This window comes from Garra rufa, chromosome 24 (genome assembly GCF_049309525.1).
Source record: "Garra rufa chromosome 24, GarRuf1.0, whole genome shotgun sequence".
Classification (NCBI taxonomy): Eukaryota; Metazoa; Chordata; class Actinopteri; order Cypriniformes; family Cyprinidae; genus Garra; species Garra rufa.
Genome location: NC_133384.1, coordinates 23,258,015 through 23,330,103, shown reverse-complemented (window position 1 = coordinate 23,330,103; position 72,089 = coordinate 23,258,015).

Here is a 72,089-nt window from a genome sequence, read left to right as displayed (position 1 = left end):
ACCCTACCTTCGCTTGGTTCTACAACCTTGCGTAGAGGCCGTTCTCCCGTGTCCTAACATGAGGACTCACAGGCGAGCGGGAAGACCGGCTGGTGTCGGCTTGCTGCGCCATTCCCACGTGGATCCGTGCGCTATTTCCCAGAATGTTCCCTCCGGCGAACCCTGGGTCCTCCTGCCCCGCAGTCAGGGCTAGGCGCGGAGTAGTCCTGCACTGTGATCCTGCCTGGGTCTCCTTCGCCCCGCAGGTTGTGGCTTAGTTTTTTATTATTCCAGCGGAGGAGACCGCTGTTTCCCTCGTATATCCCTAAAAACCTTTATGGATATATTGAATTATTCTCATTTCCACATGTAAAGATTTCATGTGCTCCGCCCCCCCAACCCATGCTTCAGTACAACTGGCATCCCTGGAAGGGCCCCCTTATTGGGCCTCAGGGCCTTGGGAAGGTTACGTTACACTTCGCCTGCCGGCACGTATACTTGTCAGCACGTGAAGTCGTTGCGTAACGCGGCGTCAGGGTCATGGCCTTTTCCATAGGGCTAGTTCCCATGTAACGTCGAAGTGATTCGACTGAAGGGGAACGTCTAGGTTACGAAGGTAACCCACGTTCCCTGAAGGAGGTAACGGAGACGTTACATTCCCCTGCCACGCCCCTGGCGTCGCGCTGACGCCGGCTCGATCGGCTCTTCAGCAAAAGCCTAACTGAGTGATGCGCGCGGCCATCTTATATACCCGTATGTACGGGGCGTGGCCGGCGCGCACATCCACTCGCCAATTTGCAATTGGCCTTTTTATATAAGGCTCAGAGATGATCGGTCTCTCAAGCGAGATCCCATGTAACGTCTCCGTTCCCTCCTTCAGGGAACGTGGGTTACCTTCGTAACCTAGACGTTTTGTGCAGCGGTTGAAAGTTTTGAGCTGCCGTTCAGTCTGTATTTAACAGTGCGATGAAACTTGATGCGTCGAGTCCAAAGCAATCAATCACAGAACACGAGAGAGACCATGCTTTGATCATTTTCATTTAAAACATTAATAATGAAATTAAACAATTTTAGGATAATATTTAAATGAATTTTAAGCTATTTTGCGGCACTCTGGAGGCCCACCGGATTAGAATATCTGTTCTACATGAAACGTGAAACGCAATAAAATACACCCAGTACCCAAATAATGCCTTGTCTGTTTTTTCTCGCAAACAATTTGCGCCCCCCTGTTGAGAACCACTGGTTTAAAGGAATGGTATGAAACGAAAAACAGCTTTTTAAGAAAATTTCAGTAAACCATTTATTCTTTCCCATTGTAGAGTCATTAAGGATCCAGTTTATTGGCAGTTTGGTAAGGAATTGTTCATCTGCTACTTTGCACTGTCAGTTCTGGTAGAGATTCATTGATCTTTTGTTATAAGTTTATTTAATGTAATACAAATGTACTCAATATGATTTTACTTGTTTCACTAAGTACACTGTTTAGTTAGAATTGTGATTAAAACTGTGTTGTTTAAAACTTTATTCTGAATACATCAAAATGTGTTTAATGAAGTGTTGTGCACTTTGTTTCCAACTCCACTGTTATTGGACTGTGAAGTAAAAATATTGTCCAAGATTTGTTTTGTATTGAGTGTTTTATCAAGGTTGTTTTATCAAATTTTATTTTTGGTGTTTTTGTTCATGTAGGACAGTGCAGAAAGCACACAAGTGGGAGAGAGAGGAGGGGACAGCATCAGAAAAGACACAAAGCTGGGACTCTTTCAAAGATCACCTGAAGCACAACCATGCTATATGCACAAGGCTGTTGTTTTTATCACAATTTGAAGAAACACTTTGGCTTAAAATAACAAATAAAATAAAAAAAAAACATTTCATTTAAGATATTTCCTGCGTAAAGAATTTTAAGGCGACTGCTTTTTACTCCTTCACCACTGACATGGTTTCTGTTGCAGGTTCTATTCTCAAAGTCTTTTACATTTTCCACTGCACAAATGTACACATCTCTTATAATGAGACACATCTGTAAACCTGTTTTCACAGAACTATAGTTTAAATAGTGGTTTGCTCTTGCAAGTGCAGCGCAAAACATGCATGTTATTGTACAAAAACTTTGGGGTCTAGGGATTTGGAGAAGTTTAAACATACCCTGACATTTGTGTGTGTTTTTTATTTTATTCCGTATCTGGAAAAAATACACTACGAGTCAAAAGTTAAAAAAAGGTTTTTTTAATTAAATAGTTTCCTTCTGCTTTATAATATTTGTATTATTTAAAATAATATTTAATATTATTTAAAATATTGTAAAATGTAATTTATTCCTGTGATCAAAGTTAAATTCTCAGCATCATTACTCCAGTTATCAGTGTCACATGATCTTTTAAAAATCATTCTAATATGCTGTTCAAGAAACATTTATTATTACCAATATTTAAGCAGTAGATTATTATTTTTTCGGGATTCTTTAATGGATAATAAGATCCAAAGACTAGCATTTACTTGAAATAATAAGCATTTGTAAAATTATATACCATACTATTCAAAATTTACAATGATCAAAAGTGATGTTAAAGACATTTATAATACTACCAAAGATTTCCATATCAGATAAATTGTTTTATTTTCAGTTCATCAAAGCAAACTGAAAGAATTCTGAGCTGTTTCCAACATAATATTTTTTGAGCGGCAAATCAGAATATTAGAATGATTTCTGAAGGTTAATGTGACATGATCATGAGCAATGATGATAAAAATTCTGCTTTGACATCACAGGATTAAATTACATTTTCAAATATCTTCAAATGAAAAACATTTTAAATAGTACAAATATATTTTATTAAATTTTTCTGTACTTTGGATTGGATTGATTTAACATTTTACTGTGAGAAAACTTCTGACTGGTAATGTATAATGTCTAAATTAATGTATTTGTATTGTTTTTTGGAAAATGTTTTTGAAAGGTTTTTATTTTGATTTATACAGTGTGTTTCCAAAGTAAAACTTGTTTTACAATATTGATCATGTGTTTAGTTTATTGAAGTTCATAGTAAACCCATTGCTGCTAGTCATTTGATTTTGAACTAATGTACGTACAGTGTTGATCTAAATGTAAACTGGTTGTAATTAGTGGTGCTTGCCATAGGCAAAGCATCACTATTACTGTTGTGCGTGCTTATTATTATTAAGTTGGCTTGGGAAAGCCAACTTACTGAAATCCTATTTAAACTTATTCTTCTTCTTCTTCTTCTTCTTCTTCTTCTTCTTCTTCTTCTTCTTCTTCTTCTTTTTCTGAGCGGAAAATATTTAGACACCTACTCCTCCTAGACCGTTCAAGCTACATACTCCAAACTCGGGTCAGATCTTCATACTGTTCTAACTTAGATTGCTATATCTTTTCAGACTGTTTTGAGTTATGGTTTTCTTAAAAATTAATATTAAAAATCATAAAAAGGTCCCATAGACTTTCATTGACCAAAAGTCCATGTCTGTTTGAACTATGTTTAATGTAAACTGCTAGAAGCCATTGATACTCAATTAAGCTTTAAACTATCTATCTATCTATCTATCTATCTATCTATCTATCTATCTATCTATCTATCTATCTATCTATCTATCTATCTATCTATCTATCTATCTATCTATCTTCAAACCTTATCTATCTATCTATCTATCTATCTATCTATCTATCTATCTATCTATCTATCTATCTATCTATCTATCTATCTATCTATCTTCAAACCTTATCTATCTATCTATCTATCTATCTATCTATCTATCTATCTATCTATCTATCATCTATCTATCTATCTATCTATCTATCTATCTATCTATCTATCTATCTATCTATCTATCTATCTATCTATCTATCTATCTATCTATCTATCTATCTTCAAACCTTATCTATCTATCTATCTATCTATCTATCTTCAAACCTTATCTATCTATCTATCTATCTATCTATCTATCTATCTATCTATCTATCTATCTATCTATCTATCTATCTATCTATCTATCTATCATCTATCTATCTTCAAACCTTATCTATCTATCTATCTATCTATCTATCTTCAAACCTTATCTATCTATCTATCTATCTATCTATCTATCTATCTATCTATCTATCTATCTATCTATCTATCTATCTATCTATCTATCTATCTTCAAACCTTATCTATCTATCTATCTATCTATCTATCTATCTATCTTCAAACCTTATCTATCTATCTATCTATCTATCTATCTATCTATCTATCTATCTATCTATCTATCTATCTATCTATCTATCTATCTATCTATCTATCTATCTATCTTCAAACCTTATCTATCTATCTATCTATCTATCTATCTATCTATCTATCTATCTATCTATCTATCTATCTATCTATCTATCTATCTATCTATCTATCTGCTAAAATCATGCTAGCGACTTCCTAGTCGTGCTAAAATCATGCTAGCAACTTGCTAGTCGTGCTAAAATAATGCTAGTGACTTGCTATTAATGCTAAAATCATGCTAGCGACTTGCTAGTCATGCTAAAATCATGCTAGCGACTTGCTAGTCATGCTAAATAATGCTAAAATCATGCTAGCGACTTGCTAGTAATGTTAAAATCATGCTAGCGACTTGCTAGTCATGTTAAATAATGCTAAAATCATGCTAGCGACTTGCTAGTCGTGCTAAAATCATGCTAGCGACTTGCTAGTAATGCTAAAATCATGCTAAAATCATGCTAGCGACTTGCTAGTCGTGCTAAAATCATGCTAGCGACTTGCTAGTAATGCTAAAATCATGCTAGCGACTTGCTAGTCGTGCTAAAATCATGCTAGCGACTTGCTAGTCATGCTAAAAATCATGCTAACGACTTGCTAGTCTTGCTAAAATCATGCTAGCGACTTGCTAGTCTTGCTAAAATCATGCTAGCGACTTGCTAGTCATGCTAAAATCATGCTAACGACTTGCTAGTCTTGCTAAAATCATGCTAGCGACTTGCTAGTCTTGCTAAAATTATGCTAGCGACTTGCTAGTCATGCTAAATAATGCTAAAATCATGCTAACGACTTGCTAGTCTTGCTGAAATCATGCTAGCGACTTGCTAGTCATGCTAAAAATCATGCTAACGACTTGCTAGTCTTGCTAAAATCCTGCTAGCGACTTGCTAGTCTTGCTAAAATCATGCTAGCGACTTGCTAGTCATGCTAAAATCATGCTAACGACTTGCTAGTCTTGCTGAAATCATGCTAACGACTTGCTAGTCTTGCTAAAATTATGCTAGCGACTTGCTAGTTTTGGTAAAATCATGCTAGCGATTTGCTAGTCATGCTAAAATAATGCTAGCGACTTGCTAGTCATGTTAAAATAATGCTAAAATCATGCTAGCAACTTGCTAGTCATGCTAAAATGATGCTAGCGACTTGCTAGTCATTGCTAAATAATGCTAAAATCATGCTAGCGACTTGCTAGTCATGCTAAATTCATGCTAGTGTAGTGCCTGGAGCCAATCAGACATGAAATAACTAGTTATATTCCTTAAATGACTTCTCCCCCATGATTAACACCTATGTGCTATGAGCCAGTCCTTTGTTCACTATCCAGCTCATCCCCCCACCATCAAGATAGACTTTCCTTATTCAGACATGCAGTCCCACATACAGTTATATAGAAATGTACACGTATCAATGTGTTACCTTTTCTTATATTGTTGTTTCTGTTATGTATGTCGGCCTCAAACATTAATCCGCAATAGGTGAATTATTGTGCATGCTAAGACTCACGTTTAGAATCACTCAGTCAACCGAGAAGATTCATAGATCATGTTTGGTGTCTATGAGCAGCATTTATTATTCCCTAAATGTTAATGTTTGTGGCATCCTAATAACTCCTTGCTTTATATGTATTATTGAACTTTTGAAAGTTTTGTGGCCAAACAACCAATCAGCTTCCACATGCGAAACAACATTTTGAGAGACAAAGACTTTCAATCTTCCCTCCAAAACTCAGATCAACCGGATTGGACAAGGTCCAACTGTGGGCGTGAACGACCTACAGGTTTATAAACCTTCCCTCATCTCTCTCTCTCTCTTGCCTTCGGGACACAAAGACACGTCACCCGCACCTCCCCCCAGATCCATGGGGGGGGGGGGGTCTCACCTAGCGGAGGAAATGATGAGGCCTGCAATACTCTCAAGGAACTGGAAAGGACTTTCTGAACTGAACATAAACGGAACCAATGCACAACAACAACAAGCTTGCAAGTATCCGTCCTTTCTACAAACGTAGATAGCTGCGTTTAAGGCGTTTTATAAAAGAAACGATTTCAGGATGTTCAGAACCGTTTCATTCCTGTCCCTTTGCAAACTCACTTTCTGTCTCTCTCTCTCTCTTACTCTCTCTCTCTCTCTCTCTCTCTCTCTCTTACTCTCTCTCTCTCACGCGTTTTCTGTCTATTTGTGTTTTATGTACGTTTGTCTATGTGCGATCGTTTGTAAGTAGAATAGTTTAATAAACAACCATATATTCACATATAATGATTCTCTGTGCTGAATGCTTACATTACAAAGTCACTTAAACTGTTTCGATCTCATATTGCTACCTTAAGCCCTATTCTGTTCAATTGTTTTAACTCCGTTCTGGTTAGTAAAAACGCGTTGCCGTGACGACGGGCCAACGTCAGAGTAATGGGTATCGCTGAATAATTTGCTGGACAAAGAAACCAGTCGATATCGTTATTACTGTTACTGATCAGAAACTGGAAATTGCGTATATTTAATGACGATTATTATACACGATTTCCTGTGAGTTAAACTACTTTCCCTGACTGAAATGTATGTTTTAAATAACTCATTTCATCCTATTCATTGGTCGTAAGACCTGGTGGAGTTTGCAGTGTATATGTGATGAGAGGAACAGTCTCATACATATACACACATATATTGATCATCTTAAATTCTTTGAGCTAACCAAAATTCTCTACACTAGCGACTTGCTAGTCATGCTAAATAATGCTAAAATCATGCTAGCAAATTGCTAGTCGTGCTAAAATCATGCTAGCGACTTGCTAGTAATGCTAAAATCATGCTAGCGACTTGCTAGTCATGCTAAAAATCATGCTAACGACTTGCTAGTCTTGCTAAAATCCTGCTAGCGACTTGCTAGTCTTGCTAAAATCATGCTAGCGACTTGCTAGTCATGCTAAAATCATGCTAACGACTTGCTAGTCTTGCTGAAATCATGCTAACGACTTGCTAGTCTTGCTAAAATTATGCTAGCGACTTGCTAGTTTTGGTAAAATCATGCTAGCGATTTGCTAGTCATGCTAAAATAATGCTAGCGACTTGCTAGTCATGTTAAAATAATGCTAAAATCATGCTAGCAACTTGCTAGTCATGCTAAAATAATGATAGCTACTTGCTAGTCGTGCTAAAATCATGCTAGCGACTTACTAGTCGTGCTAAAATCATGCTAGCGACTTGTTAGTAATGTTAAAATCATGCTAGCGACTTGCTAGTAATGCTAAAATCATGCTAGCGACTTGCTAGTCATACTACAATAATGCTAGCGACTTGCTAGTTTTGCTAAAATCATGCTAGCAACTTGCTAGTCATGCTAGAATAATGCTAGCGACTTGCTAGTCATGCTAAAAAAATGCTAAAATCATGCTAGCGACTTGCTAGTCATGGTAAAATAATGCTAAAATCATGCTAGCGACTTGCTAGTCATGCTAAAATCATGCTAGCGACTTGCTAGTCGTGCTAAAATCATGTTAGCGACTTGGTAGTCGTGCTAAAAATCATGCTAGCGACTTGCTAGTCATGCTATAATAATGCTAAAATCATGCTAGCGACTTGCTAGTAATGCTAAAATCATGCTAGCGACTTGCTAGTAATGCTAAAAATCATACTAGCGACTTGCTAGTCATGTTATAATCATGCTAGCGACTTGCTAGTCATTCTAAAATCATGCTAGCAAATTGCTAATAATGCTAAAATCATGCTAGCGACTTGCTAGTCTTGTTAAAATCATGCTAGCGACTTGCTAGTCATGCTATAATCATGCTTGTGACTTGCTAGTCCTGCTAGAATCATGCTAACGACTTGCTAGTCATGTTATAATCATGCTAGGGACTTGCTAGTCATGCTAAAATCATGTTAGCGACTTGCTAATCATGGTAAATCATGCTAGCGACTTGCTAGTCATGCTAAAATCATGCTAGCGACTTGCTAGTCTTACTAAAATCATGCTAGCAACTAGCTAATCATGCTACCACCCTGGGTACCCTAGTAACCTCATATCTATCTATTCACATTCAAACTATATCTTCTAACTATTTATATCTATAAATCTTTCTATTTTCAAACTATTTATATCTATCTAGCCTATCTATCTTCAAACTTTATCAATCAAACTAAAACTATTTCAAACTGAAAACCTTTAAACTTTCTTTAAACTAAAAGCTTTTAAAACTACTTAAAACTTACTGGCTAGGCTTTCTCAAGCCAACTTAAAGTTTGCTAACAAACTTTTTATCTAGTTCTTCTTCTTTTTATTCTTCCGTACAAATTTCGGCGCGTAACTCGTCCCGCAGTTTTTGTCGTAGACCCTCGAAACGGGTGTCAAATCGTGCGTCCTATATAGATTCGGTGTGCTATGACTTTTATAAGGGATCGGGGGTACGATGATGTCACACAGGGGCGAAAATTCACCCCAAAATTTACAACGACAATGCATTACGGCCAACTTTGACGGGACGTAGCGCAGACCAAGAATTTCGTAGAAACACGTGATTCACCACATTTGGAGAGACTGTCAAGCTGTGCGAGAACATATCTCGCAATGGGGTGTAAGTTGTACCCCTGGGGTGCAAATGCCCCTCTTTCGTTCAAATTTTGGCGCGTCCCTCGTCCCACAATTTTTGTCGTAGACCCTCGAAATGGGCGTCAAATTGTGCGGCCAATATGGGAATGTAAATCCCCGACTTTTATAAGCAATCAGGGGTACGATGATGTCACCTGGGGTAATAATTCGGCCCCAAAATCCCATAGACAACGCATTGGGACGAGTTTTGAAGGGACGTAGTGCCAAGCAAGAATTTCGTAGAAACACGTGATTCGCCACATCTGAAGAGGCTATCAAGCTGTGCGAGAAGACTCCTCGCAATGGGGTAACAGTTGTACCCCTGGGGTGCAAGAGCTCTCCAAATTTGCCCCATTGACTTTCTATGGTAAGGGACGTCCCATGAAAACCCATTGTAATTTACATAGGGATTTTGCATTGGGCATAACTCAGCATCACATTGGCCTAGAGACATTGAGGCGGGCTCATTTTACTCAGATGGCCAATCAGACTCTACAGATCATCATGAAGGTGTCAAGCCACGCCCTAGCAACCATTTAGGGCACCCTAGCAACTGATCCCATAGACTTTCATTATAAGGGCCAAGATGCATATCTCTGGATCAGAGTGTCATAGAGACATGGGGGCGGACTCCTTTGAGTCGGGGCAGCAAACGCCCAATCACCAATCAACATTGACACTCCCTAGCAACCAAACAGAGTACCCTAGCAACCCAAAGCCACACAGGCATATCTTCAGACCTGAATGTCACAGAGACATGGGGGTTGGTTTAAATCACTCATACTGGCAACTACACTTTACATTGTCGTTATTGGCCACTCCCTAGCAACCAAACAGAGTACCCTAGCAACCTAAAGCCACACAGGCATATCTTCTGACCTGAATGTCACAGAGACATGGGGGTTGGTTTATATCACTCATACTGGCAACTACACTTTACAGTGTCCTCATTGGCCACTCCCTAGCAACCAAACAGAGTACCCTAGCAACCAATTAGCAAGACGTATATTTTTGTATCAGAATGTCGCATAGACATGGGAGTTGCTACTTTTGACTCATGCTAGCAAACTCTCAACATGCTACACATGCTAGCACTCAATAGCTTCATGCTAATAGCAATTAGCTAAGGGCTAATCAGGCAAAGACCTCTATAACACTCCATTGTAATGATCTTTGACAAGTAGCAACTGCATACCAACGCCATAGCAACTAGCCCGGTTACCTTAGCAACGGCCCTAGCAACCACCCAAGTACCCTAGCAACCGCATAGCAACGGCCCTAGTAACCACCTGAGTACCATAGCAACCGCATAGCAACACCTTAGCAACCACCCTGGGTACCCTGGCAACCGCATAGCAACACCCTAGCAACCACCCTGGGTACCCTAGCAACCGCATAGCAACACCCTAGCAACCACCCTGGGTACCCTAGCAACGGCCCTAGCAACCACCCCGGGTACCCTAGCAACCGCATAGCAACACCTTAGCAACGGGCCTAGCAACCACCCGGGTACCCTAGCAACCGCATATCAACACCTTAGCAACCATATAGCAACACCCTAGCAACCACCCTGGGTACCCTAGCAACGGCCCTAGCAACCACCCAGGTACCCTAGCAACCGCATAGCAACACCTTAGCAACGGGCCTAGCAACCACCCCGGGTACCCTAGCAACCGCATAGCAACACCCTAGCAACCACCCTGGGTACCCTAGCAACGGCCCTAGCAACCATCCTGGGTGCCATAGCAACTGCATATCACCACCCTAGCAACCGAGGGCCGAGTTTTGCCACAGCAAGCACCACTCACATTTTCTTCAGGAAATGTACATATCTAGTTATTAGTGGTGCTTGCCATAGGCAAAGCATCACTATTACTATCTCACATACTTATTAGTGGTGCTTGCCATAGGCAAAGCATCACTATTACTATCTCACATACTTATTAGTGGTGCTTGCCATAGGCAAAGCATCACTATTACTGTTGTGCGTGCTTATTATTATTAGTGGTGCTTGCCATAGGCAAAGCATCACTATTATTATCTCACATACTTAATATTATTCTTCTTTTTATTCTTCCGTACACATTTCGGCGCGTAACTAGTCCCGCAGTTTTTTTCCTAAACCCTCGAAACGGGCGTCAAATCATGCGTCCTATATAGACTCGGTGTGCTATGACTTTTATAAGGGATCGGGGGTACGATGATGTCACACGGGGCAAAAAACCACCCCAAAATTTACAACGACAATGCATTACGGCCAACTTTAACGGGACGTAGCGCAGACCCAGAATTTCGTAGAAACACGTGATTCACCACAACTGGATAGGCTGTCAATCTGTGCGAGAACACATCTCGCAATGGGGTGTAAGTTGTACCCCTGGGGCGCAAATGCCCCTCTTTCGTTCAAATTTTGGCCCGGCCCTCTACCCCCAATTTTTGACGTAGACCCTCGAAATGGGCGTCAAATTGTGCGGCCAATACGGGAATGTAGATCCCCGACTTTTATAAGCGATCAGGGGTACGATGATGTCACAGCCAATTTTTATTCGGCCCCAAAATCCCATAGACAACGCATTGGGACGAATTTTGACGGGACGTAGCGCCAAGCAAGAATTTTGTAGAAACACGAGATTCGCCACATCTGGAGAGGCTATCTAGCTGTGCGAGAAGACTCCTCGCAATGGGGTAAAAGTTGTACCCCTGGGGTGCAAGAGCTCTCCAAATTTGCCCCATTGACTTTCTATGGTAAGGGACGTCCCATGAAAACCCATTGTAATTTACATAGGGATTTTGCATTGGGCATAACTCAGCATCACATTGGCCTAGAGACATGGAGGCGGGTTCATTTTACTCAGATGGCCAATCAGACTCTCCGGATTATCATGAAGGTGTCAAGCCACGCCCTAGCAACCATTTAGGGCACCCTAGCAACTGATCCCATAGACTTCCATTATAAGGGCCCAGATGCATATCTCTGGATCAGAGTGTCATAGAGACATGGGGGCGGACTCCTTTGAGTCGGGGCAGCAAACGCCCAATCACCAATCAACATTGACACTCCCTAGCAACCAAACAGAGTACCCTAGCAACCCAAAGCCACACAGGCATATCTTCACACCTGAATGTCACAGAGACATGGGGGTTGGTTTAAATCACTCATACTGGCAACTACACTTTACATTGTCGTTATTGGCCACTCCCTAGCAACCAAACAGAGTACCCTAGCAACCTAAAGCCACACAGGCATATATTCTGACCTGAATGTCACAGAGATATGGGGGTTTGTTTATATAACTCATACTGGCAACTACACTTTACATTGTCGTTATTGGCCACTCCCTAGCAACCAAACAGGGTACCCTAGCAACCTAAAGCCACACAGGCATATCTTCAGACCTGAATGTCACAGAGACATGGGGGTTGGTTTATATCACTCATACTGGCAAATACACTTTACAGTGTCGTCATTGGCCACTCCCTAGCAACCAAACACAGTACCCTAGCAACCAATTAGCAAGACCTATATTTTTGTATCAAAATGTCGCATAGACATGGGAGTTGCTACTTTTGACTCATGCTAGCAAACTCTCAACATGCTACACATGCTAGCACTCAATAGCTTCATGCTAGTAGCAATTAGCTAAGGGCTAATCAGGCAAAGACCTCTATAACACTCCATAGTAATGATCTTTGACAAGTAGCAACTGCATACCAACGCCATAGTAACTAGCCCGGTTACCTTAGCAACGGCCCTAGCAACCACCCAAGTACCCTAGCAACCGCATAGCAACTGCCCTAGTAATCACCCGAGTACCATAGCAACCGCATAGCAACTCCTTAGCAACCACCCTGGGTACCCTAGCAACGGGCCTAGCAACCACCCTGGGTACCTTAGCAACCACATAGCAACACCCTAGCAACCACCCTGGCTACCATAGCAACACCCTAGCAACCACCCCGGATACCCTAGCAACCGCATAGCAACACCCTAGCAACCACCCTGGGTACCCTAGCAACGGCCCTAGCAACCACCCCGGGTACCATAGCAACTGCATAGCAACACCCTAGCAACCACCCCGGGTACCCTAGCAACTGCCCTAGCAACCACCCCGTGTACCCTAGCAACCGCATAGCAACACCCTGGCAACCAGCCCAGGTACCATAGCAACGGCCCTAGCAACCATCATGGGTGCCATAGCAACTGCATATCAACACCCTAGCAACTGAGGGCTGAGTTTTGCCACTGCAAGCACCACTCACATTTTCTTCAGGAAATGTACATATCTAGTTATTAGTGGTGCTTGCCATAGGCAAAGCATCACTATTACTATTCGACATACTTATTATTAGTGGTGCTTGCCATAGGCAAAGCATCACTATTACTGTTGTGTGTGCTTATTAGTGGTGCTTGCCATAGGCAAAGCATCACTATTACTGTTGTGCGTGCTTATTATTATTATTATTATTATTATTATTCTTACTTCTTCCGTACGTTTTTCGGCGCGTAACTAGTCCCGCAGTTTTTGTCATAGACCCTCGAAACGGGCGTCAAATCGTGCGTCCTATATAGATTCGGTGTGCTATGACTTTTATAAGCGATCGGGGGTACGATGACATCACACGGGGGGCAAAAGCGACCCTAAATTTACAACAACAATGCATTACGGCCAACTTTAACGGGACGTAGCGCAGACCCCGAATTTCGTAGAAACACGTGATTCACCACAACTGGAGAGGCTGTCAAGCTGTGCGAGAACACATCTCGCAATGGGGTGTAAGTTGTACCCCTGGGGCGCAAATGCCCCTCTTTTATTCAAATTTTGGCGCGCCCCTCGTCCCGCAATTTTTGTCGTAGACCCTCGAAATGGGTGTCAAATTGTGCGGCCAATAGGGGAATGTAGATCCCCGACTTTTATAAGCGAACAGGGGTACGATGATGTCACAGCCAATTTTTATTCGGCCCCAAAATCCCATAGACAACGCATTGGGACGAATTTTGACCGGACGTAGCGCCAAGCAAGAATTTCGTAGAAACATGTGATTCGCCACATCTGGAGAGGCTATCAAGCTGTGTGAGACGAGTCCTCGCAATGGGGTAAAAGTTGTACCCCTGGGGTGCAAGAGCTCTCCAAATTTGCCCCATTGACTTATAATGGTAAGGGACGTCCCATGAAAACCCATGGTAATTTACATAGGGATTTTGCAATGGGCATAACTCAGCATCACATTGGCCTAGAGACATGGAGGCGGGCTCATTTTACTCAGATGGCCAATCAGACTCTCCGGATCATCATGAAGGTGTCAAGCCACGCCCTAGCAACCATTTAGGGCACCCTAGCAACTGATCCCATAGACTTCCATTATAAGGGCCCAGATGCATATCTCTGGATCAGAGTGTCATAGAGACATGGGGGCGGACTCCTTTGAGTCGGGGCAGCAAACGCCCAATCACCAATCAACATTGACACTCCCTAGCAACCAAACAGAGTACCCTAGCAACCCAAAGCCACACAGGCATATCTTCAGACCTGAATGTCACAGAGACATGGGGGTTGGTTTATATCACTCATACTGGCAACTACACTTTACAGTGTCGTCATTGGCCACTCCCTAGCAACCAAACAGAGTACCCTAGCAACCAAAGCCACACAGGCATATCTTCAGACCTGAATGTCACAGAGACATGGGGGTTGGTTTATATCACTCATACTGGCAACTGCACTATACAGTGTCGTCATTGGCCACTCCCTAGCAACCAAACAGAGTACCCTAGCAACCCAAAGCCACACAGGCATATCTTCACACCTGAATGTCACAGAGACATGGGGGTTGGTTTAAATCACTCATACTGGCAACTACACTTTACATTGTCGTTATTGGCCACTCCTTAGCAACCAAACAGAGTACCCTAGCAACCAATTAGCAAGACCTATATTTTTGTATCAGAATGTCGCATAGACATGGGAGTTGCTACTTTTGACTCATGCTAGCAAACTCTCAACATGGTACACATGCTAGCACTCAATGGCTTCATGCTAATAGCAATTAGCTAAGGGCTAATCAGGCAAACACCTCTATAACACTCCATAGTAATGATCTTTGACAAGTAGCAACTGCATACCAATGCCCTAGCAACTAACCCGGGTACCTTAGCAACGGCCCTAGCAACCACCCAAGTACCATAGCAACCGCATAGCAACACCTTAGAAACCACCCTGGTTACCCTAGCAACCACATAACAACACCCTATCAACCACCCTGGTTACCCTAGCAACTGCATAGCAACACCCTAGCAACCACCCTGGGTACCCTAGCAACCGCATAGCAACACCTTAGCAACCACCCCGGGTACCCTAGCTACCACCCTGAGTACCCTAGCAACGGCCATAGCAACCACCCCAGGTACCTTAGAAACCGCATAGCAACACCCTAGCAACCACCCTGTGTACCCTAGCAACCACCCCGGGTACCATAGCAACGACCCTTGCAACCATCATGGGTGCCATAGCAACTGCATACCTACACCCTAGCAACCGAGGGCCGAGTTTTGCCACCGCAAGCACCACTCACATTTTCTTCAGGAAATGTACATATCTAGTTAGTGGTGCTTGCCATAGGCAAAGCATCACTATTATTATCTCACATACTTATTATTATTATTATAATTATACTAGATTCCGTACACATTTCGGCGCGTAACTAGTCCCGCAGTTTTTGTCGTAGACCCTCGAAACGGGCGTCAAATCGTGCGTCCTATATAGACTCGGTGTGCTATGACTTTTATAAGGGATCGGGGGTACGATGATGTCACACGGGGCAAAAAACCACCCCAAAATTTACAACGACAATGCATTACGGCCAACTTTAACGGGACGTAGCGCAGACCCAGAATTTTGTAGAAACACGTGATTCACCACAACTGGAGAGGCTGTCAAGCTGTGCGAGAACACATCTCGCAATGGGGTGTAAGTTGTACCCCTGGGGCGCAAATGCCCCTCTTTCGTTCAAATTTTGGCGCGTCCCTCGTCCCGCAATTTTTGTCGTAGACCTTCGAAATGGGCGTCAAATTGTGTGGACAATACGGGAATGTAAATCCCCGACTTTTATAAGCGATCAGGGGTACGATGATGTCACCTGGGGTAATAATTCGGCCCCAAAATCCCATAGACAACGCATTGGGACGAATTTTGACGGGACGTAGCGCCAAGCAAGAATTTCGTAGAAACACGCGATTCGCCACATCTGGAGAGGCTATCAAGCTGTGCGAGAAGACTCCTCGCAATGGGGTAAAAGTTGTACCCCTGGGGTGCAAAAGCTCTCCAAATTTGCCCCATTGACTTTCTATGGTAAGGGACGTCCCATGAAAACCCATTGTAATTTACATTGGGATTTTGCATTGGGCATAACTCAGCATCACATTGGCCTAGAGACATGGAGGCGGGCTCATTTTACTCAGATGGCCAATCAGACTCTACAGATCATCATGAAGGTGTAAAGCCACGCCCTAGCAACCATTTAGGGCACCCTAGCAACTGATCCCATAGACTTCCATTATAAGGGCCCAGATGCATATCTCTGGATCAGAGTGTCATAGAGACGTGGGGGCGGACTCCTTTGAGTCGGGGCAGCAAATGCTCAATCACCAATCAACATTGACACTCCCTAGCAACCAAACAGAGTACCCTAGCAACCCAAAGCCACACATCCATATCTTCAGACCTGAATGTCACAGAGACATGGGGGTTGGTTTATATCACTCATACTGGCAACTACACTTTACAGTGTCGTCATTGGCCACTCCCTAGCAACCAAACAGAGTACCCTAGCAACCCGAAGCCACACAGGCATATCTTTAGACCTGAATGTCACAGAGACATGGGGGTTGGTTTATGTCACTCATTCTGGCAACTACACTTTACATTGTCGTTATTGGCCACTCCCTAGCAACCAAACAGAGTACCCTAGCAACCTAAAGCCACACAGGCATATCTTCAGACCTGAATGTCACAGAGACATGGGGGTTGGTTTATATCACTCATACTGGCAACTACACTTTACATTGTCGTTATTGGCCACTCCCTAGCAACCAAACAGAGTACCCTAGCAACCTAAAACCACACAGGCATATCTTCAGACCTGAATGTCACAGAGACATGGGGGATGGTTTATATCACTCATACTGGCAACTACACTTTACATTATCGTTATTGGCCACTCCCTAGCAACCAAAGAGAGTACCCTAGCAACCTAAAGCCACACAGGCATATCTTCAGACCTGAATGTCACAGAGACATGGGGGTTGGTTTATATCACTCATACTGGCAAATACACTTTACAGTGTCGTCATTGGCCACTCCCTAGCAACCAAACAGAGTACCCTAGCAACCCAAAGCCACACAGGCATATCTTCACACCTGAATGTCACAGAGACATGGGGGTTGGTTTAAATCACTCATACTGGCAACTACACTTTACATTGTCGTTATTGGCCACTCCCTAGCAACCAAACAGAGTACCCTAGCAACCTAAAGCCACACAGGCATATCTTCTGACCTGAATGTCACAAAGACATGGGGGTTGGTTTATATCACTCATACAGGCAACTACACTTTACAGTGTCGTCATTGGCCACTCCCTAGCAACCAAACAGAGTACCCTAGCAACCAATTATCAAGACCTATATTTTTGTATCAGAATGTCGCATAGACATGGGAGTTGCTACTTTTGACTCATGCTAGCAAACTCTCAACAAGCTACACATGCTAGCACTCAATAGCTTCATGCTAATAGCAATTAGCTAAGGGCTAATCAGGAAAAGACCTCTATAACACTCCATAGTAATGATCTTTGACAAGTAGCAACTGCATACCAATGCCATAGCAACTAGCCCGGTTACCTTAGCAACGGCCCTAACAACCACCCAAGTACCCTAGCAACTGAATAGCAACGGCCCTAGTAACCACCCGAGTACCATAGCAACCGCATAGCAACACCTTAGCAACCACCCTGGGTACCCTAGCAACGGCCCTAGCAACCACCCCGGGTACCCTAGAAACCGCATAGCAACACCCTAGCAACCACCCCGGGTACCATAGCAACGGCCCTAGCAACCACCCCGGGTACAGTAGCAACCGCATAGCAACACCCTAGCAACCACCCCGGGTACCCTAGCAACGGCCCTAGCAACCGCCCCGGATACCCTAGCAACCGCATAACAACACCCTAGCAACCACCCCGGGTACCCTAGCAACTACATTGCAACACCTTAGCAACCACCCTGGGTACCCTAGCAACGGCCCTAGCAACCACCCTGGGTACCCTAGCAACTGCATAGCAACACCCTAGCAACCGCATAGCAACGCCTTAGCAACGGCCCCAGCAACCACCCCGGATACCCTAGCAACCGCATAACAACACCCTAGCAACCACCCCGGGTACCCTAGCAACGGCCCTAGCAACCACCCTGGGTACCCTAGCAACCGCATAGCAACGCCTTAGCAACGGCCCCGGTAACCACCCTGTGTACCCTAGCAACCGCATAGCAACACCTTAGCAACCAGCTCAGGTGCCATAGCAACGGCTCTAGCAACCATCATGGGTGCCATAGCAACTGCATATCAATACCCTAGCAACCGAGGGCCGAGTTTTGCCACTGCAAGCACCACTCACATTTTCTTCAGGAAATGTACATATCTAGTTATTATTATTATAATTATACTAGATTCCGTACACATTTCGGCGCGTAACTAGTCCCGCAGTTTTTGTCGTAGACCCTCGAAATGGGCGTCAAATCGTGCGTCCTATATAGACTCGGTGTGCTATGACTTTTATAAGGGATCGGGGGTACGATGATGTCACACGGGGCAAAAAACCACCCCAAAATTTACAACGACAATGCATTACGGCCAACTTTAATGGGACGTAGCGCAGACCCAGAATTTCGTAGAAACACGTGATTCACCACATTTGGAGAGACTGTCAAGCTGTGGGAGAACATATCTCGCAATGGGGTGTAAGTTGTACCCCTGGGGCGCAAATGCCCCTCTTTCGTTCAAATTTTGGCGCGTCCCTCGTCCCACAATTTTTGTCGTAGACCCTCGAAATGGGCGTCAAATTGTGCGGCCAATACGGGACTGTAAATCCCCGACTTTTATAAGCGATCAGGGGTACGATGATGTCACCTGGGGTAATAATTCGGCCCCAAAATCCCATAGACAACGCATTGGGACGAATTTTGACGGGACGTAGCGCCAAGCAAGAATTTCGTAGAAACACGTGATTCGCCACATCTGGAGAGGCTATCAAGCTGTGCGAGAAGACTCCTCGCAATGGGGTAAAAGTTGTACCCCAGGGGTGCAAGAGCTCTCCAAATTTGCCCCATTGACTTATAATGGTAAGGGACGTCCCATGAAAACCCATGGTAATTTACATAGGGATTTTGTATTGGGTATAACTCAGCATCACATTGGCCTAGAGACATGGAGGCGGGCTCATTTTACTCAGATGGCCAATCAGACTCTCTGGATCATCATGAAGGTGTCAAGCCACGCCCTAGCAACCATTTAGGGCACCCTAGCAACTGATCCCATAGACTTGCATTATAAGGGCCCAGATGCATATCTCTGGATCAGAGTGTCATAGAGACATGGGGGCGGACTCCTTTGAGTCGGGGCAGCAAACGCCCAATCACCAATCAACATTGACACTCCCTAGCAACCAAACAGAGTACCCTAGCAACCCAAAGCCACACAGGCATATCTTCGGACCTGAATGTCACAGAGACATGGGGGTTGGTTTAAATCACTCATACTGGCAACTACACTTTACAGTGTCGTCATTGGCCACTCCCTAGCAACCAAACAGAGTACCCTAGCAACCCAAAGCCACACAGGCATATCTTCGGACCTGAATGTCACAGAGACATGGGGGTTGGTTTATATCACTCATACTGGCAACTACACTTTACAGTGTCGTCATTGGCCACTCCCTAGCAACCAAACAGAGTACCCTAGCAACCCAAAGCCACACAGGCATATGTTCACACCTGAATGTCACAGAGACATGGGGGTTGGTTTAAATCACTCATACTGGCAACTACACTTTACATTGTCATTATTGGCCACTCCCTAGCAACCAAACAGAGTACCCTAGCAACCAATTAGCAAGACCTATATTTTTGTATCAGAATGTCGCATAGACATGGGAGTTGCTACTTTTGACTCATGCTAGTAAATTCTCAACATGCTACACATGCTAGCACTCAATAGCTTCATGCTAATAGCAATTAGCTAAGGGCTAATCAGGCAAAGACCTCTATAACACTCCATAGTAATGATCTTTGACAAGTAGCAACTGCAAACCAACGCTATAGCAACTAGCCCTGTTACCTTAGCAACGGCCCTAGCAACCACCTAAGTACCTTAGCAACCGCATAGCAACGGCCCTAGTAACCACCCGAGTACCATAGCAACCGCATAGCAACTCCCTAGCAACCACCCCGGGTACCATAGCAACACCCTAGCAACCACCCCAGATACCCTAGCAACCGCATAGCAACACCCTAGCAACCACCCCGGGTACCCTAGCAACCGCATAGCAAAACCCTAGCAACCACGCTTGGTACCATAGCAACGGCCCTAGCAACCACCCCGGGTACCCTAGCAACTGCATAGCAACACACTAGCAACCGCCCTGAGTACCCTAGCAACCGCATAGCAACACCCTAGCAACCACCCTGGGTACCCTAGCAACCACATAGCAACACCCTAGCAACCACCCCAGGTACCCTAGCAACGGCCCTAGCAATCACCCCGGATACCCTAGCAACCGCATAGCAACACCCTAGCAACCACCCTGGATACCCTAGCAACCGCATAACAATACCTTAGCAACCACCCTGGGTACCCTAGCAACGGCCGTAGCAACCACCCCGGGTACCCTAGCAACCGCATAGCAACACCCTAGCAACCACCCTGGGCACCCTAGCAACCGCATAGCAACACCCTAGCAACCACCCCGGGTACCCTAGCAACGGCCATAGCAACCACCCCGGATACCCTAGCAACCGCATAGCAACACCCTAGCAACCACCCCGGGTACCCTAGCAACCGCATAGCAACACCTTAGCAACCACCCTGGTTACCCTAGCAATGGCCCTAGCAACCACCCCGGGTACCCTAGCAACCACCCCGAGTATCCTAGCAACGGCCATAGCAACCACCCCGGGTAACTTAGAAACCGCATAGCAACACCCTAGCAACCACCCCGTGTACCCGAGCAACTGCATAGCAACACCCTAGCAACCACCCCGGGTACCATAGCAACGGCCCTAGCAACCATCATGGGTGCCATAGCAACCGCACATCAACACCCTAGCAACCAAGGGCCGAGTTTTGCCACTGCAAGCACCACTCACATTTTCTTCAGGAAATGTACATATCTAGTATTACTATTACTGTTCGCCCTGACAAAACTTTGGCGCGTAACTTGTCCCGCACCGTTTGGCGTAGACCCATGAATGAGGTGTCAAATCGACCGGCTCATTGAGGAGAGGTGTGCTATGACTTTTCTAAGCGATCGGACCTACGATGTTCACACAGCGCACGAAAAAGCGGGCCAAAAAATCCCATTGATTTACAATGGCAGAATGTCTGTGAATTTGAATCTCAACTGTCACTTTCTCACACAGACACACAGGCCCATAGGAACTTCGGTGCGTATTTTTTCTAGCACCGTTTGCCGTAGACACATGAATGAGGTGTCAAATGTTGCGGCTTATTGAGGAGAGGTGTGCTATGACTTTTCGGAGTGATTGGACCTACGATATACAAACAGCACACAAAAAAGTGGCCAAAAATATCCCATAGACTTTCATTGGCAGAATGTTCATGCAGGCCCATAGGAACTTCGGTGCGTAATTTGTCCGGCACCGTTTGTCGTAGACCCATGAATGAGGTGCCAAATGTTGCGGCTTATTGAGGAGAGGTGTGCAGTGAATTTTTGAAGCGATCGGGCGTATGATTATCGTAAAGCGGGTGAGAAATTTGGGCAAAATCTTCGATAGACCAACATTGCCATACAATTTATGAGATCATATCTTTGGATCAGAAAGTCATAGAGGTTTGTGGGTTTGGACTCGGCCTATAAGTAGGGACCTATGATCTTCGTGGCCACACCCTAGCAACCAATTACATCACCCTAGCAACCGAGGGCCGAGTTTTGCCACTGCAAGCACCACTCACATTTTCTTCAGGAAATGTACATATCTAGTATTACTATTACTGTTCGCCCTGACAAAACTTCGGCGCGTAACTCGTCCCGCATCGTTTGGCGTAGACCCATGAATGAGGTCTCAAATCGACCGGCTCATTGAGGAGAGGTGTGCTATGACGTTTCTAAGCGATCGGACCTACGATGTTCAAACAGCGCACGAAAAAGCAGGCAAAAAAATCCCATTGATTTACAATGGCAGAATGTCTGTGAATTTGAATCTCAACTGTCATTTTCTCACACACACACAAAGGCCCATAGGAACTTCGGTACGTAATTTGCCCGGCACCGTTTGCCGTAGACCCATGAATGAGGTGTCAAAAGTTGCGGCTTATTGAGGAGAGGTGTGCTATGACTTTTCGGAGCGATTGGAGCTACGATGTTCAGAAAGCGCATGAAAAAGTGGGCAAAAATATCCCATAGACTTTCATTGGCAGAATGTTTATGCAGGCCCAAAGGTACTTTGGCGTGTAACTCGTCCCACACCGTTTGTCATAGACCCATGAATGAGGTCTCAAATCGACCGGCTTATTGAGGAGAGGTGTGCAATGACTTTTTGAAGCGATCGAGCGTACGACTATCGTAAAACGGGCGAGAAATTTGGGCAAATCTCCAATAGACTTAACCCTCTGGGGACTGAGGGTGTTTTTGGGCCCTGAAGAAGTTTTGACATGCCCTGACATTTGTGCTTTCTTCAGTATCTTAAAAACATATGAATGGCCCAAATCTGATTATATTGTAATCAGCACAATTTGGGCTACAATAATATGGAAGCAACATGAATGTACATGTTTGTGTTTTTGAGAAAACAACGTTTATGCGTGCTTAGTGAAAAACAAAATTTTTGAAGTCACTGAAATAAAGTCATGAAACACATACAGAATATTTGTTCACAAGACTTTGAGAACAGGATGTGTTAGGCTAGAGTTTTTTCTATCAAATGATGTGAAAATCATCTCGTTCACTTGTTTACACAAAACAGTATATTGATTTAAATTTTTGAAGACACTTTTTGTTTAGAATGGCTGTATTCGAGAAGGCGTGAATGATCATGAATAATGCTGTGATTCACACCTGAGAAGACAAAGACCGGCATAATGAGCCGCATAATTAGTTATTCAGTCAGATGACTGAGAGGAACAAAGGAATGAATGAAGGAGGAATATAAGGACAAAATATGTTTGTAGCTTATTTTGAATAGATTTATTTATCATGAAAAATAACTTGAGATTCACTTGTGAACTTCTTTAACATCTGAAGATGGTACAGTGCTCTCAGGAAAACAGTTTGAGGAGACTCAAGTAAATGTCAGCAGGATTCATGTGTTGAGCAGGTTTACAATCACTAAAAACAACAAAACAAAACATCTGTGAGCATGTTAATATCAACAGCATCATACTATTTATTTATATATATATTATGATTTTGTAGTCATAGACCCACGCATTTTGTACAAACGTAAAAAGGACATTTTATATCTGAGAAACTAATAAAAATTGTTTATCGTGTTAAACATCCTTTCGAGAACACAGTATTAATACATATTGTCAAAACATACACTAAGTGTAAACCCTCATATTACATCCTACTGTTGTAAGATACATTAATAACTAAATAAATAATTATGATCTTATAGTCAAACATAAGCATGCTTTGTGTGTATTATAGAATACAAAGAAACTAGGCTATATTATAACTGTTAATCTTAAATGTGAACACTATAACCTTTATATTGCATCATTCTTTATTGAACAGACTATTAAAAACATACTGGAATCGTGAGTCATTTAGATGCAGTGAAATGAAACGTACTTTATAATGTTTCACTTGCTGTAGTCAGGAATTATAGTTGGCAAAAAGTCTTAACTGGTAAAATGTTTGCACATTTTGTCACAGTAATAACTAACAAGTAGGCTAATAAGAGAAAAAAAAAAACTTACTCATGTCTTCTGAAGTACGTTTTATTCCTGACAGAGTCTTCTTCCAGAAATGACTAACTTGAACGAAGTTTCTCCTTTGTTTACCGTGATGTGGGCGTCTACTTTTGGCGCGGCGCCCTCACGTGGACGATTTGAATATGAATAGCGAACAGCTCCTGGGCGTGATCTAATTATAAAATAATGAAGCAGACCGGAGAGACTGGACATCGTGTTGGTTTCATATTGATTATTTTATCACAGGATATTTGTTTTCGGTAAAACTTACTTCGTTTAAAAGTATACATATCAAGCTTTGTCTAGACATATTGCTCACGTCTCTGTGTTGTATATTGGCTGAGTTATAGTCTATTTTACTGACGCGTTTCTGAATGAAGATCACGGAGATCAACGCGGCAGACAGCACATCCTTTTTGTTTTCTTTATTTTGCAAAATCACAATGTTTTTTTGATTTTGTGAGTATATACAAATAAAAGTAGACCCTTTACAGATTCGATTGATGTACTGCTTTTATCTGTACAATCAGAAATGACAAAGTAATTAAAGTTCCTTTTGGGAAACTGCCTCAAAACGCCCCAGGGCGTTTTTCGTCCCCAGGGGGTTAACATTGCCATACAATTTGTGAGATATCTTTGGATCAGAAAGTCATAGAGGTTTGTGGGTTTTGACTCGGCCTATAAGTACTGACCTATGATCTTCATAGCCACACCATAGCAACCAATTACATCACCCTAGCAACCGAGGGCCGAGTTTTGCCACTGCAAGCACCACTCACATTTTCTTCAGGAAATGTACATATCTAGTTAGTGGTGCTTGCCATAGGCAAAGCATCACTATTACTATTCGACATACTTATTAGTGGTGCTTGCCATAGGCAAAGCATCACTATTACTATTCGACATACTTATTATTCTTCTTCTTCTTCTTCTTACTTCTTCCGTACGTTTTTCGGCGCGTAACTAGTCCCACAGTTTTTGTCGTAGACCCTCGAAACGAAGTCAAATCGTGTGTCCTATATAGACTCGGTGTGCTATGACTTTTATAAGGGATCGGGGGTATGATGATGTCACACGGGGCAAAAAACCACCCCAAAATTTACAACGACAATGCATTACGGCCAACTTTGACGGGACGTAGCGCAGACCAAGAATTTCGTAGAAACACGTGATTCACCACATTTGGAGAGACTGTCAAGCTGTGGGAGAACATATCTCGCAATGGGGTGTAAGTTGTACCCCTGGGGCGCAAATGCCCCTCTTTCGTTCAAATTTTGGCGTGTCCCTCGTCCCACAATTTTTGTCGTAGACCCTCGAAATGGGCGTCAAATTGTGCGGCCAATACGGGACTGTAAATCCCCGACTTTTATAAGCGATCAGGGGTACGATGATGTCACCTGGGGTAATAATTCGGCCCCAAAATCCCATAGACAACGCATTGGGACGAATTTTGACGGGACGTAGCGCCAAGTAAGAATTTCGTAGAAACACGTGATTCGCCACATCTGGAGAGGCTATCAAGCTGTGCGAGAAGACTTCTCGCAATGGGGTAAAAGTTGTACCCCTGGGGTGCAAGAGCTCTCCAAATTTGCCCCATTGACTTTCTATGGTAAGGGACGTCCCATGAAAACCCATGGTAATTTACATAGGGATTTTGTATTGGGTATAACTCAGCATCACATTGTCCTAGAGACATGGAGGCGGGCTCATTTTACTCAGATGGCCAATCAGACTCTATGGATCATCATGAAGGTGTCAAGCCACGCCCTAGCAACCATTTAGGGCACCCTAGCAACTGATCCCATAGACTTCCATTATAAGGGCACAGATGCATATCTCTGGATCACAGTGTCATAGAGACTTGGGAGTGGGCTCGTTTGATTCGGGCCAATCATGAATTACCAATGACACTATCAAGCCACGCCCTAGCAACCATTATCAAGCACCCTAGCAACCAAAACCCACACAGGCATATCTTTAGATCTGAATGTCACAGAGACATGGGGGTTGGTTTATATCACTCATACTGGCAACTACAATTTACAATGTTGTCATTGGCCACTCCCTAGCAACCAAACAGAGTACCCTAGCAACCCGAATCCACACAGGCATATCTTCAGACCTGAATATCACAGAGACATGGGGGTTGGTTTATATCACTCATACTGGCAACTACACTTTACAGTGTTTTCATTGGCCACTCCCTAGCAACCAAACAGGGTACCCTAGCAACCAATTAGCAAGACCTATATCTTTGTATTAGAATGTCGCATAGACATGGGAGTTGCTACTTTTGACTCATGCTAGCAAACTCTCAACATGCTACACATGCTAGCACTCAATGGCTGCATGCTAATAGCAATTAGCTAAGGGCTAATCAATCAAAGACCTCTATAACACTCCATAGTAATGATCTTTGACATATAGCAACTGCCTACCAATGCCCTAGCAACTACCCCGGGTACCATAGCAACGGCCCTAGCAACCACCCAAGTACCATAGCAACTGCATAGCAACGGCCCTAGTAACCACCTGAGTACCATAGCAACCACATAGCAACACCTTAGCAACCACCCTGGTTACCCTAGCAACCGCATAGCAACACCCTAGCAACCACCCTGGGTACCCTAGCAACCGCATAGCAACACCCTAGCAACCACCCTGGGTACCCTAGCAAAACCCCTAGCAACCACCCCGGGTACCCTAGCAACCGCATAGCAACACCCTAGCAACCACCCCAGGTACCCTAGCAACGGCCCTAGCAACCACCCCGGGTACCCTAGCAACGGCCCTAGCAACCACCCCGGGTACCCTAGCAACTCCATAGCAACACCCTAGCTACCACCCCGGGTACCCTAGCAACGGCCCTAGCAACCACCCCGGGTACCCTAGCAACGGCCCTAGCAACCACCCCGGATACCCTAGCAACCGCATAGCAACACCCTAGAAACCAACCCGGGTACCCTAGCAACCGCATAGCAACACCTTAGCAACCACCCTGGGTACCCTAGCAACGGCCCTAGCAACCACCCCGGGTACCCTAGCAACCACCCCGAGTACCCTTGTAACGGCCATAGCAACCACCCCGGGTACCCTAGCAACCGCATAGCAACACCCTAGCAACCACCCCATGTACCCTAGCAACCGCATAGCTACAACCTAGTAACCACCCCGGGTACCATAGCAACGGCCGTAGCAACCATCATGGGTGCCATAGCAACTGCATATCAACACCCTAGCAACCGAGGGCCGAGTTTTGCCACCGCAAGCACCACTCACATTTTCTTCAGGAAATGTACATATCTAGTTATTATTATAATTATTCCACTTCTTCCGTACACATTTCGGCGCGAAACTAGTCCCGCAGTTTTTGTCCTAGACCCTCGAAACGGGCGTCAAATCGTGCGTCCTATATAGACTCGGTGTGCTATGACTTTTATAAGCGATCGGGGGCACGATGATGTCACACGGGGCAAAGAACCACACCAAAATTTACAACGACAATGCATTACGGCCAACTTTGACGGGACGTAGCACCGAGCAAGAATTTTGTAGAAAAACGCGATTCGCCACATTTGGGGAGGCTGGTAAGCTGTACGAGAAGACACCTCGCAATGGGGTAAAAGTTGTACCGCTGGGGCGCAAACGCCCCCTTTATGCAAAAAAATTACTTCCCGTAGTTTTTGTCGTAGACCCTCGAAACTGGCGTCAAATTGTGCGGCCCATTGAGCAAAAAATTCTGAGAACTTTTTAAGACCATTGGGGGTACGATGATGTCACAGCCCATTTTTATTCGCCCCCAAAATCCCATAGACAATGCATTGCGGCCAACTTTGACGGGACGTAGCACCGAGAGTGAATTTCGTAGAAACACCTGATTCGCAACATCTGAAGAGGCTATCAAGCTGTGCGAGAAGACTCCTCGCAATGGGGTAAAAGTTCTACCCCTGGGGTGCAAGAGCTCTCCAAATTTCCCCCATTGACTTATAATGGTGAAGGGACGTCCCATGAAAACCCATGTTAATTTACATAGGGATTTTGCATTGGGCATAACTCAGCATCACATTGGCCTAGAGACATGGAGGCGGGCCCATTTTACTCAAATGGCCAATCAGACTCTACGGATCATCATGAAGATGTAAAGCCACGCCCTAGCAACCATTTAGGGCACCCTAGCAACTGATCCCATAGACTTCCATTATAAGGGCCCAGATGCATATCTCTGGATCAGAGTGCCATAGAGACAAGGGGGCGGACTCCTTTGAGTCGGGGCAGCAAACGCCCAATCACCAATCAACATTAACACTCCCTAGCAACCAAACAGAGTACCCTAGCAACCCAAAGCCACACAGGCATATCTTCACACCAGAATGTCACAGAGACATGGGGGTTGGTTTAAATCACTCATACTGGCAACTACACTTTACAGTTTCGTTATTGGCCACTCCCTAGCAACCAAACACAGTACCCTAGCAATCTAAAGCCACACAGGCATATCTTCTGACCTGAATGTCACAGAGACATGGGGGTTGGTTTATATCACTCATACTGGCAAATACACTTTACAGTGTCGTCATTGGCCACTCCCTAGCAACCAAACAGAGTACCCTAGCAACCCAAAGCCACACAGGCATATCTTCACACCTGAATGTCACAGAGACATGGGGGTTGGTTTATATCACTAATACTGGCAACTACACTTTACAGTCTCGTCATTGGCCACTCCCTAGCAACCAAACAGAGTACCCTAGCAACCGAAAGCCACACAGGCATATCTTCGCACCTGAATGTCACAGAGACATGGGGGTTGGTTTAAATCACTCACACTGGCAACTACACTTTACATTGTCGTTATTGGCCACTCCCTAGCAACCAAACAGAGTACCCTAGCAACCTAAAGCCACACAGGCATATCTTCTGACCTGAATGTCACAGAGACATGGGGGTTGGTTTATATCACTCATACTGGCAACTACACTTTACAGTGTCGTCATTGGCCACTCCCTAGCAACCAAACAGAATACCCTAGCAACCAATTAGCAAGACCTATATTTTTGTATCAGAATGTCGCATAGACATGGGAGTTGCTACTTTTGACTCGTGCTAGCAAACTCTCCACATGCTACACATGCTAGCACTCAATAGCTTCATGCTAATAGCAATTAGCTAAGGGCTAATCAGGCAGAGACCTCTATAACACTCCATAGTAATGATCTTTGACAAGTAGCAACTGCATACCAACGCCATAGCAACTAGCCCGGTTACCTTAGCAACGGCCCTAGCAACCACCCAAATACCCTAGCAACCGCATAGCAACTGCCCTAGTAACCACCCGAGTACCATAGCAACCGCATTGCAACACCTTAGCAACCGCCCTGGGTACCCTAGCAACGGCCCTAGAAACCACCCCGGGTACCCTAGCAACCACCCCGAGTACCCTAGCAACGGTCATAGCAACCACCCCAGGTACCTTAGAAACCGCATAGCAAAACCCTAGCAACCACCCCATGTACCCTAGCAACCGCATATCAACACCATAGCAACCACCCCGGGTACCATAGCAATGGCCCTTGCAACCATCATGGGTGCCAAAGCAACTGCATATAAACACCCTAGCAACCGAGGGCCGAGTTTTGCCACCGCAAGCACCACTCACATTTTCTTCAGGAAATGTACATATCTAGTATTACTATTACTGTTCGCCCTGACAAAACTTCGGCACGCTACTCCTCCCACAACGTTTGTCGTAGATCCATGAATGAGGTGTCAAATCGACCGGCTCATTGAGGAGAGGTGTGCTATGACTTTTCTAAGCGATCGGACCTACGATGTTTACACAGCGCATGAAAAAGCGGGCCAAAAAATCCCATTGATTTACAATGGCAGAATGTCTGTGAATTTGAATCTCAACTGTCACTTTCTCACACACACACACAGGCCCATAGGAACTTTGGTGTGTAATTTGTCTGGCACCGTTTGCCGTAGACCCATGAATGAGGTGTCAAATGTTGCGGCTTATTGAGAAGAGGTGTTCTATGAGTTTTCGGAGCGATTGGAGCTATGATGTTCAAACTGCGCACGAAAAAGTGGGCAAAAATATCCCATAGACTTTCATTGGCAGAATGTTCATCCAGGGCCATAGGAACTTTGAAGTGTAACTTGTCCCGCACCGTTTGTCACAGACCCATGAATGACGTCTCAAATCGACCGGCTTATTGAGGAGAGGTGTGCTATGAATTTTTGAAGCGATCGGGCGTACGATTATCTTAAAGCGGGTGGGAAATTTTGGCAAAATCTCTGATAGACTAACATTGCCATACAATTTGTTATATATCTTTGGATCAGAAAGTCATAGAGGTTTGTGGGTTTGGACTCGACCTATAAGTAGTGACCTATGATCTTCATAGCCACACCCTAGCAACCAATTACATCACCCTAGCAACCGAGGGCCGAGTTTTGCCACAGCAAGCACCACTCACATTTTCTTCAGGAAATGTACATATCTAGTATTACTATTACTGTTCGCCCTGACAAAGCTTCGGCGTGCTACTCCTCCCACACCGTTTGTCGTAGATCCATGAATGAGGTGTCAAATCAACCGGCTCATTGTGGAGAGGTGTGCTATGACTTTTCTAAGCGATCGGACCTACGGTGTTCACACAGTGGAGGAAAGAGCGGGCTAAAAAATCCCATTGATTTACAATGGCAGAATGTCTGTGAATTTGAATCTCAACTGTCACTTTCTCACACACACACACAGGCCCATAGGAACTTTGCTGCGTAATTTGTCCGGCACCGTTTGCCGTAGACCCATGAATGAGGTGTCAAATGTTGCGGCTTATTGAGGAGAGGTGTGCTATGACTTTTCGGAGCGATTGGAGCTACGATGTTTAAACAGCGCACGAAAAAGTGGGCAAAAATATCCCATAGACTTTCATTGGCAGAATGTTCATTCAGGCCCAAAGGTACTTCGACGTGTAACTCGTCCCACACCGTTTGTCATAGACCCATGAATAAGGTCTCAAATCGACCGGCTTATTGAGGAGATGTGTGCTCTGAATTTTTGAAGAAATCGGATGTACGATTATCATAAAGCAGGCGAGAAATTTGGGCAAAATCTCTGATAGACTAACATTGCCATACAATTTGTGAGATCATATCTTTGGATCATAGAGAAAAAAGAAAGTCATAGAGGTTTGTGGGTTTTGACTCGGCCTATAAGTAGTGACCTATGATCTTCATAGCCACACCCTAGCGACTAATTACATCACCCTAGCAACCGAGGGCCGAGTTTTGCCACTGCAAGCACCACTCACATTTTCTTCAGGAAATGTACATATCTAGTTAGTGGTGCTTGCCATAGGCAAAGCATCACTATTACTATTCGACATACTTATTATTATTCTTCTTCTTCTTCTTCTTATTATTCTTCTTTGCGAAATTTCGGCGCGCTACTCCTCCCGCAGTTTTTGTCGTAGACCCTCGAAACGGGCGTCAAATCGTGCGTCCTATATAGATTCGGTGTGCTATGACTTTTATAAGGGATCGGGGGTACGATGACATCACACGGGGCGAAAAAGCACCCCAAAAACGTCCCATAGACAATGCATTGTGGCAAATTTTGACGGGACGTAGCGCCCAGCGACAATTTCACAGAAACACGTGATTCGCCACATTTGGAGAGGCTATCAAGCTGTGCGAGAACACACCACTCAATGGGGTATAAGTTGCACCCCTGGGGCGCAAAAGCGCCCCAAAGTGGCCCCATTGACTTACTATGGTGAGGGGCGGCCCATGAAACACATGCGTTTTTCCTACTATGGTAATTTACATAGGGATTTTGCATTGGGCATAACTCAGCATCACATTGGCCTAGAGACATGGAGGCGGGCTCATTTTACTCAGATGGCCAATCAGACTCTCCGGATCATCATGAAGGTGTCAAGCCACGCCATAGCAACCATTTAGGGCACCCTAGCAACTGATCCCATAGACTTCCATTATAAGGGAACAGATGCATAACTCTGGATCAGAGTCTCATAGAGACATGGGGGCGGACTCATTTGAGTCGGGGCAGCAAACGCCCAATCACCAATCAACATTGACACTCCCTAGCAACCAAACAGAGTACCCTAGCAACCTAAAGCCACACAGGTATATCTTCTGACCTGAATGTCACAGAGACATGGGGGTTGGTTTATATCACTCATACTGGCAACTACACTTTACAGTGTCGTCATTGGCCACTCCCTAGCAACCAAACAGAGTACCCTAGCAACCCAAAGCCACACAGGTATATCTTCAGACCTGAATGTCACAGAGACATGGGGGTTGGTTTATATCACTCATACTGGCAACTACACTTTACAGTGTCGTGATTGGCCACTCCCTAGCAACCAAACAGAGTACCCTAGCAACCCGAATCCACACAGGCATATCTTCAGACCTGAATGTCACAGAGACATGGGGGTTGGTTTAAATCACTCATACTGGCAACTACACTTTACATTGTCGTTATTGGCCACTCCCTAGCAACCAATAAGAGTACCCTAGCAACCTAAAGCCACACAGGCATATCTTCAGACCTGAATGTCACAGAGACATGGGGGTTGGTTTAAATCACTCATACTGGCAACTACACTTTACATTGTCGTTATTGGCCACTCCCTAGCAACCAAACAGAGTACCCTAGCAACCTAAAGCCACACAGGCATATCTTCTGACCTGAATGTCACAAAGACATGGGGGTTGGTTTATATCACTCATACAGGCAACTACACTTTACAGTGTCGTCATTGGCCACTCCCTAGCAACCAAACAGAGTACCCTAGCAACCAATTATCAAGACCTATATTTTTGTATCAGAATGTCGCATAGACATGGGAGTTGCCAATTTTGACTCATGCTAGCAAACTCTCAACAAGCTACACATGCTAGCACTCAATAGCTTCATGCTAATAGCAATTAGCTAAGGGCTAATCAGGAAAAGACCTCTATAACACTCCATAGTAATGATCTTTAACAAGTAGCAACTGCATACCAATGCCATAGCAACTAGCCCGGTTACCTTAGCAACGGCCCTAGCAACCACCCAAGTACCCTAGCAACCGCATAGCAACGGCCCTAGTAACCACCCGAGTACCATAGCAACCGCATAGCAACACCTTAGCAACCACCCTGGGTACCCTAGCAACAGCCCTAGCAACCACCCCGGGTACCCTAGAAACCGTATAGCAACACCCTAGCAACCACAACGGGTACCATAGCAACGGCCCTAGCAACCACCCCGGGTACCATAGCAACCGCATAGCAACACCCTAGCAACCACCCCGGGTACCCTAGCAACGGCCCTAGCAACCGCCCCGGATACCCTAGCAACCGCATAACAACACCCTAGCAACCACCCCGGGTACCCTAGCAACCACATAGCAACACCTTAGCAACCACCCTGGGTACCCTAGCAACGGCCCTAGCAACCACCCTGGGTACCCTAGCAACCGCATAGCAACACCTTAGCAACGGCCCCAGCAACCACCCTGTGTACCCTAGCAACCGCATAGCAACACCTTAGCAACCAGCTCAGGTGCCATAGCAACGGCTCTAGCAACCATCATGGGTGCCATAGCAACTGCATATCAATACCCTAGCAACCGAGGGCCGAGTTTTGCCACTGCAAGCACCACTCACATTTTCTTCAGGAAATGTACATATCTAGTATTACTATTACTGTTCGCCCTGACAAAACTTCGGCGCGTAACTCGTCCCAGACCGTTCGGCGTAGACCCATGAATGAGGTCTCAAATCGACCGGCTCATTGAGGAGAGGTGTGCTATGACTTTTCTAAGCGATCGGACATACGATGTTCAAACAGCGCACGAAAAAGCGGGCCAAAAAATCCCATTGATTTACAATGGGAGAATGTCTGTGAATTTGAATCTCAACTGCCACTTTCTTACACACACACAGAGGCCCATAGGAACTTCGATGCGTAATTTTTCCGGCACCGTTTGCCGTAGACCCATGAATAAGGTGTCAAATGTTGCGGCTTATTGAGGAGAGGTGTGCTATGACTTTTCGGAGCGATTGGAGCTACGATGTTCAAACAGCACACGAAAAAGCTGGCAAAAATATCCCATAGACTTTCATTGGCAGAATGTTCATTCAGGCCCATAGGAACTTTGGCAGGTAACTCGTCCCGCACCGTTTGGCGTAGACCCATGAACTAGGTCTCAAATCGACCGGCTCATTGAGGAAAGGTGTGCTATGACTTTTCTAAGCGATCGGACTTACGATGTTCACACAGCGGACGATAAAGCGAGCAAAGAAATCCCATTGATTTACAATGGTAGAATGTCTGTGAATTTGAATCTCAACTGTCACTTTCTCACACACACACATACAGGCCCATAGGAACTTCGGTGCGTAATTTGTCCGGCACCGTTTGCCGTAGACCCATGAATGAGGTGTCAAATGTTGCGGCTTATTGAGGAGAGGTGTGCTATGACTTTTTGGAGCGATTGGAGCTACAATGTTCAAACATCGCATGAAAAAGCTGGCAAAAATATCCCATAGACTTTCATTGGCAGAATGTTCATTCAGGCCCATAGGAACTTCGGTGTGTAACTCGTCCCACACCGTTTGTCATAGACCTATGAATGACGTCTCAAATCGACCGGCTTATTGAGGAGAGGTGTGCTATGAATTTTTGAAGCGATCGGGCGTACGATTATCGTAAAGCGGGTGAGAAATTTGGGCAAAATCTCTGATAGACTATCATTGCCATACAATTTGTGATTTATCTTTGGATCAGAAAGTCATAGAGGTTTCTGGGTTTGGATTCAACTTATAAGTAGTGACCTATGTTCTTCATAGCCACACCCTAGCAACCAATTACATCACCCTAGCAACCGAGGGCCGAGTTTTGCCACCGCAAGCACCACTCACATTTTCTTCAGGAAATGTACATATCTAGTTATTATTATTAGTGGTGCTTGCCATAGGCAAAGCATCACTATTACTATTCGACATACTTATTATTATTCTTCTTCTTCTTCTTCTTCTTCTTATTATTCTTCTTTGCGAAATTTCGGCGCGTAACTAGTCCCGCAGTTTTTGACGTAGACCCTCGAAACAGGTGTCAAATCGTGCGGCCTATATAGACTCGGTGTGCTATGACTTTTATAAGGGATCGGGGTTACTATGACATCACACGGGGCGAAAAAGCGCCCCAAAAACGTCCCATAGACAATGCATTGTGGCAAACTTTGACGGGACGTAGTGCCGAGCGACAATTTCGCAGAAACACGTGATTCGCCACATTTGGAGAGGCTATCAGGCTGTGCGAGAACACACCACTCAATGGGGTATAAGTTGCACCCCTGGGGCGCAAAAGCGCCCCAAAGTGGCCCCATTGACTTACTATGGTGAGGGACGGCCCATGAAACACATGCGTTTTTCCTACTATGGTAATTTACATAGGGATTTTGCATTGGGAATAACTCAGCATCACATTGGCCTAGAGACATGGAGGCGGCCTCATTTTACTCAGATGGCCAATCAGACTCTCCGGATCATCATGAAGGTGTCAAGCCACGCCCTAGCAACCATTTAGGGCACCCTAACAACTGATCCCATAGACTTCCATTATAAGGGCCCAGATGCATATCTCTGGATCAGAGTGTCATAGAGACATGGGGGCGGACTCCTTTGAGTCGGGGCAGCAAACGCCCAATCACCAATCAACATTGACACGCCCTAGCAACCAAACAGAGTACCCTAGCAACCCAAAGCCACACAGGCATATCTTCAGACCTGAATGTCACAGAGACATGGGGGTTGGTTTATATCACTCATACTGGCAACTACACTTTACAGTGTCGTCATTGGCCACTCCCTAGCAACCAAACAGAGTACCCTAGCAACCCAAAGCCACACAGGCATATCTTCACACCTGAATGTCACAGAGACATGGGGGTTGGTTTAAATCACTCATACTGGCAACTACACTTTACATTGTCGTTATTGGCCACTCCCTAGCAACCAAACAGAGTACCCTAGCAACCCAAAGCCACACAGGCATATCTTCAGACCTGAATGTCACAGAGACATGGGGGTTGGTTTATATCACTCATACTGGCAACTACACTTTACAGTGTCGTCATTGGCCACTCCCTAGCAACCAAACAGAGTACCCTAGCAACCCAAAGCCACACAGGCATATCTTCACACCTGAATGTCACAGAGACATGGGGGTTGGTTTAAATCACTCATACTGGCAACTACACTTTACATTGTCGTTATTGGCCACTCCCTAGCAACCAAACAGAGTACCCTAGCAACCCAAAGCCACACAGGCATATCTTCAGACCTGAATGTCACAGAGACATGGGGGTTGGTTTAAATCACTCATACTGGCAACTACACTTTACATTGTCGTTATTGGCCACTCCCTAGCAACCAAACAGAGTACCCTAGCAACCTAAAGCCACACAGGCATATCTTCTGACCTGAATGTCACAGAGACATGGGGGTTGGTTTATATCACTCATGCTGGCAACTACACTTTACAGTGTGGTCATTGGCCACTCCCTAGCAACCAAACAGAGTACCCTAGCAACCAATTAGCAAGACCTAAATTTTTGTATCAGAATGTCGCATAGACATGGGAGTTGCTACTTTTCACTCATGCTAGCAAACTCTCAACATGCTACACATGCTAGCACTCAATAGCTTCATGCTAATAGCAATTAGCTAAGGGCTAATCAGTTAAAGACCTCTATAACACTCCATAGTAATGATCTTTGACAAGTAGCAACTGCATACCAACGCCATAGCAACTAGCCCGGTTACCTTAGCAACGGCCCTAGCAACCACCCAAGTACCCTAGCAACCGCATAGCAACTGCCCTAGTAACCACCCGAGTACCCTAGCAACCGCATAGCAACTGTCCTAGTAACCACCCGAGTACCATAGCAAACGCATACCAACACCTTAGCAACCACCCTGGGTACCCTAGCAACGGCCCTAGCAACCATCCCGGGCACCATAGCAACTGCATAGCAACACCCTAGCAACCACCCCGGGTACCCTAGCAACGGCCCTAGCAACCACCCCGGATACCCTAGCAACCGCATAGCAACACCCTAGCAACCACCCCGGGTACCCTAGCAACCACATAGCAACACCCTAGCAAGCACCCTGGGTACCCTAGCAACGGCCCTAGCAACCACCCCGGGTACCCTAGCAACCACATAGCAACACCCTAGCAACCACCCCGGGTACCCTAGCAACCACCCCGAGTACCCTAGCAACGGCCATAGCAACCACCCCAGGTACCTTAGCAACCGCATAGCAACACCCTAGCAACCACCTCGGGTACCCTAGCAACGGCCATAGCAACCACCCCAGGTACCTTAGAAACCGCATAGCAACACCCTAGCAACCACCCTGGGTACCATAGCAACGGCCCTAGCAACCATCATGGGAGCCATAGCAACTGCATATCAACACCCTAGCAACCGAGGGCCGAGTTTTGCCACCGCAAGCACCACTCACATTTTCTTCAGGAAATGTACATATCTAGTATTACTATTACTGTTCGCCCTGACAAAACTTCGGCGCGCTACTCCTCTGACACCGTTTGGCGTAGACCCATGAATGAGGTGTCAAATGTTGCGGCTTATTGAGGAGAGGTGTGCTATGACTTTTCGGAGCGATCGAACCTACGATGTTCAAACAGCGCACAAAAAAGCGGCCAAAAATATCCCATAGACTTTCATTGGCAGAATGTTCATGCAGGCCCATAGGAATTTCGCGTGTAACTCGTCCCCGCACCGTTTTTCATAGACCCATGAATGACGTCTCAAATCGACCGGCTTATTGAGGAGAGGTGTAATATGAATTTTTGAAGCGATCGGGCGTACGATTATCATAAAGCGGGTGAGAAATTTGGCCAAAATCTTCGATAGACTAACATTTCCATACAATTTGTGATATATCTTTGGATCAGAAAGTCATAGAGTTTGGGGGTTTGGATTCGGCCTATAAGTAGTGACCTATGATCTTCATAGCCACACCCTAGCAACCAAATACATCACCCTAGCAACCGAGGGCCGAGTTTTGCCACTGCAAGCACCACTCACATTTTCTTCAGGAAATGTACATATCTAGTTAGTGGTGCTTGCCATAGGCAAAGCATCACTATTACTATTCGACATACTTATTATTATTATTTTTCTTCCGTACAAATTTCGGCGCGTAACTAGTCCCGCAGTTTTTGTCATAGACCCTCTAAACGGGCGTCAAATCGTGCGTCCTATATAGACTCGGTGTGCTATGACTTTTATAACCGATCGGGGGTACGATGACATCACACGGGGGGCAAAAGCGGCCCTAAAAATCGTATTGACAATGCATTGCGGCCAACTTTGACGGGACGTGGCTCCGGGTGCGAATTTCGTACAAACACAAAATTTGCCACATTTGGAGACGCTATCAAGCTGTGCGAGACCCCACCTCGCAAAGGGGTATAAGTTGTACCCCTGGGGGGCTACAGTCCCCCAAAGTGGCCCCATTCAAATACATGGCGAGGGATTTTTTTTCCTACTATGGTAGTTTCCATAGACATTTGTATTGAGCGAAACTCTGCATCACATTGGCCTAGAGATATGGGGGTGGGCTCATTTTACTCAGACAACCAATCAGACTCTCCGGATCACTGTGAAGCAGTCAAGCCACGCCCTAACAACCATTTAGGGCACCCTAGCAACTGATCCCATAGACTTCCATTATAAGGGCCCAGATGCATATCTCTGGATCAGAGTGTCATAGAGACATGGGGGCGGACTCCTTTGAGTCGGGGCAGCAAACGTCCAATCACCAATCAACATTGACACTCCCTAGCAACCAAACAGAATACCCTAGCAACCCAAAGCCACACAGGCATATCTTCAGACCGAATGTCACAGAGACATGGGGGTTGGTTTATATCACTCATACTGGCAACTACACTTTACATTGTCGTTAGTGGCCACTCCCTAGCAACCAAACAGAGTACCCTAGCAACCTAAAGCCACACAGGCATATCTTCTGACCTGAATGTCACAGATACATGGGGGTTGGTTTATATCACTCATACTGGCAACTACACTTTACATTGTCGTTATTGGCCACTCCCTAGCAACCAAACAGAGTACCCTAGCAACCTAAAGCCACACAGGCATATCTTCAGACCGAATGTCACAGAGACATGGGGGTTGGTTTATATCACTCATACTGGCAACTACACTTTACAGTGTCGTCATTGGCCACTCCCTAGCAACCAAACAGAGTACCCTAGCAACCCAAAGCCACACAGGCATATCTTCAAACCTGAATGTCACAGAGACATGGGGGTTGGTTTATATCACTCATACTGGCAACTACACTTTACATTGTCGTTATTGGCCACTCCCTAGCAACCAAACAGAGTACCCTAGCAACCTAAAGCCACACAGGCATATCTTCTGACCTGAATGTCACAGAGACATGGGGGTTGGTTTATATCACTCATACTGGCAACTACACTTTACAGTGTCGTCATTGGCCACTCCCTAGCAACCAAACAGAGTACCCTAGCAACCAATTAGCAAGACCTATATTTTTGTATCAGAATGTCGCATAGACATGGGAGTTGCTACTTTTGACTCATGCTAGCGAACTCTCAACATGCTACACATGCTAGCACTCAATAGCTTCATGCTAATAGCAATTAGCTAAGGGCTAATCAGGCAAAGACCTCTATAACACTCCATAGTAATGATCTTTGACAAGTAGCAACTGCATACCAACGCCATAGCAACTAGCCCAGTTACCTTAGCAACGGCCCTAGCAACCACCCAAGTGCCCTAGCAACCACATAGCAACTACCCTAGTAACCACCCGAGTACCATAGCAAACGCATAGCAACACCTTAGCAACCACCATGGGTTCCCTAGCAACGGCCCTAGCAACCACCCCGGGTACCCTAGAAACAGCATAGCAACACCCTAGCAACCACCCCGGGTACCATAGCAACGGCCCTAGCAACCACCCCGGGTACCATAGCAACACCCTAGCAACCACCCCGGATACCCTAGCAACCACATAGCAACACCCTAGCAACCACCCCGGGTACCCTAGCAACCACCCTGGGTACCCTAGCAACGGCCCTAGCAACCACCCCGGGTACCCTACCAACTGCATAGCAACACCCTAGCAACACCCTAGCAACCACCCTGGGTACCCTAGCAACCGCATAGCAACAACCTAGCAACCATCCCGGGTACCCTAGCAACGGCCCTAGCAACCATCATGGGTGCCATAGCAACTGCATATCAACACCCTAGCAACCGAGGGCCGAGTTTTGCCACCGCAAGCACCACTCACATTTTCTTCAGGAAATGTACATATCTAGTTAGTGGTGCTTGCCATAGGCAAAGCATCACTATTACTATCTCACATAACTATTATTATTAGTGGTGCTTGCCATAGGCAAAGCATCACTATTACTGTTGTGCGTGCTTATTATTAGTGGTGCTTGCCATAGGCAAAGCATCACTATTACTATCTCACATACTTATTATTCTTCTTCTTCTTCCGTGCAAATTTCGGCGCGTAACTTGTCCCGCAGTTTTTGTCTTAGACCCACGAAACGGGCGTCAAATCGTGCGGCCTATTCGGGAATAGTGTGCTATGACTTTTATAAGCGATCGGGGGTACGATGACATCACACGGGGGGCAAAAGCGGCCGAAAACGTCCCATAGACAACGCATTGCGGCCAACTTTGACGGGATGTAGCGCCGAGCAAGAATTTCGTAGAAACATGTAATTCGCCACATTTGGAGAGGATATCAAGCTGTGCAAGAACACACCACTCAATGGGGTATAAGTTGTACCCCTGGGGCGCAAGGGTTCGCCAAAATCGCCCCATTGACTTACTATGGTGAGGGAAGGCCCATGAAACACATGCGTTTTTCCTACTATGGTAATTTACATAGGGATTTTGCATTGGGCATAACTCAGCATCACATTGGCCTAGAGACATGGAGGCGGGCTCATTTTACTCAGATGGCCAATCAGACTCTCCGGATCATCATGAAGGTGTCAAGCCACGCCCTAGCAACCATTTAGGGCACCCTAGCAACTGATCCCATAGACTTCCATTATAAGGGCCCAGATGCATATCTCTGGATCAGAGTGTCATAGAGACATGGGGGCGGACTCTTTTGAGTCGGGGCAGCAAACGGCCAATCACCAATCAACATTGACACTCCCTAGCAACCAAACAGAGTACCCTAGCAACCCAAAGCCACACAGGCATATCTTCAGACCTGAATGTCACAGAGACATGGGGGTTGGTTTATATCACTCATACTGGCAACTACACTTTACAGTGTCGTCATTGGCCACTCCCTAGCAACCAAACAGAGTACCCTAGCAACCCAAAGCCACACAGGCATATCTTCACACCTGAATGTCACAGAGACATGGGGGTTGGTTTAAATCACTCATACTGGCAACTACACTTTACATTGTCGTTATTGGCCACTCCCTAGCAACCAAACAGAGTACCCTAGCAACCCAAAGCCACACAGGCATATCTTCAGACCTGAATGTCACAGAGACATGGGGGTTGGTTTATATCACTCATACTGGCAACTACATTTTACAGTGTCGTCATTGGCCACTCCCTAGCAACCAAACAGAGTAACCTAGCAACCCAAAGCCACACAGGCATATCTTCACACCTGAATGTCACAGAGACATGGGGGTTGGTTTAAATCACTCATACTGGCAACTACACTTTACAGTGTCGTCATTGGCAACTCCCTAGCAACCAAACAGAGTACCCTAGCAACCAAAGCCACACAGGCATATCTTCAGACCTCAATGTCACAGAGACATGGGGGTTGGTTTATATCACTCATACTGGCAACTACACTTTACAGTGTCGTCATTGGCCACTCCCTAGCAACCAAACAGAGTACCCTAGCAACCAATTAGCAAGACCTATATCTTTGTATCAGAATGTCGCATTGAAATGGGAGTTGCTACTTTTGACTCATGCTAGCAAACTCTCAACATGCTACACATGCTAGCACTCAATGGCTATATGCTAATAGCAATTAGCTAAGGGCTAATCAGGCAAAGACCTCTATAACACTCCATAGTAATGATCTTTGACATATAGCAACTGCCTACCAATGCCCTAGCAACTAGCCCGGTTACCTTAGCAACGGCCCTAGCAACCACCCAAGTACCCTAGCAACCGCATAGCAACTGCCCTAGTAACTACCCGAGTACCATAGCAACCACATAGCAACTCCCTAACAACCACCCCGGGTACCATAGCAACAGCATAGCAACACCCTAGCAACCACCCCAGATACCCTAGCAACTGCCTACCAATGCCCTAGCAACTACCCCGGGTACCTTAGCAACGGCCCTAGCAACCACCCCGGGTACCCTAGCAACCATATAGCAACACCCTAGCAACCACCCCGGGTACCCTAGCAACTGCATAGCAACACCTTAGCAAACACCCTGGGTATCCTAGCAACGGCCCTAGCAACCGCCCCGGGCACCCTAGCAACCACCCTGGGTACCCTAGCAACGGCCCTAGCAACCACTCCGAGTACCATAGCAACCACATAGCAACACCCTAGCAACCACCCCAAGTACCCTAGCAACCACATAGCAACACCTTAGCAACCACCCTGGGTACCCTAGCAATGGCCCTAGCAACCACCCCGGGTAGCATAGCAACCGCATAGCAACACCATAGCAACCACCCTGGTTACCCTAGCAACCGCATAGCAACACCTTAGCAACCACCCTGGGTACCCTAGCAACCGCATAGCAACACCCTAGCAACCTACCTGGGAACCCTAGCAACGGCCCTAGCAACCACCCCAGGTACCCTAGCAACCGCATAGCAACACCCTAGCAACCACCCTGGTTTCCCTAGCAACGGCCCTAGAAACCGCATAGCAACACCCTAGCAACCATCCCGGGTACCCTAGCAACGTCCCTAGCAACCATCATGGGTGCCATAGCAACTGCATGTCAACACCGTAGCAACCGAGGGCCGAGTTTTGCCAAAGCAAGCACCACTCACATTTTCTTCAGGAAATGTACATATCTAGTATTACTATTACTGTTCGCCCTGACAAAACTTCGGCACGCTACTCCTCCCACAATGTTTGTCGTAGATCCATGAATGAGGTGTCAAATCGACCGACTCATCGAGGAGAGGTGTGCTATGACTTTTCTAAGCGATCGGACCTAAGATGTTCAAACAGCGGAAGAAATAGCGTGCTAAAAAATCCCATTGATTTACAATGGCAGAATGTCTGTCAATTTGAATCTCAACTGTCACTTTCTCATACACACACACAGGCCCATAGGAATTTCGGTGGGTAATTTTTCCGGAACCGTTTGCCGTAGACCCATGAATGAGGTGTCAAATGTTGCGGCTTATTGAGGAGAGGTGTGCTATGACTTTTCGGAGCGATTGGAGATACGATGTTCAAACAGTGCACAAAAAAGTGGCCAAAAATATCCCATAGACTTTCATTGGCAGAATGTTTATGCAGGCCCATAGGAACTTCGGCGTGTAACTCGTCCCGCACCTTTTGTCATAGACCCATGAATGAGGTTTCAAATGTTGCGGCTTATTGAGGAGAAGTGTGCTATGAATTTTTGAAGCGATCGGGCGTACGATTGTCAAAAAGCAGGTGAGAAATTTGGGCAAAATCTCCTATAGACATAACAATGCCATACAATTAGTGATATATCTTTGCATCAGAAAGTTATAAAGGTTTGTGGGTTTGGACTCGGACTATAAGTAGTGACCTATGATCTTCACAGCCACACCCTAGCAACCAATTACATCACCCTAGCAACCGAGGGCCGAGTTTTGCCACTGCAAGCACCACTCACATTTTCTTCAGGAAATGTACATATCTAGTTATTATTAGTGGTGCTTGCCATAGGCAAAGCATCACTATTACTATTGTTCATACTTATTAGTGGTGCTTGCCATAGGCAAAGCATCACTATTACTGTTGTGCGTGCTTATTATTATTATTATTATTTTTCTTCCGTACAAAGTTTGGCGCGTAACTTGTCCCGCAGTTTTTGTCCTAGACCCTCGAAACGGGCATCAAATCGTGCGTCCTATATAAATTCGGTGTGCTATGACTTTTATAAGCGATCGGGGGTACGATGACATCACACGGGGGGCAAAAGCGGCCCTAAAAATCGTATTGACAATGCATTGCGGCAAACTTTGACGGGACGTAGCGCAGAGCGAGAATTTCACAGAAACACGTGATTCGCCACATTTGGGGAGGCTGGTAAGCTGTGCGAGAAGACACCTCGCAATGGGGTAAAAGTTGTACCCCTGGGGTGCAAACGCCCCCTTTATGCAAAAAAATTACTTCCCGCAGTTTTTGTCGTAGACCCTCGAAATGGGCGTCAAATTGTGCGGCCCATTGACCCAAAAATTCTGGTAACTTTTTAAAACGATCGGGGGTACGATGATGTCACAGCCCATTTTTATTCGCCCCCAAAATCCCATAGACAATGCATTGCGGCCAACTTTGACGGGACGTAGCGCCGAGAGACAATTTCGTAGAAACACGTGATTCGCCACATTTGGAGAGGCTATCAAGCTGTGCCAGGCGACACCTCGCAATGGGGTATAAGGTGTACCCCAGGAGTGCAAGAGTCCCCCAAAATTTGCCCCATTGACTTTCTATGGTAAGGGACGTCCCATGAAAGCCCATTGTAATTTACATAGGGATTTTGCATTGGGCATAACTCAGCATCACATTGGCCTAGAGACATGGAGGCGGGCTCATTTTACTCAGATGGCCAATCAGACTCTACGGATCATCATGAAGGTGTCAAGCCACGCCCTAGCAACCATTTAGGGCACCCTAGCAACTGATCCCATAGACTTCCATTATAAGGGCACAGATGCATATCTCTGGATCAGAGTATCATAGAGACATGGGGGCGGACTCCTTTGAGTCGGGGCAGCAAACGCCCAATCACCAATCAACATTGACACTCCCTAGCAACCAAACAGAGTACCCTAGCAACCCAAAGCCACACAGGCATATCTTCAGACCTGAATGTCACAGAGACATGGGAGTTGGTTTATATCACTCATACTGGCAACTACACTTTACAGTATCGTCATTGGCCACTCCCTAGCAACCAAAGAGAGTACCCTAGCAACCCAAAGCCACACAGGCATATCTTTAGACCTGAATGTCACAGAGACATGGGGGTTGGTTTATATCACTCATACTGGCAACTACACTTTACAGTGTTGTTATTGGCCACTCCCTAGCAACCAAACTGAGTACCCTAGCAACCAATTAGCAAGACCAATATCTTTGTATCAGAATGTCGCATAGACATGGGAGTTTCTACTTTTGACTCATGCTAGCTAACTCTCGACATGGTACACATGCTAGCACTCAATGGCTGAATGCTAATAGCAATTAGCTAAGGGCTAATCAGGCAAAGACCTCTATAACACTCCATAGTAATGATCTTTGACAACTAGCAACTGCCTACCAATGCCCTAGCAACTAGCCCGGGTACCTTAGCAACGGCCCTAGCAACCACCCGGGTACCCTAGCAACCGCATAGAAACGGCCCTAGTAACCACCCAAGTACCCCAGCAACCACCCTGGGTACCCTAGCAACTGCCCTAGCAACCACTCCGAGTACCCTAGCAACCACATAGCAACACCCTGGCAACCACCCCAGGTACCCTAGCAACCACATAGCAACACCTTAGCAACCACCCTGGGTACGCTAGCAACGGCCCTAGCAACCACCCCGGGTACCCTAGCAACCGCATAGCAACACCCTAGCAACCACCCCGGGTACCCTAGCAACGGCCCTAGCAACCACCCTGGGTACCCTAGCAACCGCATAGCAACACCCTAGCAACCATCCCGGGTACCCTAGCAACTGCATAGCAACACCCTAGCAACCACCCCAGGTACCCTAGCAACCACATAGCAACACCTTAGCAACCACCCTGGGTACGCTAGCAACGGCCCTAGCAACCACCCCGGGTACCCTAGCAAACGCATAGCAACACCCTAGCAACCACCCCGGGTACCCTAGCAACGGCCCTAGCAACCACCCCGGGTTCCCTAGCAACCACATAGCAACACCCTAGCAACCACTCCAAGTACCCTAGCAACCACATAGCAACACCCTAGCAACCATCCCAGGTACCCTAGCAACCACATAGCAACACCTTAGCAACCACCCTGGGTACCCTAGCAACGGCCCTAGCAACCACCCTGGGTACCCTAGCAACCGCATAGCAACACCCTAGCAACCACCCCGGGTTCCCTAGCAACCACATAGCAACACCCTAGCAACCACCCCGGGTACCTTAGCAACCGCATAGCAACACCTTAGCAACCACCCTGGGTACCCTAGCAACGGCCCTAGCAACCGCCCCGGGAACCCTAGCAACCACATAGCAACACCCTAGCAACCACCCCGAGTACCATAGCAACGGCCCTAGCAACCACCCCGGGTACCATAGCAACCGCATAGCAACACCCTAGCAACCTCCCCGGGTACCCTAGCAACCGCATAGCAACACCCAAGCAACCACCCCGGGTACCATAGCAACCGCATAGCAACACCCTAGCAACCTCCCCGGGTACCCTAGCAACCGCATAGCAACACCCAAGCAACCACCCCAGGTACCCTAGCAACCGCATAGCCACACCCTAGCAACCACCCCGGGTACCCTAGCAACCGCATAACACTATCTTAGCAACCACTCTGGGTAGCCTAGCAACGGCCCTAGCAACCACCCGGGTACCTTAGAAACTGCATAGCAATACCTTAGCAACCACCCAGGGTACCCTAGCAACCGCATAGCAGCACCCTAGCAACCACCCCGTGTACCCTAGCAACTGCATAGCAACACCCTAGCAACCAACCTTCAACTTCAGTGCACAATTTGTCCAGCACCGTTTGCCGTAGACCCATGAATGAGGTGTCAAATGTTGCGGCTTATTGAGGAGAGGTGTGCTATGACTTTTCGGAGCGATTGGAGCTACGATGTTCAAACAGCGCACGAAAAAGTGGGCAAAAATATCCCATAGACTTTCATTGGCAGAATGTTCATTCAGGCCCAAAGGTACTTCTATGTGTAACTCGTCCCACACCGTTTGTCATAGACCCATGAATGAGGTCTCAAATCGACCGGCTTATTGAGGAAAGTTGTGCTATGAATTTTCTAAGCGATCGGACTTACGATGTTCACACAGCGCACGAAAAAGCGGGCAAAAAAATCACATTGATTTACAATCAGTATTACTATTACTGTTCGCCCTGACAAAACTTTGGCGCGCTACTCCTCCCACACCGTTTGTCGTAGATCCACCAATGAGGTGTCAAATTGACTGGCTCATCGAGGAGAGGTGTGCTATGACTTTTCTAAGCGATCGGACTTACGATGTTCACACAGTGGAGGAAAAAGCGGGCCAAAAAATCCCATTGATTTACAATGGCAGAATGTCTGTCAATTTGAATCTCAACTGTCACTTTCTCACACACACACACAGGCCCATAGGAACTTCGGTGCGTAATTTGTCCGGCACCGTTTGGCGTAGACCCATGAATGAGGTGTCAAATGTTGCGGCTTATTGAGGAGAGGTGTGCTATGACTTTTCGGTGTGATTGAAAGTACGATATTCAAACAGCACACAAAAAAGTGGCCAAAAATATCCCATAGACTTTCATTGGAAGAATGATCATGCAGGCCCATAGGAACTTCGGCGTGTAACTCGTCCGGCACCGTTTGTCATAGACCCATGAATGACATCTCAAATCGACCGGCTCATTGAGGAGAGGTGTGCTTTGAATTTTTGAAGCGATCGGGCGTACGATTATACGTAAAGCGGGCGAGAAATTTGGGCAAAATCTCAGATAGACAAACATTGCCATACAATTTGTGATATCATATCTTTGGATCAGAAAGTCATAGAGGTTTGTGGGTTTGGACTCGGCCTATAAGTAGTGATCTATGATCTTCATAGCCACACCCTAGCAACCAATTACATCACCCTAGCAACCGAGGGCCGAGTTTTGCCACCGCAAGCACCACTCACATTTTCTTCAGGAAATGTACATATCTAGTATTACTATTACTGTTCGCCCTGACAAAACTTCGGCGCGTAACTCCTCCCACAATGTTTAGCATAGATCCATGAATGAGGTGTCAAATCGACCGGCTCAATGAGGAGAGGTGTGCTATGACTTTTCTAAGCGATCGGGCCTACGATGTTCACACAGTGGAGGAAAAAGCGGGCTAAAAAATCCCATTGATTTACAATGGCAGAATGTCTGTGTATTTGAATCTCAACTGTCACTTTCTCACACACACACACACACACACACACAGGCCCATAGGAACTTTGGTGCATAATTTGTCCTGCACCGTTTGCCATAGACCCATGAATTAGGTGTCAAATGTTGCGGCTTATTGAGGAGAAGTGTGCTATGACTTTTCAGACCGATTGGAGCTACGATGTTGAATCAGCGCACTAAAAAGTGGGCAAAAATATCCCATAGACTTTCACTGGCAGAATGTTCATGCAGGCCCAAAGGTACTTCGACGTGTAACTTGTCCCGAACCATTTGTCGTAGACCCATTAATGAGGTGTCAAATCGACCGGCTCATTGAGGAGAGGTGTGCTATGACTTTTCTAAGCGATCGGACCTACGATTTTCATACAGCGGAGGAAGAAGCAGGCTAAAAAATCCCATTGATTTACAATGGCAGAATGTCTGTGTATTTGAATCTCAACTGTCACTTTCTCACACACACACACACACACACACACACACAGGCCCATAGGAACTTCGGTGCGTAATTTGTCCGGCACCGTTTGCCGTAGACCCATTAATGAGATGTCAAATGTTGCGGCTTATTGAGGAGAGGTGTGTTATGTCTTTTCGGAGAGATTGGAGGTACGATGTTCAAACAACGCACGAAAAAGTGAGCAAAAATATCCCATAGACTTTCATTGGCAGAATGTTCAAGCAGGCCCAAAGGAACTTCGGCGTGTAATTCGTCCCACACCGTTTGTCACAGACCCATGAATGACGTCTCAAATCGACCGGCTTATTGAGAAGAGGTGTGCTATGAATTTTTGAAGCGATCGGGCGTACGATTATCGTAAAGCGGGTGAGAAATTTGGGCAAAATCTCTGATAGACTAACATTGCCATACAATTTGTGATATATCTTTGGATCAGAAAGACATAGGGGCTTGTGGTTGGGCTCTTTTGACTCGGCTTATAAGTAGTGACCTTCATAGACACACCCTAGCAACCAATTACATAACCCTAGCAACCGAGGTCCGAGTTTTGCCACTGCAAGCACCACTCACATTTTCTTCAGGAAATGTACATATCTAGTTATTCTTCTTCTTCTTCTTCTTCTTCTTCTTCTTCTTCTTACTTCTTCCGTACGTTTTTCGGCGCGTAACTAGTCCCGCAGTTTTTGTCGTAGACCCTCGAAAAGGGCGTCAAATCGTGCGTCCTATATAGACTCGGTGTGCTATGACTTTTATAAGGGATCGGGGGTACGATGATGTCACACGGGGCAAAAAACCACCCCAAAATTTACAACGACAATGCATTACGGCCAACTTTAACGGGACGTAGCGCAGACCCAGAATTTCGTAGAAACACGTGATTCACCACAACTGGAGAGGCTGTCAAGCTATGCAAGAACACATCTCGCAATGGGGTATAAGTTGTACCCCTGGGGCGCAAATGCCCCTCTTTCATTCAAATTTTGGCGCGCCCCTCGTCCCGCAATTTTTGTCGTAGACCCTCGAAATGGGCGTCAAATTGTGCGGTCAATATGGGAATGTAGATCCCCGACTTTTATAAGCGATCAGGGGTACGATGATGTCACCTGGGGTAAAAATTCGGCCCCAAAATCCCATAGACAACGCATGGGGACGAATTTTGACGGAACGTAGCGCCAAGCAAGAATTTCGTAGAAACACGTGATTCGCCACATCTGGAGAGGCTATCAATCTGTGCGAGAAGACTCCTCGCAATGGGGTAAAAGTTGTACCCCTGGGGTGCAAGAGCTCTCCAAATTTGCCCCATTGACTTTCTATGGTAAGGGACGTCCCATGAAAACCCATTGTAATTTACATAGGGGTTTTGCATTGGGCATAACTCAGCATCACATTGGCCTAGAGACATGGAGGCGGGCTCATTTTACTCAGATGGCCAATCAGACTCTCCGGATCATCATGAAGGTGTCAAGCCACGCCCTAGCAACCATTTAGGGCACCCTAGCAACTGATCCCATAGACTTCCATTATAAGGGCCCAGATGCATATCTCTGGATCAGAGTGTCATAGAGACATGGGGGCGGACTCCTTTGAGTCGGGGCAGCAAACGCCCAATCACCAATCAACATTGACACTCCCTAGCAACCAAACAGAGTACCCTAGCAACCCAAAGCCACACAGGCATATCTTCAGACCTGAATGTCACAGAGACATGGGGGTTGGTTTATATCACTCATACTGGCAACTACACTTTACAGTGTCGTCATTGGCCACTCCCTAGCAACCAAACAGAGTACCCTAGCAACCCAAAGCCACACAGGCATATCTTCACACCTGAATGTCACAGAGACATGGGGGTTGGTTTAAATCACTCATACTGGCAACTACACTTTACAGTGTCATTATTGGCCACTCCCTAGCAACCAAACTGAGTACCCTAGCAACCAATTAGCAAGACCGATATCTTTGTATCAGAATGACGCATGGACATGGGAGTTGCTACTTTTGACTCATGCTAGTAAAAACTCTCAACATGCTACACATGCTAGCACTCAATGGCTGCATGCTAATAGCAATTAGCTAACACTCCATAGTAATGATCTTGGACAACTAGCAACTGCCTACCAATGCCCTAGCAACTACCCCAGGTACCTTAGCAACGGCCATAGCAACCACCCAAGTACCCTAGCAACAGCATAGCAACGGCCCTAGTAACCACCCAAGTACCCTAGCAACCACATAGCAACAACTTAGCAACCACCCTGGTTACCCTAGCAACCGCATAGCAACACCTTAGCAACCACCCTGGGTACCCTAGCAACGGCCCTAGCAACCACCCCAAGTACCCTAGCAACCGCATAGCAACACCCTAGCAACCACTCCGGGTACCCTAGCAACGGCCCTAGCAACCACCCCGGGTACCCTAGCAACGGCCCTAGCAACCACCCCGGGTACCATAGCAACCGCATAGCAACAACCTAGCAACCACTCCGGGTACCCTAGCAACCGCATAGCAACACCTTAGCAACCACCCCGGGTACCCTAGCAACGGCCCTAGCAACCACTCCGGGTACCATAGCAACCGCATAGCAACACCCTAGCAACCACCACGGGTACCCTAGCAACGGCCCTAGCAACCACCCCGGGTGCCCTAGCAACGGCCCTAGCAACCACCACGGATACCCTAGCAACCACCCCGGGTACCCTAGCAACGGCCCTAGCAACCACCCTGGTTACCTTAGCAACCGCATAGCAACACCCTACCAACCACCCTGGGTACCCTAGCAACGGCCCTAGCAACCACCCTGGTTACCTTAGCAACCGCATAGCAACACCCTACCAACCACCCTGGGTACCCTAGCAACGGTCCTAGCAACCACCCTGGGTACCCTAGCAACCACATAGCAACACCCTAGCAACCACCCCGGGTACCTTAGCAACCGCATAGCGAAACCCTAGCAACCACCCCGGGTACCTTACCAACGGCCTTAGCATCCATCCTGAGTGCCATAGCAACTGCATATCAACACCCTAGCAACCAAGGGCCGAGTTTTGCCAAAGCAAGCACCACTCACATTTTCTTCAGGAAATGTACATATCTAGTATTACTATTACTGTTCGCCCTGACAAAACTTCGGCGCGCTACTCCTCCGACACCGTTTGTCGTAGATCCATGAATGAGGTGTCAAATCGACCGGCTCATTGAGGAGAGGTGTGCTATGACTTTTCTAAGCAATCGGACCTAGGATGTTCACACAGCGGAGGAAAAAGCGGACTAAAAAATCCCATTGATTTACAATGGCAGAATGTCTGTGAATTTGAATCTCAACTGTCACTTTCTCACACACACACACACACACACACACAGGCCCATAGGACCTTCGGTGCGTATTTTTTCCGGCACCGTTTGCCGTAGACACATGAATGAGGTGTCAAATGTTGCGGCTTATTGAGGAGAGGTGTGCTATGACTTTTCGGAGCGATTGAAGGTACGATATTCAAACAGCACACAAAAAATTGGCCAAAAATATCCCATAGACTTTCATTGGAAGAATGATCATGTTCATACAGGCCGATAGGAACTTTGGCGTGTAACTCGTCCCAAACCGTTTGTTGTAGACCCATGAATGACATCTCAAATCGACCGGTTTATTGAGGAGAGCTGTGCTATGAATTTTTGAAGCGATCGGGCGTACGATTATCGTAAAGCGGGCGAGAAATTTGGGCAAAATCTCAGATAGACTAACATTGCCATACAATTTGTGATATCATATCTTTGGATCAAAAAGTCATAGAGGCTTGTGGGTGGGCTCTTTTGACTTGGCATATAAGTAGTGACCTTCATAGCCACACCCTAGCAACCAATTACATCACCCTAGCAACCGAGGGCCGAGTTTTGCCACTGCAAGCACCACTCACATTTTCTTCAGGAAATGTACATATCTAGTTATTATTATTATTATTATTCTTACTTCTTCCGTACGTTTTTCGGCGCGTAACTAGTCCCGCAGTTTTTGTCGTAGACCCTCGAAACGGGCGTCAAATCGTGCGTCCTATATAGACTCGGTGTGCTATGACTTTTATAAGGGATCGGGGGTACGATGATGTCACACGGGGCAAAAAACCACCCCAAAATTTACAACGACAATGCATTACGGCCAACTTTAACGGGACGTAGCGCAGACCCAGAATTTCGTAGAAACACGTGATTCACCACAACTGGAGAGGCTGTCAAGCTGTGCGAGAACACATCTCGCAATGGGGTGTAAGTTGTACCCCTGGGGCGCAAATGCCCCTCTTTCGTTCAAATTTTGACGCGCCCCTCGTCCCGCAATTTTTGACGTAGACCCTCGAAATGGGCGTCAAATTGTGCGGCCAATACGGGAATGTAGATCCCCGACTTTTATAAGCGATCAGGGGTACGATGATGTCACAGCCAATTTTTATTCGGCCCCAAAATCCCATAGACAACGCATTGGGACGAATTTTGACGGGACGTAGCGCCAATCAAGAATTTCGTAGAAACACGTGATTCGCCACATCTGGAGAGGCTATCAAGCTGTGCGAGAAGACTCCTCGCAATGGGGTAAAAGTTGTACCCCTGTGGTGCAAGAGCTCTCCAAATTTCCCCCATTGACTTATAATGGTGAAGGGACGTCCCATGAAAACCCATGTTAATTTACATAGGGATTTTGCATTGGGTATAACTCAGCATCACATTGGCCTAGAGACATGGAGGCGGGCTCATTTTGCTCAGATGGCCAATCAGACTCTCCGGATCATCATGAAGGTGTCAAGCCACGCCCTAGCAACCATTTAGGGCACCCTAGCAACTGTTCCCATAGACTTCCATTATAAGGGCCCAGATGTATATCTCTGGATCAGAGTGTCATAGAGACATGGGGGCGGACTCCTTTGAGTCGGGGCAGCAAACGCCCAATCAACAATCAACATTGACACTCCCTAGCAACCAAACAGAGTACCCTAGCAACCCAAAGCCACACAGGCATATCTTCAGACCTGAATGTCACAGAGACATAGGGGTTGGTTTATATCACTCATAATGGCAACTACACTTTACAGTGTCGTCATTGGCCACTCCCTAGCAACCAAACAGAGTACCCTAGCAACCCAAAGCCACACAGGCATATCTTCAGACCTGAATGTCACAGAGACATGGGGGTTGGTTTATATCACTCATACTGGCAACTACACTTTACAGTGTCGTCATTGGCCACTCCCTAGCAACCAAACAGAGTACCCTAGCAACCCAAAGCCACACAGGCATATCTTCAGACCTGAATGTCACAGAGACATGGGGGTTGGTTTAAATCACTCATAATGGCAACTACACTTTACAGTGTCGTCATTGGCCACTCCCTAGCAACCAAACAGAGTACCCTAGCAACCCAAAGCCACACATGCATATCTTCACACCTGAATGTCACAGAGACATGGGGGTTGGTTTAAATCACTCATACTGGCAACTAAAATTTACAGTGTCGTTTTTGGACACTCCCTAGCAACCAAACAGAGTACCCTAGCAACCCAAAGCCACACAGGTATATCTTCACACCTGAATGTCACAGAGACATGGGGGTTGGTTTAAATCACTCATACTGGCAACAACACTTTACATTGTCGTCATTGGCCACTCCCTAGCAACCAAACAGAGTACCCTAGCAACCTAAAGCCACACAGGCATATCTTCTGACCTGAATGTCACAGAGACATGGGGGTTTGTTTATATCACTCATACTGGCAACTACACTTTACAGTGTAGTCATTGGCCACTCCCTAGCAACCAAACAGAGTACCCTAGCAACCTAAAGCCACACAGGCATATCTTCTGACCTGAATGTCACAGAGACATGGGGGTTGGTTTATATCACTCATACTGGCAACTACACTTTACAGTGTCATCATTGGCCACTCCCTAGCAACCAAACAGAGTACCCTAGCAACCAATTAGCAAGACCTATATTTTTGTATCAGAATGTCGCATAGATATGGGAGTTGCTACTTTTGACTCATGCTAGCAAACACTCAACATGTTACACATGCTAGCACTCAATGGCTGCATGCTAATAGCAATTAGCTAAAGGCTAATCAGGCAAAGACCTCTATAACACTCCATAGTAATGATCTTTGAAAAATAGCAACTGCCTATCAATGCCCTAGCAACTACCCCGGGTACCTTAGCAACGGCCCTAGCAACCACCCAAGTACCCTAGCAACCGCATAGCAACACCTTAGCAAACACCCAGGGTACCCTAGCAACCGCATAGCAACACCTTAGCAACCACCCTGGGTACCCTAGCAACCGCATAGCAACACCCTAGCAACCACCCTGGACACCCTAGCAACCACATAGCAACACCCTAGCAACCACCCTGGGTAACCTAGCAACGGCCCTAGCAACCACCCCGGGTACCCTAGCAACCGCATAGCAACACCCTAGCAACCACCCCGGATACCCTAGCAACGGCCCTAGCAACCACCCCGGGTACCATAGCAACCGCATAGCAACACCCTAGCAACCATCCTGGGTACCCTAGCAACCGCATAGCGTCACCCTAGCAACCACCCTGGGTACCCTAGCAACCGCATAGCAACACCCTAGCAACCACCCCGGGTACCATAGCAACGGCCCTAGCAACCATCATGGGTGCCATAGCAACTGCATATCAACACCCTAGCAACCGAGGGCCGAGTTTTGCATCTGCAAGCACCACTCACATTTTCTTCAGGAAATGTACATATCTAGTATTACTATTACTGTTCGCCCTGACAAAACTTCGGCGCGTAACTCGTCCCGTACCGTTTGCCGCAGACCCATGAATGATGTGTCAAATCGACCGGCTCATTGAGGAGAGGTGTGCTATGACTTTTCTAAGCGATCGGACTTATGATGTTCACACAGCGGACGATAAAGCGGGCCAAAAAATCTAATTGATTTACAATGGCAGAATGTCTGTGAATTTGAATCTCAACTGCCACTTTCTCACACACACACACAGGCCCATAGGAACTTCAGTGCGTAATTTGTCCGGCACCGTTTGCCGTAGACCCATGAATGAGGTGTCAAATGTTGCGGCTTATTGAGGAGAGGTGTGCTATGACTTTTCGGATCGATAAAAGCTACGATGTTCAAACAGCGCACGAAAAAGCGGGCAAAAATATGCCATAGACTTTCATTGGCAGAATGTTCACCCAGGCCCATAGGAACTTCGGCGTGTAACTCGTCCGGCACCGTTTGTCATAGACCCATGAATGACGTCTCAAATCGACCGGCTTATTGAGGAGAGGTGTGCTATGAATTTTTGAAGCGATCGGGTGTACGATTATCGTAAAGCAGGTGAGAAATTTGGGCAAAATCTCCAATAGACTAACATTGCCATACAATTTGTGAGATCATATCTTTGGATCAGAAAGTCATAGAGGTTTGTGGGTTTGGACTCGGCCTATAAGTAGTGACCTATGATCCTCATAGCCACACCCTAGCAACCAATTACATCACCCTAGCAACCGAGTGCCGAGTTTTGCCACAGCAAGCACCACTCACATTTTCTTCAGGAAATGTACATATCTAGTTATTATTATTATTTTTCTTCCGTACAAATTTCGGCGCGTAACTAGTCCCGCAGTTTTTGTCTTAGACCCTCGAAACGGGCGTCAAATCGTGCGTCCTATATAGACTCGGTGTGCTATGACTTTTATAAGCGATCGGGGGTACGATGACATCACACGGGGGGCAAAAGCGGCCCTAAAAATCGTATTGACAATGCATTGCGGCAAACTTTGACGGGACGTAGCGCAGAGCGAGAATTTCACAGAAACACGTGATTCGCCACATTTGGAGAGGCTATCAAGCTGTGCGAGAACACACCTCTCAATGGGGTATAAGTTGTACCCCAGGGGTGTTAGAGCCCTCCAAATTTGCCCCATTGACTTTCAATGGTGAGGAACGTCCCATGAAACACATGCGTTTTCCCTTCTATGGTAATTTACATAGGGATTTTGCATTGAACATAACTCTGCATCACAGTGTCATAGAGACATGGGGGCGGGCTCATTTTACTCAGACAACCAATCAGACTCTCCGGATTACTGTGAAGCAGTAAAGCCACGCCCTAACAACCATTTACAGCACCCTAGCAACTGATCCCATAGACTGCTATTGTAATTACCCATGAGGATATCTTTGGATCACAGTGTCATAGAGACTTGGGGGTGGGCTCGTTTGATTCGGGCCAATCATGGCTCACCAATGACACATTCTAGCCACGCCCTAGCAACCATTATCAAGCACCCTAGCAACCCAAACCCACACAGGCATATCTTTATATCTGAATGTCATAGAGACATGGGGGTTGGTTTATATCATTCATAGTGGCAATGACACTTTGGGGTATCATCATTGGTCACTCCCTAGCAACTAAATAGAGTACCCTAGCAACCATTTTAGCAAGACCTATATCTTTGCATCAGAATATCGTAGAGACATGGGAGTTGGTTTATATCATTCATAGTGGCAATGTCACTTTGGAGTATCATCATTGGCCACTCCCTAGCAACTAAACAGAGTACCCTAGCAACGATTTATCAAGACCTATATCTTTGCATCAGAATGACGCATGGACATGAGAGTTGCTACTTTTGACTCATGCTAGCTGACTCTCAACATGCTACACATGCTAGCACTCAATGACTACATGCTAATAGCAATTAGCTAAGGGCTAATCAGGCAAAGACCTCTATAACACTCCATAGTAATGATCTTTGACAACTAGCAACTGCCTACCAATGCCCTAGCAACTACCCCGGGTACCTTAGCAACGGCCCTAGCAACCACCCCGGGTACCCTAGCAACCATATAGCAACACCCTAGCAACCACCCCGGGTACCCTAGCAACCGCATAGCAACACCTTATCAACCACCCTGGGTACCCTAGCAACGGCCCTAGCAACCGCCCCGGGCACCCTAGCAACCACCCTGGGTACCCTAGCAACGGCCCTAGCAACCACTCCGAGTACCCTAGCAACCACATAGCAACACCCTAGCAACCACCCCAAGTACCCTAGCAACCACATAGCAACACCTTAGCAACCACCCTGGGTACCCTAGCAACGGCCCTAGCAACCACCCCGGGTAGCATAGCAACCGCATAGCAACACCATAGCAACCACCCTGGTTACCCTAGCAACCGCATAGCAACACCCTAGCAACCACCCTGGGTACCCTAGCAACTGCATAGCAACACCCTAGCAACCACCCTGGGTACCCTAGTAACGGCCCTAGCAACCACCCGGGTACCCTAGCAACCTCATAGCAACACCCTAGCAACCACCCTGGTTACCCTAGCAACCGCATAGCAACACCTTAGCAACCACACTGGGTACCCTAGCAACGGCCCTAGCAACCACCCGGGTACCCTAGCAACGGCATAGCAACACCTTAGCAACGGGCCTAGCAACCACCCGGGTACCCTAGCAACCGCATAGCAACACCTTAGCAACCACTCCGGTACCCTAGCAACCGCATAGCAGCACCCTAGCAACCACCCCGTGTACCCTAGCAACTGCATAGCAACACCCTAGCAACCACCCCGGGTACCCTAGCAACCACCCCGAGTACCCTAGCAACGGCCATAGCAACCACCCCAGGTACCTTAGAAACCGCATATAAACACCCTAGCAACCACCCCGTGTACCCTAGCAACCGCATAGCAACCACCCTAGCAACCACCCCGGGTACCATAGCAACGGCCCTAGCAACCATCATGGGTGCCATAGCAACTGCATATCAACACCCTAGCAACCGAGGGCCGAGTTTTGCCACTGCAAGCACCACTCACATTTTCTTCAGGAAATGTACATATCTAGTTATTCTTCTTCTTCTTCTTACTTCTTCCGTACGTTTTTCGGCGCGTAACTAGTCCCGCAGTTTTTGTCGTAGACCCTCGAAACGGGCGTTAAATCATGCGTCCTATATAGACTCGGTGTGCTATGACTTTTATAAGGGATCGGGGGTACGATGATGTCACACGGGGCAAAAAACCACCCCAAAATTTACAACGACAATGCATTACGGCCAACTTTAACGGGACGTAGCGCAGACCCAGAATTTCGTAGAAACACGTGATTCACCACAACTGGAGAGGCTGTCAAGCTGTGCGAGAACACATCTCGCAATGGGGTGTAAGTTGTACCCCTGGGGCGCAAATGCCCCTCTTTTGTTCAAATTTTGGCGCGTCCCTCGTCCCGCAATTTTTGTCGTAGACCCTCGAAATGGGCGTCAAATTGTGCGACCAATACGGGGATGTAAATCCCCGACTTTTATAAGTGATCAGGGGTACGATGATGTCACCTGGGGTAATAATTCGGCCCCAAAATCCCATAGACAAAGCATTGGGACGAATTTTGACGGGACGTAGCTCCAAGCAAGAATTTCGTAGAAAAACGTGATTCGCCACATCTGGAGAGGCTATCAAGCTGTGCGAGAAGACTCCTAGCAATGGGGTAAAAGTTGTACCCCTGGGGTGCAAGAGCTCTCCAAATTTGCCCCATTGACTTTCTATGGTAAGGGACGTCCCATGAAAACCCATTGTAATTTACATAGGGATTTTGCATTGGGCATAACTCAGCATCACATTGGCCTAGAGACATGGAGGCGGGCTCATTTTACTCAGATGACCAATCAGAATCTACGGATCATCATGAAGGTGTCAAGCCACGCCCTAGCAACCATTTAAGGCACCCTAGCAACTGATCCCATAGACTTCCATTATAAGGGCACAGATTCATATCTCTGGATCAGAGTATCATAGAGACATGGGGGCGGACTCCTTTGAGTCGGGGCAGCAAACGCCCAATCACCAATCAAAATTGACACTCCCTAGCAACCAAACAGAGTACCCTAGCAACCCAAAGCCACACAGGCATATCTTCAGACCTGAATGTCACAGAGACATGGGGGTTGGTTTATATCACTCATACTGGCAACTACACTTTACAGTGTCGTCATTGGCCACTCCCTAGCAACCAAAGAGAGTACCCTAGCAACCCCAAACCACACAGGCATATCTAAAGACCTGAATGTCACAGAGACATGGGGGTTGGTACCCTAGCAACGGCCCTAGCAACCACCCCGGGTACCCTAGCAACCGCATAGCAACACCCTAGCAACCACCCCGGGTACCTTAAAAACTGCATAGCAACATCCTAGCAACCACCCAGGGTAACCTAGCAACCGCATAGCAGCACCCTAGCAACCACCTCATGTACCCTAGCAACTGCATAGCAACACCCTAGCAACCACCCCAGGTACCATAGCAACGGCCCTAGCAACCATCATGGGTGCCATAGCAACTGCATAGCAACACCCTTTGGCGCGCTACTCCTCCCACACCGTTTGTCGTAGATCCATGAATGAGGTGTCAAATCGACCGGCTCATTGAGGAGAGGTGTGCTATGACTTTTCTAAGCGATCGGACTTACGGTGTTCACACAGCGGACGATAAAGTGAGCAAAAAAATCCCATTGATTTACAATGGCAGAATGTCTGTGAATTTGAATCTCAACTGTCACTTTCTCACACACACACACACACACACACACACACACACACACACACACACACACACACAGGCCCATAGGAACTTCGGAGCGTAATTTGTCCGGCACCGTTTGCCGTTGACCCATGAATGAGGTGTCAAATGTTGCGGCTTATTGAGGAGAAGTGTGCTATGACTTTTCAGAGCGATTAGAGCTACGATGTTCAAACAGCACGCGAAAAAGTGGGCAAAAATATCCCATAGACTTTCATTGGCAGAATGTTCATTCAGGCCCAAAGGAACTTCGACGTGTAACTCGTCCCACACTGTTTGTCATAGACCCATGAATGAGGTCTCAAATCGACCGGCTTATTGAGGAGAGGTTTGCTATGACTTTTCTAAGCGATCGGACTTACGATGTTCACACAGCGCACCAAAAAGCGGGCAAAAAAATCCCATTGATTTACAATCAGTATTACTATTACTGTTCGCCCTGACAAAACTTCGGCGCACTACTCCTCCTGCAGCGTTTGTCATAGATCCATGAATGAGGTCTCAAATCGACTGGCTTATTGAGGAGAGGTGTGCTATGACTTTTCTAAGCGATCGGACTTATGATGTTCACACAGCGGACGATAAAGCGAGCAAAAAAATCCCATTGATTTACAATGGCAGAATGTCTGTGAATTTGAATCTCAACTGTCACTTTCTCACACACACACACACAGGCCCATAGGAACTTCGGTGCGTAATTTGTCCGGCACCCTTTGCCGTAGACCCATGAATGAGGTGTCAAATGTTGCGGCTTATTGAGGAGAGGTGTGCTATGACTTTTCGGAGCGATTGGATCTACGATGTTCAAACAGCACACGAAAAAGCGGGCAAAAATGTCCCATAGACTTTCATTGGCAGAATGTTCATGCAGGCCCATAGGAACTTCGGGGTGTAACTCGTCCCACACCGTTTGTCACAGACCCATGATTGACATCTCAAATCAACCGACTTATTGAGGAGAGGTGTGCTATGACTTTTCAGAGCGATTGGATCTACGATATTCAAACAGTGCACGAAAAAGCAGTCAAAAATGTCCCATAGACTTTCATTGGCAGAATGTTCATGCAGGCCCATAGGAACTTCGGGGTGTAACTCGTCCCACACCGTTTGTCACAGACCCATGATTGACGTCTCAAATCGACCGACTTATTGAGGAGAGGTGTGCTATGAATTTTTGAAGCGATCGGGCGTACGATTATCGTAAGGCGGGTGAGAAATTTGGGCAAAATCTCTGATGGACTAACATTGCCATACAATTTGTAATATATCTTTGGATTAGAAAGTCATGGAGGTTTGTGGGTTGGGACTCGGCCTATAGGTAGTGACCTTTGATCTTCATAGCCACACCCTAGCAACCGAGGGCCGAGTTTTGCCACTGCAAGCACATAGGCAACGTAGACCCTCGAAATGTGCGTCAAATTGTGCGGCCAATACGGGAATGTAGATCCCCGACTTTTATAAGCGATCAGGGGTACGATGATGTCACAGCCAATTTTTATTCGGCCCCAAAATCCCATAGACAACGCATTGGGACGAATTTTGACGGGACGTAGCGCCAAGCAAGAATTTCGTAGAAACACGTGATTCGCCACATCTGGAGAGGCTATCAAGCTGTGCAAGAAGACTCCTCGCAATGGGGTTAAAGTTGTACCCCTGGGGTGCAAGAGCTCTCCAAATTTGCCCCATTGACTTTCTATGGTAAGGGACGTCCCATGAAAACCCATTGAAATTTACATAGGGATTTTGCATTGGGCATAACTCAGCATCACATTGGCCTAGAGACATGGAGGCGGGCTCATTTTACTCAGATGGCCAATCAGACTCTCCGGATCATCATGAAGGTGTCAAGCCACGCCCTAGCAACCATTTAGGGCACTCTAGCAACTGATCCCTTAGACTTCCATTATAAGGGCACAGATGCATAACTATGGATCAGAGTGTCATAGAGACATGGGGGCGGACTCCTTTGAGTCGGGCCAGCAAACGCCCAATCACCAATCAACATTGACACTCCCTAGCAACCAAACACAGTACCCTAGCAACCCAAAGCCACACAGGCATATCTTTAGACCTGAATGTCACAGAGACATGGGGGTTGGTTTATATCACTCATACTGGCAACTACACTTTACAGTGTCATCATTGGCCACTCCCTAGCAACCAAAGAGAGTACCCTAGCAACCCAAAGCCACACAGGCATATCTTCAGACCTGAATGTCACAGAGACATGGGGGTTTGGTTTAAATCACTCATACTGGCAACTACACTTTACATTGTTGTCATTGGCCGCTCCCTAGCAACCAAACAGAGTACCCTAGCAACCAATTAGCAAGACATATATCTTTGTATCAGAATGTCGCATAGACATGGGAGTTGCTACTTTTGACTCATGCTAGCAAACTCTCAACATGCTACACATGCTAGCACTCAATGGCTGCATGCTAATAGCAATTAGCTAAGGGCTAATCAGGCAAAGACCTCTATAACACTCCATAGTAATGATCTTTGACAACTACCAACTGCCTACCAATGCCCTAGCAACTAGCCCGGCTACCTTAGCAACGGCCCTAGCAACCACCCGGGTACCCTAGCAACCGCATAGAAACGGCCCTAGTAACCACCCAAGTACCCCAGCAACCACATAGCAACACCCTAGCAACCACCCCAAGTACCCTAGCAACCACATAGCAACACCTTAGCAACCACCCCGGGTACCCTAGAAACCACATAGCAACACCCTAGCAACCACCCCGGGTACCCTAGCAACACCCTAGCAACCATCCCGGGTACCCTAGCAACGGCCGTAGCAACCACCCCGGATACCCTAGCAACCGCATAGCAACACCCTAGCAACCACCCTGGGTGCCCTAGCAACCGCATAGCAACACCTTAGCAACCACCCTGGGTACCCTAGCAACGGCTCTAGCAACCACCCCGGGTACCCTAGCAACCAACCCAGGTACCCTAGCAACGGCCATAGCAACCACCCCGGGTACCTTAGAAACTGCATAGCAACACCCTAGCAACCACCCAGGGTACCCTAGCAACCACCCCGTGTACCCTAGCAACTGCATAGCAAAACCCTAGCAACCACCCTGGGTTCCATAGCAATGGCCCTAGCAACCATCATGGGTGCCATATCAACTGCATATCAACACCCTAGCAACCGAGGGCCGAGTTTTCCCACCACAAGCACCACTCACATTTTCTTCAGGAAATGTACATATCTAGTTAGTGGTGCTTGCCATAGGCAAAGCATCACTATTACTATCTCACATAACTATTATTATTATTCTTACTTCTTCCGTACGTTTTTCGGCGCGTAACTAGTCCCGCAGTTTTTGTCTTAGACCCTCGAAACGGGCATCAAATCGTAAGTCCTATATAGACTCGGTGTGCTATGACTTTTATAAGGGATCGGGGGTACGATGATGTCACACGGGGCAAAAAACCACCCCAAAATTTACAACGACAATGCATTACGGCCAACTTTAACGGGACGTAGCGCAGACCTAGAATTTCGTAGAAACACGTGATTCACCAAAATTGGAGAGTCTGTCAAGCTGTGCGAGAACACATCTCGCAATGGGGTGTAAGTTGTACCCCTGGGGCGCAAATGCCCCTCTTTCGTTCAAATTTTGGCGCGTCCCTCGTCCCACAATTTTTGTCGTAGACCCTCGAAATGGGCGTCAAATTGTGCGGCCAATACGGGACTGTAAATCCCCAACTTTTATAAGCGATCAGGGGTACGATGATGTCACCTGGGGTAATAATTCGGCCCCAAAATCCCATAGACAACGCATTGGGACGAATTTTGACGGGACGTAGCGCCAAGCAAGAATTTCGTAGAAACACGTGATTCGCCACATCTGGAGAGGCTATCAAGCTGTGCGAGAAGACTCCTCGCAATGGGGTAAAAGTTGTACCCCTGGGGTGCAAGAGCTCTCCAAATTTGCCCCATTGACTTTCTATGGTAAGGGACGTCCCATGAAAACCCATTGTAATTTACATAGGGATTTTGCATTGGGCATAACTCAGCATCACATTGGCCTAGAGACATGGAGGCGGGTTCATTTTACTCAGATGGCCAATCAGACTCTCCGGATTATCATGAAGGTGTCAAGCCACGCCCTAGCAACCATTTAGGGCACCCTAGCAACTGATCCCATAGACTTCCATTATAAGGGCCCAGATGCATATCTCTGGATCAGAGTATCATAGAGACATGGGGGCGGACTCCTTTGAGTCAGGGCAGCAAACGCCCAATCACCAATCAACATTGACACTCCCTAGCAACCAAACAGAGTACCCTAGCAACCCAAACCCACATAGGCATATCTTTAGACCTGAATGTAACAGAGACATGGGGGTTGGTTTAAATCACTCATACTGGCAACTACACTTTACAGTGTCGTCATTGGCCACTCCCTAGCAACCAAACAGAGTACCCTAGCAACCCAAAGCCACACAGGCATATCTTCACACCTGAATGTCACAGAGACATGGGGGTTGGTTTAAATCACTCATACTGGCAACTACACTTTACATTGTCGTTATTGGCCACTCCCTAGCAACCAAACAGAGTACCCTAGCAACCTAAAGCCACACAGGCATATCTTCTGACCTGAATGTCACAGAGATATGGGGGTTTGTTTATATCACTCATACTTGCAACTACACTTTACAGTGTCGTCATTGGCCACTCCCTAGCAACCAAACAGAGTACCCTAGCAACCAATTAGCAAGACCTATATTTTTGTATCAGAATGTCGCATATACATGGGGGTTGTTACTTTTGACTCATGCTAGCAAACTCTCAACATGCTACACATGGTAGCACTCAATAGCTTCATGCTAATAGCAATTAGCTAAGGGCTAATCAGGCAAAGACCTCTATAACACTCCATAGTAATGATCTTTGACAAGTAGCAACTGCAAACCAACGCTATAGCAACTAGCCCGGTTACCTTAGCAACGGCCCTAGCAACCACCCAAGTACCCTAGCAACCGCATAGCAACGGCCTTAGTAACCACCCGAGTACCATAGCAACCGCATAGAAACACCTTAGCAACCACCCTGGGTACCCTAGCAACGGCCCTAGCACCCACCCCGGGTACCATAGCAACCGCATAGCAACACCCTAGCAACCACCCGGGTACGCTAACAACGGCCCTAGCAACCACCCCAGATACCCTAGCAACCGCATAGCAACACCCTAGCAACCACCCTGGTTACCCTAGCAACCGCATAGCAACACCTTAGCAACCACCCTGGGTACCCTAGCAACGGCCCTAGCAACCACCACGGGTACCCTAGCAACGGCCCTAGCAACCACTCCGGGTACCATAGCAACCGCATAGCAACACCCTAGCAACCACCCCGGGTACCCTAGCAACCGCATAGCAACACCCTAGCAACCACCCCGGGTACCATAGCAACGGCCCTAGCAACCATCATGGGTGCCATAGCAACTGCATATCAACACCCTAGCAACCGAGGGCCGAGTTTTGCCACTGCAAGCACCACTCACATTTTCTTCAGGAAATGTACATATCTAGTTAGTGGTGCTTGCCATAGGCAAAGCATCACTATTACTATCTCACATACTTATTCTTCTTCTTCTTCTTCTTCTTCTTCTTACTTCTTCCGTACGTTTTTCGGCGCGTAACTAGTCCCGCAGTTTTTGTCGTAGACCCTCGAAACGAAGTCAAATCGTGTGTCCTATATAGACTCGGTGTGCTATGACTTTTATAAGGGATCGGGGGTACGATGATGTCACACGGGGCAAAAAACCACCCCAAAATTTACAACGACAATGCATTACGGCCAACTTTAACGGGACGTAGCGCAGACCCAGAATTTCGTAGAAACACGTGATTCACCACAACTGGAGAGGCTGTCAAGCTGTGCGAGAACACATCTCGCAATGGGGTGTTAGTTGTACCCCTGGGGCGCAAATGCCCCTCTTTCGTTCAAATTTTGGCGCGCCCCTCGTCCCGCAATTTTTGACGTAGACCCTCGAAATGGGCGTCAAATTGTGCGGCCAATACGGGAATGTAGATCCCCGACTTTTATAAGCGATCAGGGGTACGATGATGTCACAGCCAATTTTTATTCGGCCCCAAAATCCCATAGACAACGCATTGGGACGAATTTTGACGGGACGTAGTGCCAAGCAAGAATTTCGTAGAAACACGTGATTCGCCACATCTGGAGAGGCTTTCAAGCTGTGCGAGAAAACTCCTCGCAATGGGGTAAAAGTTGTACCCCTGGGGTGCAAGAGCTCTCCAAATTTGCCCCATTGACTTTCTATGGTGAAGGGACGTCCCATGAAAGCCCATGGTAATTTACATAGGGATTTTGCATTGGGCATAACTCAGCATCACATTGGCCTAGAGACATGGAGGCGGGCTCATTTTACTCAGATGGCCAATCAGACTCTACGGATCACCATGAAGATGTCAAGCCACGCCCTAGCAACCATTTAGGGCACCCTAGCAACTGATCCCATAGACTTCCATTATAAGGGCACAGATGCATATCTCTGGATCAGAGTATCATAGAGACATGGGGGCGGACTCCTTTGAGTCGGGGCAGCAAACGCCCAATCACCAATCAACATTGACACTCCCTAGCAACCAAACAGAGTACCCTAGCAACCCAAAGCCACACAGGCATATCTTCAGACCTGAATGTCACAGAGACATGGGGGTTGGTTTATATCACTCATACTGGCAACTACACTTTACAGTGTCGTCATTGGCCACTCCCTAGCAACCAAAGAGAGTACCCTAGCAACCCAAAGCCACACAGGCATATCTTCAGACCTGAATGTCACAGAGACATGGGGTTGGTTTAAATCACTCATACTGGCAACTACACTTTACAGTGTCGTTATTGGCCACTCCCTAGCAACCAAACTGAGTACCCTAGCAACCAATTAGCAAGACCGATATCTATGTATCAGAATGATGCATGGACATGGGAGTTGCTACTTTTGACTCATGCTAGCTAATTCTCAACATGCTACACATGCTACCACTCAATGGCTACATGCTAATAGCAATTAGCTAAGGGCTAATCAGGCTAAGACCTCTATAACGCTCCATAGTAATGATCTTTGACAACTAGCAACTGCCTACCAATGCCATAGCAACTAGCCTGGGTACCTTAGCAACGGCCCTAGCAACCACCCGGGTACCCTAGCAACCGCATAGCAACGGCCCTAGTAACCACCCGAGTACCCTAGCAACCACCATGGGTACCCTAGCAACTGCCCTAGCAACCACTCCAAGTACCCTAGCAACCACATAGCAACACCCTAGCAACCATCCCAGGTACCCTAGCAACCACATAGCAACACCTTAGCAACCACCCTGGGTACCCTAGCAACGGCCCTAGCAACCACCCCGGGTACCCTAGCAACCGCATAGCAACACCCTAGCAACCACCCCGGGTTCCCTAGCAACCACATAGCAACACCCTAGCAACCACCCCGGGTACCCTAGCAACCGCATAGCAACACCTTAGCAACCACACTGGGTACCCTAGCAACGGCCCTAGCAACCGCCCCGGGAACCCTAGCAACCACATAGCAACACCCTAGCAACCACCCCGAGTACCCTAGCAACGGCCCTAACAACCACGCCGGGTACCATAGCAATCGCATAGCAACACCCTAGCAACCTCCCCGGGTACCCTAGCAACCGCATAGCAACACCCAAGCAACCACCCCGGGTACCATAGCAACCGCATAGCAACACCCTAGCAACCTCCCCGGGTACCCTAGCAACCGCATAGCAACACCCAAGCAACCACCCCAGGTACCCTAGCAACCGCATAGCAACACCCTAGCAACCACCCCGGGTACCCTAGCAACCGCATAGCACTATCTTAGCAACCACTCTGGGTAGCCTAGCAACGGCCCTAGCAACCACCCGGGTACCTTAGAAACTGCATAGCAATACCTTAGCAACCACCCAGGGTACCCTAGCAACCGCACAGCAGCACCCTAGCAACCACCCTGTGTACCCTAGCAACTGCATAGCAACACCCTAGCAACCAACCTTCAACTTCAGTGCACAATTTGTCCGGCACCGTTTGCCGTAGACCCATGAATGAGGTGTCAAATGTTGCGGCTTATTGAGGAGAGGTGTGCTATGACTTTTCGGAGCGATTGGAGCTACGATGTTCAAACAGCGCACGAAAAAGTGGGCAAAAATATCCCATAGACTTTCATTGGCAGAATGTTCATTCAGGCCCAAAGGTACTTCTACGTGTAACTCGTCCCACACCGTTTGTCATAGACCCATGAATGAGGTCTCAAATCGACCGGCTTATTGAGGAGAGTTGATCGGACTTACGATGTTCACACAGCGCACGAAAAAGCGGGCAAAAAAATCACATTGATTTACAATCAGTATTACTATTACTGTTCGCCCTGACAAAACTTTGGCGCGCTACTCCTCCCACACCGTTTGTCGTAGATCCACCAATGAGGTGTCAAATTGACTGGCTCATCGAGGAGAGGTGTGCTATGACTTTTCTAAGCGATCGGACTTACGATGTTCACACAGCGGAGGAAAAAGCGGGCCAAAAAATCCCATTGATTTACAATGGCAGAATGTCTGTCAATTTGAATCTCAACTGTCACTTTCTCACACACACACACAGGCCCATAGGAACTTCGGTGCGTAATTTGTCCGGCACCGTTTGGCGTAGACCCATGAATGAGGTGTCAAATGTTGCGGCTTATTGAGGAGAGGTGTGCTATGACTTTTCGGAGCGATTGAAAGTACGATATTCAAACAGCACACAAAAAAGTGGCCAAAAATATCCCATAGACTTTCATTGGAAGAATGATCATGCAGGCCCATAGGAGCTTCGGCGTGTAACTCGTCCGGCACCGTTTGTCATAGACCCATGAATGACATCTCAAATCGACCGGCTCATTGAGGAGAGGTGTGCTTTGAATTTTTGAAGCGATCGGGCGTACGATTATACGTAAAGCGGGCGAGAAATTTGGGCAAAATCTCAGATAGACAAACATTGCCATACAATTTGTGATATCATATCTTTGGATCAGAAAGTCATAGAGGTTTGTGGGTTTGGACTCGGCCTATAAGTAGTGATCTATGATCTTCATAGCCACACCCTAGCAACCAATTACATCACCCTAGCAACCGAGGGCCGAGTTTTGCCACCGCAAGCACCACTAACATTTTCTTCAGGAAATGTACATATCTAGTTAGTGGTGCTTGCCATAGGCAAAGCATCACTATTACTATTCGACATACTTATTAGTGGTGCTTGCCATAGGCAAAGCATCACTATTATTATCTCACATAACTATTATTATTATTATACTAGATTCCGTACACATTTCGGCGCGTAACTAGTCCCGCAGTTTTTGTCGTAGACCCTCGAAACTGCTTCAAATCGTGCGTCCTATATAGACTCGGTGTGCTATGACTTTTATAAGGGATCGGGGGTACGATGATGTCACACGGGGCAAAAAACCACCCCAAAATTTACAACGACAATGCATTACGGCCAACTTTAACGGGACGTAGCGCAGACCCAGAATTTCGTAGAAACACGTGATTCACCACAACTGGAGAGGCTGTCAAGCTGTGCAAGAACACATCTCGCAATGGGGTGTAAGTTGTACCCCTGGGGCGCAATTGCCCCTCTTTCGTTCAAATTTTGGCGCGCCCCTCGTCCCGCAATTTTTGACGTAGACCCTCGAAATGGGCGTCAAATTGTGCGGCCAATACGGGAATGTAGATCCCCGACTCTTATAAGCGATCAGGGGTACGATGATGTCACAGCCAATTTTTATTCGGCCCCAAAATCCCATAGACAACGCATTGGGACGAATTTTGACGGGACGTAGCGCCAAGCAAGAATTTCGTAGAAACACGTGATTCGCCACATCTGGAGAGGCTATCAAGCTGTGCGAGAAGACTTCTCGCAATGGGGTAAAAGTTGTACCCCTGGGGTGCAAGAGCTCTCCAAATTTCCCCCATTGACTTATAATGGTGAAGGGACGTCCCATGAAAACCCATGGTAATTTACATAGGGATTTTGCATTGGGTATAACTCAGCATCACATTGGCCTAGAGACATGGAGGCGGGCTCATTTTACTCAGATGGCCAATCAGACTCTCCGGATCATCATGAAGGTGTCAAGCCACGCCCTAGCAACCATTTAGGGCACCCTAGCAACTGTTCCCATAGACTTCCATTATAAGGGCCCAGATGCATATCTCTGGATCAGAGTGTCATAGAGACATGGGGGCAGACTCCTTTGAGTCGGGACAGCAAACGCCCAATCACCAATCAACATTGACACTCCCTAGCAACCAAACAGAGTACCCTAGCAACCAAAAGCCACACAGGCATATCTTCAGACCTGAATGTCACAGAGACATGGGAGTTGGTTTATATCACTCATACTGGCAACTACACTTTACAGTGTCGTCATTGGTCACTCCCTAGCAACCAAACAGAGTACCCTAGCAACCCAAAGCCACACAGGCATATCTTCAGACCTGAATGTCACAGAGACATGGGGGTTGGTTTATATCACTCATACTGGCAACTACAATTTACAGTGTTGTTATTGGCCACTCCCTAGCAACCAAACTGAGTACCCTAGCAACCAATTAGCAAGACCAATATCTATGTATCATAATGACGCATGGACATGGGAGTTGCTACTTTTGACTCATGCTAGTTAACTCTCAACATGCTACACATGCTAGCACTCAATGGCTACATGCTAATAGCAATTAGCTAAGGGCTAATCAGGTAGAGACCTCTATAACACTCCATAGTAATGATTTTTGACAACTAGCAACTACCTACCAATGCCCTAGCAACTACCCCGGGTACCTTAGCAACGGCCCTAGCAACCACCCGGGTACCCTAGCAACCGCATAGCAACGGCCCTAGTAACCACCCAAGTACCCCAGCAACCACCCTGGGTACCCTAGTAACTGCCCTAGCAACCACTCCGAGTACCCTAGCAACCACATAGCAACACCCTAGCAACCACCCCAGGTACCCTAGCAACCACATAGCAACACCTTAGCAACCACCCTGGGTACCCTGGCAACGGCCCTAGCAACCATCCCGGGTACCCTAGCAACCACATAGCAACACCCTAGCAACCACCCCAGGTACCCTAGCAACGGCCCTAGCAATCACCTCGGATACCCTAGCAACCACATAGCAACACCCTAGCAACCACCCTGGATACCCTAGCAACCACATAGCAACACCCTAGCAACCACCCCAGGTACCCTAGCAACCACATAGCAACACCTTAGCAACCACACTGGGTACCCCAGCAACGGCCGTAGCAACCACCCCGGGTGCCCTAGCAACCGCATAGCAACACCCTAGCAACCACCCTGGGTACCCGAGCAACCGCCCTAGCAACCACCCCGGGTACCGTAGCAACACCCTAGCAACCACCCCAGGTACCCTAGCAACCACATAGCAACACCTTAGCAACCACCCTGGGTACCCTAGCAACGGCCCTAGCAAC